We start from the raw sequence: 72089 nt of genomic DNA on the forward strand, positions 1-72089 counted from the left end.
AATGTCTTTTGGCACAGGTGTTTCAGTTCAGGGTACAAATATTTAGCAAAGGTATTTCAGTGGGTTTTTGTTGTTTTTAAATATGGTATTTCAGCATAGGTACCTCAGCAAGAGTATTTCAGCACAGGCATAAGTACAGGTATTTCAGGACAAGTATTTTAGTACAGGTATTTGGGTGCAAGTATTTTGGAGCAGGTGTTTCAGTGTGGGTAATTTGGGACAGTTATTTCCATGCAGGTAAAACAGTACACTTGCCTGTTAAAGGTACACAAACATGTATAGGTACAGATACAAACTTGAAACCCTGTCTTGATCAACACTACAGCTCTAAATACCACTTGCAGATTCCACCATAACCTACAGCTGAAGAAATGTGTTGAGTCCTCCCATTCTCCCCACAACAGTTTACCAGGATTTACCTCGTTTCCAACCGTGAATAACATCATTGTGACAAGCTGATCAAGTTACCCACTTCAAGATGAAAGTACCGTCTCCATAGCTGGTGTTTAAATAATCAAATTGATTATAATGAAATGAAAGAATAAATCTAATATTTCTGTGAGCTTAATTGACATCTGACCATAACATGTCATGCTTAAACTGATTTCATTTCTTCAGTAATCCTGTTTTGTCAGTGAGAACTTGTATGTCAGTATTTGTTCTGTATAGATTCAAACTTTATCACCATGAGGGCACCCTCCAGTGTTATTACCATACAGACATCTCGCAATGTCATTACACATCTATACATCCTGGCCTCGTGACCCGTGAAGATCTGGGTTAGAATTGGTCTTCAGTAACCAATGCTTGTCATAAGAGGCGACTAAAGGGATTGGGTGGTCAGGCTCGCTGACATGGTTGACACAAGGCATCTATCCCAATTGCATAGATCGATGCTCATGCTGTTGATCACTGGATTTTCTGGTCCAGACTCGATTATTTACAGACCGCCACCATATATCTGGAATGCTGGATCAGTTCATTATATGCATGTTTGTTATCAAACATAGTTGATTATATTGTGATCTTTAATGACCTTGAGCATCTGCACAAATACCACTTTCCTTGTCAGCCAAATCTGTGTGTTGAAACTGATCACAAATTGTTCCCTACAGTGTGATATTTATCAGAGAGGGAATTGATTATCGTGTATATCAGCATGTGTAATTATGACTCTTTCAGTTTCACATTTCCTCTTGTTCAGTGCAGACCTTGGTTATATGATCAGGGGTTCAAATCCCAGTTTGCTCCGATCATTTTTCTGTGTTTGCAATCACAATTTGCCTTCATCAATATGACACCATCAATGAGACGTATTACTTTGAGCTGTCCACCATACTAGCTGTGACATAATGATATCCTTCAAAGTGTGGCAGAACCCCACCCACTCACTCACTCTGTATTCCTGGAGTAAACTGCTAACCTGTCTGTGCACTCAGGTCTGAGCTGACTACAAGTCAATCACAGACAAGTGATCATCCAGACCTGGAGTGAAGTATTTGTGTGTCTGCAACTCCTGATCAAGAAGCATTTCAGTCTAGCCGCTTCACCTCAAAGACCCCACAAATATACGAGTATTTGTACAATCCGAGACAACAGACTTGTTCTGTTCACTCCTGCCTACCTTGAGATACTTAACTACAGTGGGATGAAATTCCAATTTTCAAATTGTGAAAACTTGAATCATCTGCTTTCTCCAGTGTTATTTAGCCTCTGTCTTTTTTGTATCAGATTAATAACATTGTTGCCGCTGCTCTACAACAGACTTCTCTTCCTCTGTCGCGACTTAAATCTATAGTTTTTAAAAAACAGCCATGAAAAACATCTACCTCAGTGATTCATTTCCGGATATTCGTGATGGTCTTCAATAACTGAAGATGGCAACTTTATCATAACATTCATTACCACTGCCACTCTTTACTAGACCCTTTCAGCATTGGATACCAAGTTATAACCAGTGCTTGTGTCAGACTGGGTGTTTGTTCACTCACTCACTCACTCACTCATAGTACCAACTATATGACCATGGCATGTATAAAATCAAGTCTGGACCAGGGAAACCAATGATTGATATTATAGGTTTTACCATTGTTGACAATACTGCATTAGAAGCCAAGTGAATATCTATGACTAAATGAAATAACCTCACAAAATCAATCATACTTTGTCTTTCCAAGTTTCTACCAGAGACACATTGTTGTATAAATGAGACAACTGTCTTTACAAGAACTACAGCACATGTGCTGTGCAAAGTAAACAACAACATTAAAACAATTAGAAGATAAACGTAGCCATGGTAGAATATCTATTTAAGGATCATTTTTGAATTACACATTTTTTTCAAAATTCTTTTCTCGTAAATCCATTGCCAAAATTCTAAAAAAAATGTTTATATGCACAACCTTGTTGCATACTGTAGGAACCAGCCTTGCTAATGTATATTCTCGGCCTAATGCAGCTTAATGGTGCTGGACAGGAAGCCGACAGTGCTCTACAGCATCCTTCTACAGTTTAGTCTGGAGGATAATTGGTTCATCGCCTTCATACAGGTGGGATCAGACACATGCCAGGCTTTACAGCTATATGGCGGCAACCTGTATATCATGAAATCTGAATCAGACAATCTAGTGATTGATATCATGAGCAGCAATCAACAGTGCTGGAGTGCTAGGACATTGATTCCTAATTATAAATTGTTTTTATTGTGTATACAATGAGCATATATTGTATATTTTGTGTATACAGTGCATATTGCTTATTCTGTGTATATATTGTATGTATTGAGGATATATTGTTTAAATTGTGTATATATTGTATGTATTGAGGATATATTGTGTAAATTGGGCATATATTGTATGTTGCAAGGATATATTGTGTAAATTGGGCATATATTGAATGTTGCAAGGATATACTGTGTACATTGGGCATATATTGAATGTTGCAAGGATATATTGTGTAAATTGGGCATATATTGCATGTTGCAAGGATATATTGTGTAAATTGGGCATATATTGAATGTTGCAAGGATATACTGTGTACATTGGGCATATATTGAATGTTGCAAGGATATACTGTGTACATTGGGCATATATTGAATGTTGCAAGGATATACTGTGTTCATTGGGCATATATTGAATGTTGCAAGGATATATTGTGTAAATTGGGCATATATTGAATGTTGCAAGGATATACTGTGTACATTGGGCATATATTGAATGTTGCAAGGATATATTGTGTACATTGGGCATATATTGAATGTTGCAAGGATATATTGTGTACATTGGGCATATATTGAATGTTGCAAGGATATACTGTGTACATTGGGCATATATTGAATGTTGCAAGGATATATTGTGTACATTGGGCATATATTGAATGTTGCAAGGATATATTGTGTAAATTGGGCATATATTGAATGTTGCAAGGATATACTGTGTTCATTGGGCATATATTGTATGTTGCAAGGATATATTGTGTAAATTGGGCATATATTGTATGTTGCAAGGATATATTGTGTAAATTGGGCATATATTGAATGTTGCAAGTATATACTGTGTAAATTGGGCATATATTGCATGTTGCAAGTATATACTGTGTAAATTGGGCATATATTGCATGTTGCAAGAATATATTGTGTAAATTGGGCATATATTGTATGTTGCAAGGATATACTGTGTAAATTGCATGTTTGTTATAAACATAGTTAACGGTATATTGTGAATATTGTGTACATATCGTATATATCAAGTACATATTGTGTACATACTGTAAGAATATTCCAGCTGTATGGCTGGGCTTAAACATTTCAGTCTGGACCATACAATCCAACAAATCACCCAGCAAGACCACACAATCCACCAAATCACCAAGCAAGACCACACAATCCACCAAATCACCCAGCAAGACCACACAATCCACCAAATCACCAAGCAAGAACACACAATCCACCACATCACCAAACAAGACCACACAATCCACTTAATCACCAAACAAGACCACACAATCCACCAAATCACCAAGCAAGACCACACAATCCACAAAATAAACAAGCAAGACCACACAATCCACCAAATCACCAAGCAAGGCCACACAATCCACCAAGTCACCAAGCAAGACCACACAGTCCACCACATCACCAAACAAGACCACACAATCTACCAAATCACCCAGCAAGACCACACAATCCACCACATCACCAAACAAGACCACACAATCCACCAAATCACCAAGCAAGGCCACACAATCCACAAAATCAAAAAGCAAGACCACACAATCCACAAAATCACCAAGCAAGACCACACAATCACCCAGCAAGGCCACACAATCCACCAAATCACCAAGCAAGACCACACAATCCACCAAATCACCCAGCAAGACCACACAATCCACTAAGTCACCAAGCAAGACCACACAATCCACCAAATCATCAAGAAGTATTGGTAGAAATGATGCTAGCAGAAACTACTATAAACTCATACTTCCATGTGCAAATTTGTCAACACTTCTATAAGTCAAATGAAGAATCAAAGCAGTTTAAAGTTAAGTGACAAAATGATTATCGACATGATAATCTTTGGAGGAAATATGGTACTGTTTTGGCACATATCTGAAGCAAGCTTTATGTGTTTTTACAAGAAGCTTTATCCTTTATCTGAAATTGCTTCTGTCGACTAACAATAACATTTTCCTCCCACTTACTGGTGACGCTGACTGCTGTTTGTCATTTGTTTGTCGGGAGATCAGATTTCTCTGGCGACTGGATACATAAATCTCCACATAAAAATCTTTTCAGACAATTACAACTTTTTTTACACCAAACATCCATAAAACACCTGGTAGTGAACAAGGTTTTGTCACTGATCAGATCCCGCCATTTATCTCATCGACAGAGGAGATGGCTGTTTACCTCTCTTGTGTGGGTAAACACTGTGTCAGTATCACTTCCTGAATCTGTAATTACCTTACACAATGTCCATCTTACTGCTATTATGGTCTACTATAACAGTTGTTTCTTTAACCTTTATTTCAGTAAATACCTATGAAATACACTCTGAACTACAAACAGTGCTGGGACTTCATTGTTGAACAGTGGTTCTATTTGGTTTGGTGCCATCCTTCAATCATTGTTTAGAATCAGTTACATGTTCTGTAGTTCCAAAATTGTAAACATCAAAATATTGGATTCAATCAAGAAGTGAAATTTACAAAATGGCAGAAAGGAAAAATAGGCTGACTGATCAGCAAAAGTTTGAAGCAGTGACCCCACATGACTAAAACAATCACGTGGACCCAGAGAAAAAAACACCCTAATCCCAGGCCAAGCCTGTGACTGCCCAAGTGACAATACCCATGAACCTATGTACAATGGCTGAACTATCCAAGCTTACCTTTAGTAGATTTGTGCAAGGGCTGAAGTTAACACAAGTATTTAAGGAAAATAAATGTTAAATATTTAGGTTTAGGTATTTCAATATACTTCATATAAGTTTACTATAGTATAATGATGCATTAAAATCTAACAATATACTATTTACAAACATACTGGTACAGATTTACTTAGTGTAAGTCTACAATTAGAATTTAGAATTTGAACAACCCATAACAGTGTATCTGTCAACTAATATTGATATATTGAAGAACATTATTATTTGTTATATCTTTCAGTGATGGCCAAATTTCTATGAGAGCCAACATTCGACAAAAATGTAATATGGTCATATATGGGATTTATTTTAAAAGCTTATATTTTCATAAATTCATGTGTTTAAACATACATGAGTCATCTAATGCAGTCAAGTAAAACATTAGTATTGTTTAATGTAATCTACTGGTAATACACAACATACCTGCGACCTTAAACTGTAACAACAGTTATCAATTGATATGAATATTTAGCTGACATTTACTGTAGGCCTCAGTTTACCCATGTATTTATAAGTGCCAGGGAGCATTGGCCTGTCATCGATGACGGTATTACCAGTACTCTTACCGGCCGCAGAGTACATATTTGATAAAACAATCACATCCATTCCTTTCCTATCTCATTCTCAGCTCACGCAGCCAATACTCATTCCCATCTCAACTCTCAAATTAAGGGGATTAAGGACTCCTTAATACTTGAGGGTTCCATATAGGATTATCTTAATTCAACCTTACTCATAACTGTATTATGGGGACTGCTCCTTAATCTAATCTACATATGGCATCTGAAACACTTACTTCCATCTGTCAGCCAAACCAGTCTCTTGGCCTCATTTTTGACTGTCAATAGTTTCATTATTATTCTCGTTTACAGATAAAAATAAATGTATCCTGGCAGTCAGGGCCCCATTTCACAAAGCTATCGTAGCACTACACTATAGGAGGTACAACAGTCGTAGCGCTACGACATAAGTCCATGTTACACTATAGGAGGTAGTGGTGTTCCAATCATCGATTATAATCGATGATTGATCGGTTACCCTTTTCCTATGCGATAACCGATTGCAAAATAAATCGATAATCGATAATCGATTGTCGCTAATAATTCTTACGAAAACAGTAACGATTACCCAACTCAGACCACAAGACAACTGGCAGTTACCGATAATCATAACTTCTACCTGCTTTATTCACAGAAATCACAATCATATTGTGTCTACTCACGCCTCAAAATGAAGTGTAGTTGACAGAAAATGGATACGCATATATATTTTGTTTTGCAAAAAGACATATTTATTGCAGCTGGAATCACAAAAAACTGGCATGTGTATTTCACCTCATTCCATGCGTGTACAACTTCAGCTTACCATATTTGTGAGGGTCCATATAACCTTAGTATTGATTATACATATTTAACGTTTATAGAGCAAAACCTGTAAGTAAAATTACACAATGCTAGGATATATTTCTCTTGGTAAAATAATAGTTTTAGATGTTCACTGTGTCAGAATTCATTCCATTATATTATTGGGTATGTTTTAACTAGATCGCCAGGAAGCGTGTGCACAGCTGATTGCTAATTTCCGGCTTTACATATGAGACAAATACACACGGTAATCTTAATCCCTGCATATAATACAATGCCTAGCAAAATAAATTAGAACTCAAAAGTAAATAATCTTGTCTAGTGATGTTTGACGTCTTTACTGGGAAAGTCATTTTCTCTTGTCTGTTTGTTCATGCAAAGTGATACAATGTCGTTTTCTTACCCCCTGAACAAAAGTTTGATGAAAGTGTAACCCATAGATAAGCTGACCCCTTCTACAGACTGCTATTTTTGGTCCTCAAAATTCGGTGTATTTACGGTAATATATGGTACATTAGTGTAAAAAGTGGGTCAAATTTCTGAAAAAATTGTGAGGATTTGTTGTGATTGTGGAGAATCTGTAAAAGAGATAATTGAACAGTCATCTTTTCTATACTACCCATCAAAGGTTTAGACTCACTATGGTAAATGTAGCCACTTACTTCAGTCAACTGTTCTAAACTAGATTTTGTACAATATTCCATACTGTTTAGAGATACTGTTTTACACATGAACTGATGTATTGTAAAACAAATTCGTAACATTGAAAAGAGTGTTGTCATGAGTTCAATAAATGATGAAACTCAGTGAAAATTGGTGAATTCTTAACAAAACTTTACACCAGTACAGCAACTTCCTGCATTACCCAGCTCCCAGAGTGTTAGAAAGGCTGTGTTCCAGGCAGCAATCTGGGGTGCTCTCCCAATGTCAGTCAAGAGATTAGGAGGTACCAAACCATCACACATTGTGAAGTCGAAAAACTTGGAAATTGGGGTGCAATGGGACATTCTGTAAGCGAGGTCTGCATATATGCCATGATTTTCCTGTATCCTGTCAATTACATTAGGTACAGAAAAATTAAAGACAGCCTGAAACTGTGAATGGGCCTTTACTTTATCAATATGACATATTCTTGTTTCAAAACAACTTTCCAACTTTCAAAACATTTAGGAATAATCAATACTAAAAACAGGAAAATATATTGGTGAGACAGAAATGTCAAATAGTTCAAAGGTGGCACTTTTTACCCAAAATCTATTAAACTAATCCTTCCAATACAAGTCTTGTATGACACAAACCCATTTCATAAAGGAATCAGCTTCAACACAAAAAACATACATTATGTCGGTAATCCTGGCAACACACAACAGATCTCGCCTGAAGGTGTTCCTGTAATAACTCTCTGTATACTCATGACTTGCTTGGGTTAGGGTAACATAATCTCTCTGATTATGTCTGTATTAACAGCCTGATTCGCTACGACATTGTTCCGTAATGTCCAGCACACACATCAGACTCCGTGAGGTGGAGTTCCACACACTCCCCACACAATACCGACTCGGCTCTCTGTTTCAGGGGGAACACACGGGATGGAAAGATGTGTTAATGAAGTGACAAGTCACGCAGGTAAATACTGCGTAATTATTCTGTGTGTAAATCAAAGGATATGATCGGAGATGTGGAACACAGACAGAAATGCGTGGCTGGCTATAAATCTCACGTGTGGCCATTTCAGTTCTTTGTATGGTAGACTGGGTAATTGTATTGATTTCTCTTGAAGCCACAAGAATATTTTACGATACTCCCAGGAATTGATTCATTGTAGTCTTTTTTATTTTCAGTTCGGCCAACAGTTCTAAAAATGGTTGTTTACGAATATCTGATCAGCCCATAAAAAAGCTAAGATGCAAATACACTGCCTGTCCTGTTACAGGTATTGTTGGAGATTGATCAGAAACTGAGGGTAGGTGTGTGGGTAGAGTGTGGGTATGTGTGTGGGTAGAGAGTGGGTGTCAATGGGTGGGCGTTACATCGGTTTTAACAATTATACACTGGAAACATTTTGCAGCGATTGGGTAAAGAGTGTAAAAATTCTACAACACCAAACAAAGTCCTTTTCTTTAAAGTTACATGACTTCTCAACACAAAGCTTTGATTGTCAATCTGTGCATGAATGAGTTTGCATCCAGTTTACCAATAATCATGTCATATATGTCACAGGCTTAACAGACCCCATCTACATTGATGAGCTGACACCCCTTGGCTGTCACCCACCCACCCCGACTGTGAGTGAGTGAGTGAGTGAGTCAGTGGGTTGGTTGGAATGAGTGAGTGAGAATTAAATTTCGATGAAATTATGGATGCAAAACTAACTGTAAGTCCACATGGTTTTTCTTAACCAAAATAATAATACCAAATATGCTCCCTTTTCATATTTCAGGAAAATTATATTATTATCTAATAAGTACTTCAGTAAAAAAATCACAAGTTTCGACCAAGATTTCAAAAGACAGAGTCGAAGGTCCAATTACGTGTTGATCATACACGGTTTAACCCAGTACAGCTAATGTACGATTCGATCAGAAAGTACTACTTCCCTGAAGAATAACTTTGGGACTCTCACAGAACTTGTGTAATGTTTAGTTACAACATACCGTTCATAAGGCTGACTACTTGCTGGATACTGAGTTCCTTTCTCAATATGCTCTCAGATAATCAAACAAGCGAGTAAGTGCCCTAGTCTGACAGTGTGAGTTTGAATCCCAGGTGGGACTCGGATCCCGAAAAGTCCTAGAATCTGTACTTTACTCAGAGAGTGTCATCACAATTATAACATGACACAGCCACTGACTCCTGACTGGGGTAATAATGGAGTTACTGCATTCAGCAGGGATGATCTGTAGCACCAATGTCCAGAGAAATTTACAACTTTGGAGAAAACCCCTCACAAACATGCATGGTGGAGGCAAACCAAGAAACAATCAGGGGAAAACTGGAAGTCAAACCCATGTTTCTGTCATGCCCAAGGGCTGCAACCCCGAGATGGGCTTCCCACACTGCACAGATCTGGGGAATCGATACATCGACTAGTCCCCTATGGTACCCACATAGTGGTCTTCCATCTGTATCCCCCCTTAAATTTGGCTCCTAGTCAAATCATACTATCTGAGTAATTCTTCATCCTTAAATTTTAAGGGGATAAAGGCGAAAGTCTTAACGCAACAAATGTCAAACAGACAAATGGGCTTCCCACACAGCTCTCGGGTATCAAACCCATGAAGTCAGTATGGCAAGCGAACACTTCAACCATTCGGCCACCCAACTTTTCCCCTTGATAAGGTAAAGTCATCTATAACCTAGAATCTCCTGTATAAAGACATACTTGTGAAGTGAAAAACGAAGTTGGTCAAATTTCTATTGTCGGGAAAAATTTGATATGTCAAATGAAACTGAAAGAAATATTGATGAACTCTGAAGTGGAAAAGAATATATGCATTCAAGTGCTATTTATGGTGGCATCTTGTATTTTTTAAAACAAAAGCTTAATGATTTTCAGAAAACTATGACAATTCAACAACAATTTGAAACACGCACCTTTGCAACCGCCTGTTGGTCCGAAATCTTGTGTTTCGTGCCTCCCCATTTGGAAAGTAAATGTCGTCTGCCAGGTGTAAGGGACGCAACTCTGTATGACCACGCACACTGACTGATGCGCTCTTACAATCTGCCTGTACGGTTTAATCTGTTTGATTGGCATTTTAGAAGTTGGTGAGTAATAAGAAAGTAAGATTCTTTATGGATAACACCTTCTTTATTATATATGATGAAACGTTTCGGTATGGATTCTTATACCGTTGTCAAGCAAGACACTTATTCTTGACAACGGTATAAGAATCCATACCGAATTTTCCCGCTACACTTACATCAAATACAGCACAGTATAATATACATAATTATTAGAGTATTTTATGTATAGTCCGTTTGGCTCAAAATTGGACCGATGAATCGCAATCTGACTCGAAAACTATCAAACATATAATAGTCAATGAAACACTGATCATAATCAAAACATCAGACCAACTCTGTGATATTTTTGCAGAATTTAAGTCCTAAAAATTAAAAAGTTGTTTAACAAACTATCATTAATATTTTCACACAGTTCACTGTTTGTTACGAGGGAAGGGTACAAAGGGAGGAACAGCCAGGTGTGCGAGAAAGGATGGAGACAGCACAGGTAAATGATTCAATAACTTTGTCGGCACTTGTGCACGTGCTCCGCGTACACCTGGCTGTTTCTCTCTTTGCAGTCCTCCCTCGTAACAAATAGTGAACTGTGTCAAAATTTTAATGATAGTTTGTTAAACAACTTTTTTATTCTTGATGTTTTGATTATGATCTGTGCTTCATTGAGTATTATATGTTTAGTAGTTTTCGAGTTAGATTGCAATTCATCGGTCCGATTTTGAGCCAAACGGACTATAAGTGTAGCGGGAGAATTTTCTAAAAAATCCATTTCTTCACCGATTTCGTTCAAATTTGAAATATAAGTTACACATAACATATACAAACAATATACGGTTGCAAAAGTGTAGATTTTTATTTAAAAAATTATTGTCCAAACAGTGATTCGAACCCCTGTGAGTGTAACCTACACCGAGAAGTGACCCGTTATTTTATTTTTAAAAAAACCCAAACCCGTACATTTCAATGCCCACAGCGCCGTTTGACCTGTGGCGACAGTATGCGCCACAACCGGCCATGTATTGCTATCCGAATCCTGAAAACTACGTACAGTAAAAATACTTGACAATAATATTTTGTAATTCAGTTCTGTTATATTTTCGCAGATCGCAGGAAACCTAGGAGTCTCCGGCGTAAAACAAGGAAACAGGATTACAGGTATGAACGCTGAGCGGCAACATCTGGCAGCATCACCAACACAGCCGGCACCTACAATAACGTTTTCTTGTCGAGATCCCGTTCAAACTCCAATATAAGTATTTGCGTGAAGCAGAGCCTTGGCCACACCCTGTTTGTCATAAGAACAAATGATCAAGACCCAGTTCAGAATCCATTAAGTGTAAATGGCGATTATTAAAGCTAATATTTGCGCCTGGGATCCAACGCAATGCTGTTCTCTGGCGTTACAATATTACCCTGACGGAATTGTACTTTCAAAGCAGCTACTAAGCGCTTAGCGCGATCGTATAGGTCCGTACCCAATTTAAACAGCTGAGTGGACTGAGTGCAATGTGAACGAAGTGCCTTGCCCAGGGACACAACACAGTATGAGACCCAGGTCTCAAATTATGGTGTCTCCACCGGGATTCGAACCCGGGCCTTTGGCGTGAGAGGTCAGTATGCTAGCCACTACACCACTGTGCCCCAGTGGCTGCGCAATTGATATGCATTCCACCGATGAAACATGTTCAAAAGAAAGTATTCAGGTGACGATTAAAGGAAAAATACATTTTGTGATATCATTTTCTACAAAAGTCAAAATTGATTGCCAACATATAAAAAACAATCAATGTGAATTTTGTTTCAATTGTTATGTATTTTCGACAACCAATTCAAGTTAAAGTATTTTAATGCCATAAATAAATCTAAATCAGAAATGGTACACACATCGTCCGTGTTTTTTCAGGTCCTAGCTAGCGCCGACAACATGCCACCAGTAGACGGACGAGAGGACACTGATCCCGTGCTGTCCTTAATATCTCTCCCAGAAAAAATTGTAAAAAATAGCATAGAACAAAGACTTATCGAAGACTATTCTGTATACAAAGCGTTAATGACAATAGGTTTGGTGCTAACTTTAATCCAGAGAATATGTCTTTGGGTATCAAACGTCCAAGCTCCAACGGCGGTTTCTGCATCATCGACAACAGCCTGCCACGTGGACACCTCCGTAAGTGATGAACCTCCACCAACAACCGTCACCGAATTCACTGACCGCCCTCCATTGATGGCAATCTGACAAATAACAGTGTCATAATTAGCCGACGTCACGTTCAGAGCTACGTCGAAACCCTTCCCCACCGACGACGACATCGGCGACGTGCTGAAGGTGTTGTCCTGCCAGTCATGTCCTGACGATGAGTCAGTCGACGTTGGCCACACCCACAAGTACAGAGTCTTTATTTCGTCATATCCGGTAACGTTTGGGTGTGGTGCTGTCCTCAGAACTTGGACGCGGGGATCGAACGCTGGGATGATTGACCCTGCCCGAACTAGCAGAGGAATAGTATCTAATGGAGCACTAATTGTTACAAACTTGCCTCCCTCAAGTGGTTCCGACTGTCCGATGCGGAATCTCCCATCAGATTCGTCATACGTCATGTTGCTGCTGATATCTATCCACGTTTCTCCTTTGGGCAGGTACACCGTCCTACCTGTCCAGTTTTCATTGAGTATTGGGGCGACTAGGATACTGTCTCCAAACATGTACTGGTCCTCCGGAAGTAAAGCCTCTGGATCGTCATAAAACTCCAGAATGTGTGCCCTCATCAGCGGAAGGCCCGTCTCGTGAGCGGTATGAGCTTGTGTGTAGATGTATGGAAACAACTGCGTTCTTAGTTTAGCAAACTTTCTCCAGAGTTGTGTTCCCACGGGGGTGTCGAATATGTGTGTCTTGGCCCCTATGCCCTTCCCGCCCCCCTGCTCGTGCATCAGTCCACTGAAGGCTCCAAGCTGTGTCCACCGAACCCACAGTTCCAGGCTCGGAGCCCGGTTTGTGTACCACTCATACCCGCCAATATCAGAACCCGAGAAGGGCATACCGGAAATACCAATGTTAAGACTTCCCCTCATCTGTGCAATCATCCCGCTGCCTTGGGACCAGTCCGTAGACGGGTCCCCAGTCCAGTGAGCCCACGTGTACTTCTGGGATCCAGTGTAGCCGGATCTGACATAGTATACATAATCAGGGGCGTAGGGGGACCCGGGTGTGTTGTTTGCTGTCAGGTGGTCAAAACAGGCTTTCTGGTAGAGCAGCGGGTACTCGTTGTGCGACTCCAAACCCGACTGGTTGAGACTGTTGACAGAGTTAGACGGCGTGTACTCGCCGTAGTCGTACATCCAGCCCTTAAACTGGAGGTCCATTCCTTGCTGGAGAAGACCCTGGTACCAGGTGACGGCGTCGGGGTTGGTGAAGTCGACCTGCGACACCCGGAATATGTGGGCGGCTATGTACAGGAACTGGTAGGGATCTCCAGTCTCATTCTTGGTGAAGTATCCTTTGGCTGCACCCTCGTTGTAGGTGTCACTGTAGGAGGTTTCAACCATTGGGTTAAAGTATGCCGTAGAAGGGATCCCCATGTTCAGCAGTTTCTCGTTCCGAGCTAGGATTTGGGCGTACTGGCTTTCGTTTACCCCTCCTGGGAGAAAATGAATTGTATTAACGTTCATTGAAAAGGGAATGTCATACTTAAACAGCATATCGTCGGTGCGTTGTGACATATTGACTCCCGCCACCTCATCGTCTAGCTGGTTCCACGGTCCGAACGCCCATTTTGGCGGTATAAGTGAGCGCCCATTCGTCTCGATGATTCTGTTGAAGGAGTCTCTGACATTATGACCCCCAAACAGTGTTGCTGCAAAAATGTTCGATTCTATTTGAATTTCAGCAATATAAACGTGGGAAAACTCAAATTCTACCCTGTATGTTGTGTCCATTTGGAAGCCGTACCCTTTCGTGGACAGAAACAGCGGCATGGGTACATACGTACTGGATTCACCTCCAGGAAACCGGAAGTTGGGAAAGAGTTTGCCGATACTGAAACTTCCGTCCTGCGTCCAGCACCCGACCTTGTATAACCTTTGATCCAGAGAGTTGAAGCGCTCGCCAAACCCATAGAACCCTTCGTGTTGGCTGTCAGGGGTGTCTAATGTCCACCTCACTCTGTTCATGGACTCGTCGGGTATTGTGAAGGAGAAGGACATCTGTCTTTGACACAGGTCGTACAGTCTCAACTCAATCGTTGTGTTCTTCGGGTCGTCGGTGGCGATGTATGCCGTGACGTCATTGGAGCCGTAACTAACCGAAACAAGGCTTGTGGCCTCGTACCATTCCACGATGTCCCCTAGCCTCCATAAATAACCTTCATAGATGTGGAAATATTCCCCCACCCACCTTCCATAACCAAGACGATGTCCTTTATCAGAACGTTCGGTGACTATAGATTTCCCTGTAGTGTTGTCGTACACAACCATGTGATACGGGTTCTTCCATAACTCAATCTTTAACTCTCCGGAGAAAATGACAACTGTATTTGTGTCTTCTTCGACGAGGAACCTGCCATCCATGAACCCCACGCTCATGTAGATGAGGACAAGGCACACGTTCACCTTCATGTCCGTCACTGGAAGTATCAAGGGACAACACTGTTTCTGTTTCCATACAAGCTCTTGACGTACTCCCGGTTTATTGACTGTGTACCCAGACGATACTGTGTTGGTATGGCTGTGTGATACCGCTGTTATCACATGTTCTTGTAACAATGTTATCATCAATAACCAAAGGTCTTCTAATATTGTTATCAGGGATTTGATGTGGCCGTTATTGTTGACCTTTTGGGTACATTTTTAACACAACCTATGGAAATTTTAGCACGTCTTCGCGCATACCTCCACAACCCATGAACGGGAACCAGACTTACTTACTCTGCTGATGTATCTCATCGTATGCCGACTGCGTTCATCGATACTCATGACGTGGATCTCTGGATTGTCTAGACCGCAGTCAATTATTTTCAGCCAGTCGTTATAAGGGCTGAAATATTGTTAAGTGCTGCGTTAAACAAACAAACGAGTGTAAAAAAAACAAATTAAACGTTAGCCTCAGGTCGTTCCCCCGTCATACCTGTCCCTCAGGTTGTTCCCCTGTCACACCTGTACCTCAGGTTGTTCCCCTGTCACACATGTACATAAAATCGTTGCCCTGTCACACCTGTACCTCAAGTTGTTGCCCCTGTCACACCTGTACCTCAAGTTGTTCCCCTGTCACACCTGTACCTCAAGTTGTTCCCCTGTCACACCTGTACCTCAAGTTGTTCCCCTGTCACACCTGTAACTCAAGTTGTTCCCCTGTCACACCTGTACCTCAAGTTGTTGCCCCTGTCAAACCTGTAACTCAAGTTGTTCCCCTGTCACACCTGTACCTCAAGTTCTTCCCCTGTCACACCTGTACCTCAACTTGTTGCCCCTGTCACACCTGTAACTCAAGTTGTTCCCCTGTCACACCTGTACCTCAAGTTGTTGCCCCTGTCACACCTGTAACTCAAGTTGTTCCCCTGTCACACCTGTACCTCAAGTTGTTGCCCCTGTCACACCTGTAACTCAAGTTGTTCCCCCTGTCACACCTGTACCTCAAGTCGTTCCCCTGTCACACCTGTACCTCAAGCTGTTCCCCTGTTCCCCTTTCATGTTGTTCCTCTGTCACACCTGTACCTCAAGTTGTTCCCCTGTCACACCTGTACCTCAAGTTGTTCCCCTGTCACATCTGTACCTCAAGTTGTTGCCCTGTCACACCTGTACCTCAAGTTGTTCCCCTGTCACACCTGTACCTCAAGTTGTTGCCCCTGTCACACCTGTAACTCAAGTTGTTCCCCTGTCACACCTGTACCTCAAGTTGTTCCCCTGTCACACCTGTACCTCAAGTTGTTGCCCCTGTCACACCTGTAACTCAAGTTGTTCCCCTGTCACACCTGTACCTCAAGTTGTTCCCCTGTCATACCTGTACCTCAAGTTGTTCCCCTGTCGCACCTGTACCTCAAGTTGTTCCCCTGTCACACCTGTACCTCAAGTTGTTGCCCTGTCACACCTGTACCTCAAGTTGTTGCCCCTGTCTCACCTGTAACTCAAGTTGTTCCCCTGTCACACCTGTCCCTCAGGTCGTTCCCCTGTCACACCTGTAACTCAGGTTGTTGCCCCTGTCACACCTGTACCTCAAGTTGTTCCCCTGTCACACCTGTACCTCAAGTTGTTGCCCCTGTCACACCTGTAACTCAAGTCGTTCCCCCTGTCACACCTGTACCTCAGGTCGTTCCCCAGTCATAACTGTACCTCAAGTCATTCCCCTGTTACTCCTGTATTTCAGGTCGTTGCCTCGTCATACCTTTATCTCAGGCCCTTTCTTCGTTATACCTGTACATCAGAGAGTTCCCCCGCCACACCTGTATCTCAGATCCTTAGCCCTGTCATACCTGTATCTCAGGTAGTTGCCCCGTCATACCTGTACCTCAAGTTGTTCCCGGTCACACTTGTATATCAGGTCGTTAACCCTGTCATACCTGTATCTCAGGTAGTTGCCCCGTCATACCTGTACCTCAATTCGTTCCCCCGTCACACTTGTATATCAGGTCGTTAACCCTGTCATACCTGTATCTCAGGTAGTTGCCCCGTCATACCTGTACCTCAAGTTGTTCCCCGTCACACTTGTATATCAGGTCGTTAGCCCTGTCATACCTGTATCTCAGGTAGTTGCCCCGTCATACCTGTACCTCAAGTCGTTCCCCTCACACTTGTATATCAGGTCGTTAGCCCTGTCATACCTGTATCTCAGGTAGTTGCCCCGTCATACCTGTACCTCAAGTCGTTCCCCCGTCACACTTGTATATCAGGTCGTTAGCCCTGTCATACCTGTATCTCAGGTAGTTGCCCCGTCATACCTGTACCTCAGGCCGTTCCCCCGTCACACTTGTATATCAGGTTGTTAGCCCTGTCACACCTGTATCTCAGGCCGTTCCTCTGTTGTGAGGTAGCAAAGTTCTGGCCTTCGTGGTTCAGTCTGTACGCAAGTTCATAAACCACAGTGAAATTCGGGTCAGATGTGTTTGGCGAAAATAGGCAAAAATACCCATGTGAATTAGGGCACAGTGACATTAACAATAAAACAACATTAATTGTGTTATGTAAGGAGATGTAACAGGTACGAGTACAAAACAAACTAATTCACAGATATTGACAGCGGTCATTCCGTTATCCCCAGGAAAGCATCTTTCCGATAGAAACTTTTAAACATACGCTAGTGGTGCGTGCATTTTAAATCATTTACACATTTTCCAAATTCTGTAAATCCCGATAGGTTACCTTTTACTTCCTGTGTCTTTGTGTTTTCTTACCCATAAATATCCTAGACATTTAAAGACTGTAAGTATGTACAGTTACAACTTACACGTGCATGTATGTATCATGACCATTAACCTGCATGTGATCAAATAACCAAGATGGAGGAGAGCTATGTAATGAAATGATCGTGGTGACAGCATTCGTGCCAGTTGTCATATGATCTTGACAGGATTCCAGTTTCTGTTTCACACGAGGATAGCTGTCGCAGTTTCAGAACAGTGATGCCTGATAACGCACACGACTCTCGTCAAGGCAATTGTTTTATTTTGGGGGCGTGGTGGTAGGGTAAATATACGAAACCAGACTTTTATTTATGGTCTGTTGGCCTCGTAGATGTTTACCTCTTTGGTGTAATAAACGAACACACGTAGCGTGCATCAAGTCAAGGATTATTGTCAAGGCAAATATGGGAATTACATTCGGACAGCAGATCCCGTGTTCTGTCAAGAGAGTGAATTGCACCGTGTCTCTCTCACACTCAGACAGACACACACACGCACGCACGCACGCACGCACACACACACACACACACACACACACACACACACACAAAGGCGCTTTGATTTTCCCCGATCATTGGATATGCATCACAACGGCACATCGTATTTTTCTATCTCAACTCCCTGGGGATCATACAACTCTTGCTGTCTACTAGGCGCACCGAGTTGTGGCTTTTCCATCCTTACGAGGTACCCATTCGCAGCTGGGTGGACTGGGACATATAGTCACAGTACTTTGTCCAAGTTTACTGCACGTTGCTGTACCCGCAACTATAGGTGTTTGCACGTATTCATGTGGCCACCATCTGGTCATCTACCAACGGATTCGTGGGTTCTTTTAAGTGCACAGTGGTGTGTACTGTACACTAGGGGCTGTGACAACACTGAAAGAGTATGCACACAAAGTTGACTCCAAGGTTTGTTACACCCGGTCACAGGTGGGCTCGATCCCGGCACCTCCAAGCTAGCCTGGCGCCTTAGACAGCTCGCCCACTGCGCCCCCAATTTAGATGATACTGTAAGTTGAATACGAAAATGCTGAGACAATATTTCAGCTTGAAAGAATACAGTGTCCAGAGTCATGGCTGCCTGGAGCACGTGCGGGTTTGGCACAACCAATGAAAACACGACTCTCGGGTGCATCGATGTCGTCTGCTCTGATTTACACAGGACCTCTTGCTTTCAAAATAACTGCTCGGCTACTAAACACAGACAAAATCTGAATTGTTGGCGACCTGTTCGTATTGTATTTGTGCTTGGTGTACGAGCTAGCTTTAAAACTAAACCTGTTAAGCATTACTCGCCGACAGCGAGGCTTGATCAATATAATTTTGCCTTTGTATCTTAGAAACGTTACTATTTACAAAGTAATATGCACTTTGATATCTGTGTGCAGACAATGAGAACCAAATCAAGCTGCACAAATGCTAATTATACAGAACTATACATGGAAACAAACAATCTCATCGAAACCGCCACATACGTGACATATGTGTCATACGTCATACGGAAGTAGAGGATGCGTTACATTTTCCGATTCCGATTTTTCGGAAGACTTCGAACAATTGTAGCTGACATAGATAAACACATAGAGGTCAATTTATTACACTGACGACAAGAAATAGGCGAACATAGATGTGATGCATGGACATCTCTTCAGACAAAGCCGTTACCGTTTTCGATTTCTCCAGTGGCTGGAGAGTGAGTGATTGAGTGAGTGAACTACAGTCAGAGAGACCCGGCACACAGCTACAGTCAGAGAGACCCGACACACATCTACAGTCAGACAGACCCGACACACATCGACAGTCAGACAGACCCGACACACATCTACAGTCAGACAGACCCGACACACAGCTACAGTCAGACAGACAGACCCGACACACATCTACAGTCAGACAGACCTGAGACGACACACATCTACAGTCAGACAGACCCGACACAGATACAGTACAGTCAGACAGACCCTGACACACAGATACAGTCAGACAGACAGACCTGACACACAGATACACTCAGACAGACCCGACACACAGCTACAGTCAGACAGACCTGACACACAGACTACAGTCAGACAGACCCGACACACAGCTACAGTCAGACAGACCTGACACACAGCTACAGTCAGACAGACCCGACACAAAGCTACAGTCAGACAGACCCGATACACAGCTACAGTCAGACAGACCGACACACAGCTACAGATAGACCTGACACAAAGCTACAGTCAGACTGACCCAACACACAACGACAGTCAGACAAACAGCAACAGTCAGAGTCAGACAGATGAAATCCTACATAGGGATAAAACCGAGGGCCGCCACACAGCATCTGTTTACAGAGTCAGACAGACTGTAGCTTTGTGTCGGGTCTGTCTGACTGTAGCTTTGTGACGGGGCTTTGTGACTAGCTTTGTGTCGGGGCTTTCTGACTGTAGCTTTGTGTCGGATCTGTCTGTAGCTGTGTGTCGGGTCTGTCTGACTGTTGCTGTTTGTCGGGTCTGACTGTAGCTTTGTGTCGGATCTGTCTGAATACCATTTGACTTGCAGTGCGGCGATGCCATAGCATTGTGACGTCATCAGGTTCATGACGTCATAGCATTGTCTGAGCATTGTACAAAATCTGTCAAAACGATATCATCTCACACAAGCAAAATCTCCTGTGGAACACAGTTTTGAGTGGTAAAAGTAAATCTTCCACTAACTTAAAATAAAGCTATTATAACAACTTAATCTTGTGTCAGAAATGGTCTCTATAATATGTTTAGCTTTGCGTGTTTGTCAAAGTTTGTTGGCATTGCACTTGTGATTTGGTATGTTATCGATGGTATTAAGAAATATGTTAAGATCTAAGGAAAATGTTTAAGTATCAAGGCATGTATGATCCGGATATAAAATCGAGTTAATCTTCTCGTTGCCTTGGTGACCACCATGCACGAATCGAAAATACTCACGTAATTTCGTTACTTGTTAGTTTCACTATATTCGATCAAAGTCTCTTTGTATTTGTTTCCTGACCAAAACTAACGGCGATAAAGGAAGAGTGACTCATCTCCACATGAGGCTGCGTGTCTGTCCATCACAGATTCACGATGCGGAACATGTAGTCTACATTCGGTCTTCATTGGTAGATCAGAAACTACACAGTACGCTTTATGTTAAGAATCAAATGCGTCTAGGGAAATCTCATAGATTTAAATATCGATCCTGTGCGCTGACTCTTTACCAATATTATATGAGCGTGTATATGTATTAAACTACATTTGGATGGTTTTAAAAACACTTTAATTTAAAGTGTTTTACAATCCAAACGTAAGTTTTTCTCTTTGCATGCACATGCGACAGGTAACACTTGAAACTTTTATTGACATTCTGGTTTATCTGCTGCAATATGCATGGATGGAGTGCTTCCCCCGAAGAGAAGTGAATATTGAAAATTGGTTCAACAGCAATGTGTCTTGCCGAAACTGCACACACCAAAACTTCACAACGTCAATCGCATGTCGACACGCTTGATTGAATACAAGGTATATCAAGAGTAACGTCCCTTTGTTGGAATTTCCCAACATCGTCACACTGGCTGATATTGTGAGGAGCTGCAGGGCTGATAGTCGCTTTTGTTTCAGCTTCCTGGTTCGTGCTCTCAGACTTGTACAGCCCAGATTTAATTCGCAGAAACACATATTACTTCCCAGTTGAGACTTTCGACGAGCAAGTTAGTTAACACGCTAGGACAAGGGACGAACCGCTCTCGGTGCCTGTGAACGTGATCTGTCGTGACAACAACAAAATGAAGCTTGTTGTTATTTTTGTTGTGCTGTTTGTGGGTCTTGGTGCATCTACTTCTCCGGGTTTCAAAGCAAGAATAACCCAGAGTGGCCTTAATTATGGTGAGTATTATTGACGTTGGCTTTTGTTTTCCACCAGTTGGATTTGCTGGGGATATGAGATCGGTTTTATCACGAATAGGACATTCTATATAGTTACTACGGGTTATTGCTACTGAAGCTGGCAAGTGTCCAAGACTCAAGGGACTAATTTATTGTTAGTTAAGAAGCACCTGTTGAAACTAAATTGTACAGGGATCAGCAATTAGGTTCAAGGGAAAGTGTGTTTGTGTCCTACTTGTATCAATAGAAGCCTGCCGTTTTCAATTCGGACGGAATACATGGTATACAATCAACGGAAAGATTTCCGAGCGTAACCCCGTTGTATTTATCATTCTATGCCTAAGAATAGATGATTTCTATAGAAACCCTACCTTAACCCTAACCCTAAACCTAACATAATGCTAAATCTAAACCCAAACCTAAACACTAGAAATAATCATAATAAATAGAATACATTTCAAGGGTTGGTTACGGGCGGAACACTTATACAATCAACTTTGGTTGTCTGAAGTCGGGAATGAGACAACAGACGTTCCAACTATGAAACTAAGAGTAATACCAAATAGTTATATCTTCGTTTGGAAAGACTTCCGCCCGTATCCCCCCTTAAATTTCATCCTTGTCAAATCATATCACCTGCTAAGGATGAGTTTTAAAATGTTTCTTTAATTGTATCAGAACATACTGAAAGACATATTCAACTTCTAAAAATGCCATTCAAAGACATTTTTTTTTATCATTAAAATCTAGAGGGGATACGGGCGGAAGTCTTACCGCGGGGAATTTTCAGTCTCAGAATTGTAAGACTAACATATTGGTGAGAAAGTAGGTGATGGACTCCTGTTGCAGTTATGGTGATCAATACGGTATTGTATTCTGGAGGTGGGTGGCTACTGTGGAGCATGTACCGTAGATACACTTAGTTTACTTTGTTGTTTAACGCCCCACTCAGCAATATTTCACGTATCTTGCAGCGGTCTGTAGATCAAGCAGTGTGGACTAGACAATCCAGTGAGTGGCATGAGCAGTGTATGAAATAAGCCAAAAACACAGCCAGACATCCGGGCTGGTAACTTCAAAATGTTACCAGCCCCAAATGAATTTAACCAGACCAGACAATACAAAAAATAAAAAGAATGTTTTTAGTTACCATGTGAATAGTTTAATGAACCTAAGACGTGTATTTACTCCGCACATCGATTGGTGTCTCTGTTTGAGTATGTCAACGCAGTGCTTTGAGCTTGCGATACGATAGTTCAATGTTCAAACAGCAATTGTCAAGTCTAAATGTAATGCTCAGTTTAACAAATATATTTTAAGATATGATGAATCTAAATTTTTTACCAGACCATGGGGCTGGCTAACTGTATATTTAGTCCGTCCGTCAGAAATCTAGCCTGTCTCGGGCGGGACGGGACTTATAGGACAAGGGACGGGACTTATTTCCTACACTACATGATGGGCATTAATGATATGCATACAACAGGAAAGACAACTCTTTATGGATAATTAATACAATAGCGATGTTGTATTACTTATAAGTTCATGGATAATCATCTCCTTTATTATATAATAGCGATGTTGTATTACTTACAAGTTCATGGATAATCATCTCCTTTATTATATAATAGCGATGTTGTTTTACTTACAAGTTCATGGGTAATCATCTCCTTTATTATATAATAGCGATGTTGTATTACTTACAAGTTCATGGATAATCATCTCCTTTATTATAATAATAGTGATGTTGTATTACTTACAAGTTCATGGATAATCATCTCCTTTATTATATAATAGTGATGTTGTATTACTTACAAGTTCATGGATAATCATCTCCTTTATTATATAATAGTGATGTTGTATTACTTACAAGTTCATGGATAATCATCTCCTTTATTATATAATAGTGATGTTGTATTACTTACAAGTTCATGGATAATCATCTCCTTTATTATATAATAGTGATGTTGTATTACTTACAAGTTCATGGATAATCATCTCCTTTATTATATAATAGTGATGTTGTATTACTTACAAGTTCATGGATAATCATCTCCTTTATTATATAATAGTGATGTTGTATTACTTACAAGTTCATGGATAATCATCTCCTTTATTATATAATAGTGATGTTGTATTACTTACAAGTTCATGGATAATCATCTCCTTTATTGTATGATAGTGACGTTGTATTACTTACAAGTTCATGGATGATCAACGTCTTTATTTTCACAATAGCGACATTTTGGTGTAGATTATTAACCTGTTTTCAAGCATATTGGGGAATGATGGGTATCATAAACAAAAGTGAAATTAGTGACATGTTTTCAAAGACAAAGTTTACAACCGATAAAATGCCTGCACCACTGTGGCCAGACACGGCAACAACAGGGAATTTGGCACTGCCTATATTGCAATGTGCTATAATTGCATGATTTGTGGATGAGTTTCTTATAGAGCAACTTTAAGAAAATACCCATGCCCCGGGTTTAAGTGGATTTTGTGTTTGGCACTGTGATGTCAGCTTGGTAGTACCTGCAAAAGTCGGGGAGAACTGAGCAAGTGTGCTGGATCGCTGGAATTAGGTGATTGAGATGAATGAAACTGGTAATACAGAAAAAATATATCGCTAACATGCTGCATGGTGATGTACAACCATAACATATTACTTGGTGGTGATGTACAACCATAACATACTACTTGGTGGTGATGTACAACCATAACATATTACTTGGTGGTGATGTACAACAATAACATGCTGCATGGTGGTGACATACAACAATAACATGCTACATGGTGGTGACGTACAACAATAACATGCTGCATGGTGGTGACGTACAACAATAACATGCTGCATGGTGGTGACGTACAACAATAACATGCTGCATGGTGGTGATGTACAACAATAACATGCTGCATGGTGGTGACATACAACAATAACATGCTACATGGTGGTGACGTACAACAATAACATGCTGCATGGTGGTGACGTACAACAATAACATGCTACATGGTGGTGACGTACAACAATAACATGCTGCATGGTGGTGATGTAGAACAATAACATGCTGCATGGTGGTGACGTACAACAATAACATGCTGCATGGTGGTGACGTACAACAATAACATGCTACATGGTGGTGATGTACAACAATAACATGCTACATGGTGGTGACGTACAACAATAACATGCTGCATGGTGGTGATGTACAACAATAACATGCTGCATGGTGGTGATGTACAACAATAACATGCTGCATGGTGGTGGCGATACTACAATAACATGCATGGTGGTGATAGAACAATAACATGCTGCATGGTGGTGACGTACTACAATAACATGCTGCATGGTGGTGATATACAACAATAACATGCTGCATGGTGGTGACGTACAACAATAACATGCTGCATGGTGGTGACATACAACAATAACATGCTACATGGTGGTGACGTACTACAATAACATGCTGCACAATACAACAATGCTGCATGGTGGTGATGTACAACAATAACATGCTGCATGGTGGTGACGTACTACAATAACATGCTGCATGGTGGTGACGTACAACAATAACATGCTGCATGGTGGTGATATACAACAATAACATGCTACATGGTGGTGATGTACAACAATAACATGCTGCATGGTGGTGACGTACTACAATAACATGCTGCATGGTGGTGACGTACAACAATAACATGCTGCATGGTGGTGATATACAACAATAACATGCTACATGGGGTGGCGATACTACAATAACATGCTGCATGGTGGTGATATACAACAATAACATGCTGCATGGTGGTGATGTACAACAATAACATGCTGCATGGTGGTGACGTACTACAATAACATGCTGCATGGTGGTGATATACAACAATAACATGCTGCATGGTGGTGACGATACAACAATAACATGCTGCATGGTGGTGACATACAACAATAACATGCTACATAGTGGTGGCGATGCAACAATAACATGCTGCATGGTGGTCATGTACAACAATAACATGCATGGTGGTGGCGATACAACCAATAACATACTACATGGTGGTGATCTACAACAATAACATGCTGCATGGTGGTGACGTACTACACTACAATAACATGCTATGGTGGTACAACCATAACATACTACATGGTGGTGATATACAACAATAACATGCTACATGGTGGTGACATACAACAATAACATGCTACATGGTGGTGATATACAACAATAACATGCTACATGGTGGTGATATACAACAATAACATGCTACATAGTGGTGATATACAACAATAACATGCTACATGGTGGTGATATACAACAATAACATGCTACATGGTGGTGACATACAACAATAACATGCTACATGGTGGTGACATACAACAATAACATGCTACATGGTGGTGACAGTACAACAATAACATGCTGCATGGTGGTGATATACAACAATAACATGCTACATAGTGGTGACATACAACAATAACATGCTACATGGTGGTGACATACAACAATAACATGCTACATGGTGGTGACATACAACAATAACATGCTACATGGTGGTGATATACAACAATAACATGCTACATGGTGGTGATGTACAACAATAACATGCTACATGGTGGTGATGTACAACAATAACATGCTACATGGTGGTGACGTACAACAATAACATGCTGCATGGTGGTGATATACAACAATAACATGCTACATGGTGGTGATATACAACAATAACATGCTACATGGTGGTGATATACAACAATAACATGCTACATGGTGGTGATATACAACAATAACATGCTACATGGTGGTGATATATACAACAATAACATGCCACATGGTGGTGATATACAACAATAACATGCTACATGGTGGTGATATACAACAATAACATGCTGACCATGGTGGTGATACATACAACAATAACATGCTACATGGTGGTGATATACAACAATAACATGCTACATGGTGGTGATGTACACCAATAACATGCTACATGGTGGTGATATACAACAATAACATGCTACATGGTGGTGATATACAACAATAACATGCTACATGGTGGTGATATACAATACAATAACATGCTACATGGTGGTGACATCGGTGGTGATATACAACAATAACAACATGCTGAATAACACAGCAATGCTACATGGTGGTGATATACAACAATAACATGCTACATGGTGGTGATATACAACAATAACATGCTACATGGTGGTGATATACAACAATAACATGCTACATGGTGGTGATATACAACAATAACATGCTACATAGTGGTGATATACAACAATAACATGCTACATGGTGGTGATATACAACAATAACATGTTACATAGTGGTGATATACACCTATAACATGTTACATAGTGATGATATACAACAATAACATGCTACATAGTGGTGATATACAACAATAACATGCTACATAGTGGTGATATACAACAATAACATGTTACATAGTGGTGATATACAACAATAACATGCTACATAGTGGTGATATACAACAATAACATGTTACATGGTGGTGATATACAACAATAACATGTTACATAGTGGTGATATACAACAATAACATGCTACATGGTGGTGATATACAACAATAACATGTTACATAGTGGTGATATACAACAATAACATGCTACATAGTGGTGATATACACCTATAACATGCTACATAGTGGTGATATACAACAATAACATGCTACATAGTGGTGATATACAACAATAACATGCTACATGGTGGTGATATACAACAATAACATGCTACATGGTGGTGATATACAACAATAACATGCTACATGGTGGTGATATACAACAATAACATGTTACATGGTGGTGACATACAACAATAACATGTTACATAGTGGTGATATACACCTATAACATGTTACATAGTGGTGATATACAACAATAACATGTTACATAGTGGTGATATACAACAATAACATGCTACATAGTGGTGATATACAACAATAACATGCTACATAGTGGTGATATACAACAATAACATGCTACATAGTGGTGATATACACCTATAACATGTTACATAGTGATGATATACAACAATAACATGCTACATAGTGGTGATATACACCTATAACATGCTACATAGTGGTGATATACACCTATAACATGCTACATAGTGGTGATATATACAGCTATAACATGTTACATAGTGGTGATATACACCTATAACATGCTACATAGTGGTGATATACACCTATAACATGCTACATAGTGGTGATATACACCTATAACATGCTACATAGTGGTGATATACACCTATAACATGCTACATAGTGGTGATATACAACAATAACATGCTACATAGTGGTGACATACAAGAACGTACGGCAAGAAGATCCATCCACTCACAACTTTCTTCTATTTTCAGCAAACAAAATGGCTATGTTGGCCTTATCCCAGTCCATCAAGAAACTCCATATCCCAGACCAGTCCGGCAAATCTGGAAAAGTGTCCTACGATATAACTGGGTGAGGATCCTTCAGTTATCTATTTGCCAGAATTAGCCTAGCCACACACTTACCATAGATACTGTGACCCCCACCTGACCAGAATGAATTAATCACCCTACCTCCTGTACACACACAGGCTCTCTAGATAGATCTGAGTGTGTACAGAAGGTAGTTGGTGGCTCTCTAGATCTGAGTGTGTACAGAAGGTAGTTGGTGGCTCTCTAGATCTGAGTGTGTACAGAAGGTACTTGGTGGCTCTCTAGATCTGAGTGTGTACAGAAGGTAGTTGGTGGCTCTCTAGATCTGAGTGTGTACAGAAGGTAGTTGGTGGCTCTCTAGATCTGAGTGTGTACAGAAGGTAGTTGGTGGCTCTCTAGATGTGAGTGTGTACAGAAGGTAGTTAGTGGCTCTCTAGATGTGAGTGTGTACAGAAGGTAGTTGGTGGCTCTCTACATGTGAGTGTGTACAGAAGGTAGTTGGTGGCTCTCTAGATCTGAGTGTGTACAGAAGGTAGTTGGTGGCTCTCTAGATCTGAGTGTGTACAGAAGGTAGTTGGTGGCTCTCTAGATGTGAGTGTGTACAGAAGGTAGTTGGTGGCACTCTAGATCTGAGTGTGTACAGAAGGTAGTTGGTGGCTCTCTCTAGATGTGAGTGTGTACAGAAGGTAGTTGGTGGCTCTCTAGATCTGAGTGTGTACAGAAGGTAGTTAGTGGCTCTCTAGATGTGAGTGTGTACAGAAGGTAGTTGGTGGCTCTCTAGATGTGAGTGTGTACAGAAGGTAGTTGGTGGCTCTCTAGATCTGAGTGTGTACAGAAGGTAGTTGGTGGCTCTCTAGATCTGAGTGTGTACACAGAAGGTAGTTGGTGGCTCTCTAGATCTGAGTGTGTACAGAAGGTAGTTGGTGGCTCTCTAGATCTGAGTGTGTACAGAAGGTAGTTGGTGGCTCTCTAGATCTGAGTGTGTACAGAAGGTAGTTGGTGGCTCTCTAGATCTGAGTGTGTACAGAAGGTAGTTGGTGGCTCTCTAGATGTGAGTGTGTACAGAAGGTAGTTGGTGGCTCTCTAGATCTGAGTGTGTACAGAAGGTAGTTAGTGGCTCTCTAGATGTGAGTGTGTACAGAAGGTAGTTGGTGGCTCTCTAGGATCTGAGTGTGTACAGAAGGTAGTTGGTGGCTCTCTAGATCTGAGTGTGTACAGAAGGTAGTTGGTGGCTCTCTGGATTTGAGTGTGTACAGAAGGTAGCTGGTGGCTCTCTAGATCTGAGAGTGTACAGAAGGTAGCTGGTGACTCTCTAGATCTGAGTGTGTACAGAAGGTAGTTGGTGGTAATCTAGATCTGAGTGTGTACAGAAGGTAGTTGGTGGCTCTCTAGATGTGAGTGTGTACAGAAGGTAGTTGGTGGCTCTCTAGATCTGAGTGTGTACAGAAGGTAGTTGGTGGCTCTCTAGATGTGAGTGTGTACATAAGGTAGTTGGTGGCTCTCTAGATGTGAGTGAGTACAGAAGGTAGTTGGTGGCTCTCTAGATCTGAGTGTGTACAGAAGGTAGTTAGTGGCTCTCTAGATGTGAGTGTGTACATAAGGTAGTTGGTGGCACTCTAGATCTGAGTGTGTACAGAAGGTAGCTGGTGGCTCTCTAGATCTGAGTGTGTACAGAAGGTAGTTGGTGGCACTCTAGATCTGAGTGTGTACAGAAGGTAGCTGGTGGCTCTCTAGATCTGAGCGTGTACAGAAGGTGGTTGGTGGCACTCTAGATCTGAGTGTGTACAGAAGGTAGTTTGTGGCACTCTAGATCTGAGTGTGTACAGAAGGTAGCTGGTGGTACTCTAGATCTGAGTGTACAAGAGTTAGTTGGTGGCAATCTACATCTGGGTGTACAGGTGGTAGCTGGTGGCACTCTTGATCTGAGCGTGTACAGAATGTGGTTGGTGGCTCTCTAGATCTGAGTGTGTACAGAAGGTAGTTGGTGGCACTCTAGATCTGAGTGTGTACAGAAGGTAGCTGGTGGCTCTCTAGATCTGAGTGTACAGAAGGTAGCTGGTGGTACTCTAGATCTGAGTGTACAAGAGTTAGTTGGTGGCAATCTACATCTGGGTGTACAGGAGGTAGCTGGTGGCACTCTAGATCTGAGCGTGTACAGAAGGTAGCTGGTGGCTCTCTAGATCTGAGTGTACAGAAGGTAGTTGGTGGCACTCTAGATCTGAGTGTACAGGAGGTAGTTGGTGGCACTCTAGATCTGAGTGTACAGAGAGGTAGCTGGTGGCACTCTAGATCTGGAGTGTACAGAGAGGTAGTTGGTGGCTCTCTAGATCTGAGTGTACAGAAGGTAGTTGGTGGCTCTCTAGATCTGAGTGTACAGAAGGTAGTTGGTGGCTCTCTAGATCTGAGTGTACAGAAGGTAGTTGGTGGCACTCTAGATCTGAGTGTACAAGAGGTAGTTGGTGGCTCTCTAGATCTGAGTGTACAGAAGGTAGTTGGTGGCTCTCTAGATCTGAGTGTACAGAAGGTAGTTGGTGGCTCTCTAGATCTGAGTGTGTACAGAAGGTAGTTGGTGGCTCTCTAGATCTGAGTGTACAGAAGGTAGCTGGTGGCACTCTAGATCTGAGTGTACAGAAGGTAGCTGGTGGCACTCTAGATCTGAGAGTGTACAGAAAGGTAGTTGGTGGCTCTCTAGATCTGAGTGTACAGAAGGTAGTTGGTGGCTCTCTAGATCTGAGTGTACAGAGGTAGCTGGTGGCTCTCTAGATCTGGAGTGTACAGAAGGTAGCTGGTGGCACTCTAGATCTGAGAGTGTACAGAAGGTAGCTGGTGGCACTCTAGATCTGAGAGTGTACAGAGGAGGTAGCTGGTGGCTCTCTAGATCTGAGTGTACAGAAGGTAGCTGGTGGCACTCTAGATCTGAGTGTACAGAAGGTAGTTGGTGGCACTCTAGATCTGAGTGTACAGAAGGTAGTTGGTGGCACTCTAGATCTGAGTGTACAGAAGGTAGCTGGTGGCTCTCTAGATCTGGAGTGTACAGAAGGTAGCTGGTGGCACTCTAGATCTGGAGTGTACAGAAGGTAGTTGGTGGCACTCTAGATCTGAGTGTACAAGAGGTAGCTGGTGGCTCTCTAGATCTGAGTGTACAGAAGGTAGTTGGTGGCACTCTAGATCTGAGTGTACAAGAGGTAGTTGGTGGCTCTCTAGATCTGAGTGTACAGAAGGTAGCTGGTGGCTCTCTAGATCTGAGTGTACAGAAGGTAGTTGGTGGCACTCTAGATCTGAGTGTACAGAAGGTAGTTGGTGGCTCTCTAGATCTGAGTGTACAGAAGGTAGTTGGTGGCACTCTAGATCTGAGTGTACAGAAGGTAGTTGGTGGCTCTCTAGATCTGAGTGTACAGAAGGTAGTTGGTGGCACTCTAGATCTGAGTGTACAGAAGGTAGTTGGTGGCACTCTAGATCTGGAGTGTACAGAAGGTAGTTGGTGGCTCTCTAGATCTGAGTGGAGGTAGCTGGTGGCACACTAGATCTGAGTGTACAGAAGGTAGTTGGTGGCACTCTAGATCTGAGTGTACAGAAGGTAGTTGGTGGCACTCTAGATCTGAGTGTACAGGAGGTAGCTGGTGGCACACTGTAGATCTGAGTGTACAGAAGGTAGTTGGTGGCACTCTAGATCTGAGTGTACACAGATAAGGCACACTAGATCTGGAGTGTACAGAAGGTAGTTGGTAGCTCTCTAGATCTGAGTGTACAGAGAGGTAGTTGGTGGCACTCTAGATCTGGAGTGTACAGAAGGTAGTTGGTGGCTCTCTAGATCTGAGTGTACAGAAGGTAGCTGGTGGCACTCTAGATCTGAGTGTACAGAAGGTAGTTGGTGGCACTCTAGATCTGAGTGTACAGAAGGTAGCTGGTGGCTCTCTAGATCTGAGTGTACAGAAGGTAGTTGGTGGCTCTGTAGATCTGAGTGTACAGAAGGTATCTGGTGGCACACTAGATCTGAGTGTACAGAAGGTAGTTGGTAGCTCTCTAGATCTGAGTGTACAAGAGTTAGTTGATTGCACTCTAGATCTTCTTATAGGAGATAAGAGATTGTTTGGAGTTCCATACCCTGTAAGATTGTAAGAGAACAGATTGAAGAACACAGATTATGTTTTCCACAGTGCTGATAAACAAAGAATCATAATCACCATCCCTCCCTCTTTGCTCCATATTTACATTGATTTGTTTGAAAGTTTTACAGGTCACTCTATGTACCAAATGTAAATGTATTACAATTCTTTTAGTCATTGGGGGATGTATTTTCAAAATCAGATGAATGAAAATTGACTAAACATGATATGATCACAAAATGTTCCTCAGTCTTCATCCCAGTCTCTGTTTCTGACTTTGTTGTAGAATGACAATTTCCAGCTTCACGTCTCCACGCAGCTCAATGTTGCCGCAGAAAGGGGCGGGCATCAAGTGGAACGCCGCTGGGGCAGACTTGGCCATGCACGGAAACGTCCACTACAAGTACAAGCAAGGATGGTAGGGTGCCTGAGAAGATTTGCAAGAATGGACATGTGGTTGACATGAGTAGATGGGGGTTGACATGAGTAGATGGGGGTTGACATGAGTAGATGTGAGTTGATATGAGTAGATGTGGGTTGACATGAGTAGTATGAGCTGATATGAGTAGATGTGGGTTGACATGGGTAGATGTGAGTTGATATGAGTAGATATGGGTTGACATGAGTAGATGTGAGTTGATATGAGTAGATGTGAGTTGATATGAGTAGATGTGGGTTGACATGAGTAGATGTGGGTTGACATGAGTAGATGTGGGTTGACATGAGTAGATGTGGGTTGACATGAGTAGATGTGAGTTGATATGAGTAGATGTGGGTTGACATGAGTAGATGTGGGTTGACATGAGTAGATGTGAGTTGACATGAGTAGATGTGGGTTGACATGAGTACATGTGGTTGACATGAGAACATGTGAGTTGATATGAGTACATGTGGGTTGCCTGAGAAGATTTGCAGTTGCCTGAGAAGATTTGCAGGAGTGGACATGTGGTTGACCTGAGTAGATGTGGTTGACCTGAGTAGGTGGGTTGACCTGGGTAGATGTGGGTTGACCTGGGTAGATGTGGGTTGACCTGAGTAGATGTGGGTTGACATGAGTAGATGTGGTTGACAAGAGTAGATGTGGGTTGCCATGGTTGACATGAGTAGATGTGGTTGACATGAGCAGATGTGGGTTGACATGGGTAAATGTTGGTTGACATGAGAAGATATGAGTTGATATGAGTAGATGTGGGTTGACATAAGTAGATGTGGGTTGACATAAGTAGACATGGGTTGAGTGATGTGGGGTTGACATGTGGGTTGACCTGAGTAGATGTGGGATTGACAGATGTGGAGTTAGTAGATGTGGGTTGACATGAGTAGATGTGGGTTGACATGAGAGTAGATGATGGGTTGACATGAGTAGATGTGGAGTTGACATGGGACTGAAAGAGTTGACATGATGAGTAGATGTGGGTTGACATGAGTAGATGTGGGTTGATATGAGTAGATGTGGGTTGACAATGAGTAGATGTGGAGTTGATATGAGTAGATGGGTTATGATGTGGAGTTGACATGAGTAGATGTGGGATTAGAATAGGTTGACATGAGTAGATGTTGACAAGAGTAGATGTGGGTTGACAGTAGATGAGTAGATGTGTGGTTGACTGAGTAATGGAAAGTGATGGGTTGACATGAGTAGATGTGGTTGGATGAGTAATGGAGTTGATGTAAAATGGACATGGGTAGATGTGGGCAAGACCAGGTGAGGCTGGAAGGATAAGAAGATGGATGACCTAGTAGGGTTGACACAGAGTAGAGGTGGGTTGACATGAGTAGATGGGTTGACCTGAGTAGATGGCCGGACCGAGAGCAGATGGGGTTGACAAGAGTAGATGTAAAGTTGACAATAGTAGATGTGGGGTTGACATGAGAAGGCTTGAGAGTTGCAGAGGCATTGGGTTGACAAGAGTAGATGTAGTTGACAAGAGCAGATTTGGGTGACAGTTGGAGTAGATGTAGGGCTTGACATGTGGGAGTTGACATGAGTTTGATGGGCTGATTGATATGAGTAGATGTGGTTGATGGAATTGATTTGAGGCTATAGATGTATGGCTGACATAAAAGGAGTAGATGCTGGGTTGAGTAAGTATAGAGTAGATGTGTTTGGCATGAGTAGATGTGAAGCTGACCTGAAGTAGATGGCTGACCTGAGTAGATGTGGTTGACAAGGAGTAGATGTGGGTTGACCTGAAATGGATGGGTGAGCATGCTGGTAGATGTGTGATTGACAAGTAGATATGGGCTGGATAAGAGTAGATGTGGGACAGATGAGTAGATGTGGCTACCATGAGTAGATGTGGGTTGACCTGAGTAGATAGGTGGGTTGACATGGAAAGTTGATGGGCAGACATGTGGGTTGACATGCCAGTTGATGTGGGTTGACCTGGGTTAGGCTGGGCTGGACTTGGGAGTAGACTGGGACCTATGACCTAAGTATGGGTAGATGGGGCTGACCTGATTAGATGTGAATTGGAAGATGAGCTAGATTGGTTGATTGGATGTGGGCTGACTGGAAAGATGAGGGACTGACTAGTAGATGTGGGTTGACCTGATTAGATGTGGGATTGACATGAGTAGACTGAGTTGTAGCTTGAGTAGATGTGTGGAGTTGACCTGAGTATGATATGGGCATGATAAGCTTGGATGTAAGTTGAGATAAGTTTATCCGTGAGTATATGGGTAGAAATGGACAGAGTGCTAGAATGGAGGAGGTAGGGTGGAATGAGTAGAGGTGGGTTGATGCTAGATGTGGGTTTTGACATGAGTTGCCAACAGCAGACATCAGTTCACATTTGTGAAATCTGCGGGTTTACATGGACAGGACAGTAAGCGAAGATTCACCAATATTAACATGTCTTTTGTTCACTAGCCAAATGTTTTTATGATGAATGTTTATGTTTGATTTCAGGATCAAGATTTCAGACCATGTCAGTTTTTTGATGCATCAGTGAAGCATCAGCTTCAGCCGGACTATCAAACTTGGTATGTTCTGTGTCTTTCATGCCCATTTCTGGAGCTGTTCCTTTTGTATGCCATGAGGATGAATGTTGGAAGCGACAACACTTCCATTGCTTACAGGTGATGCTGGGTAAAACCCAAGCTGTCCGGGTAGTAGCTGGTTCAGTGGAATTGGGGCATAGAAGATCCACTTCCATGGTGGCTTCCTGGCTTTTATAGCCTCTTCAGTGGCTCTCATCGTAGGAAGAAGGCCAAGGACCTTCTCCGAGTCAGAGTCAGTCCAAACTGAGCCAACATTTTCGCTTAAATCAAATAATCGCGAATACAACTTTGATGAAGTCTCTGAGTGTTGGGTCATGTTTCCCTGTGTTCCTGCAACACGCTGGTAAGTCGGGGGGTACCAAATATATGTCTCAACTGCAGCTGTGATCCTTTAACTCCAGCATTTATGTTACTAGTTATTAAGAATAATTATTGTACATAATCAACTGTCTAAAACTATCAGATTTTGTGTCACTGCATATTTTCAAAGTTGTGTGTGTTCCTGCATAATGCTTGAAGATGTGTACCCTTTCGATTACTGCTGCCATCAACACTGATGCCAACAAACAACTACAAAAGCTCTCCCAGTAAGTATGACTTATCTCTCTCCTTCCTCGTGTTCCAACCAGCTAATTTCTATATGTTGATATATTTACACAAAGCAAAAAGTATGGGAACACTCTAAAATTTGATAGTCATATATAAACCTAAACGCTATTCATTGAGTTTGAGTGAAATGAAATATTGTGCTTTAAAAACAGCAAAATACAAGGGTACATGGAAACACACATGCACCATGTTTGATTCAAACAGCCAAAAACAGCCAAGTGCATGTGGAAGACAGATGTCCCATGCGGCTTGTTGCAACTGGGCACTGGCAGTTGTGAATCTGTTCCGAAGGGCTTGGGCTGATGTCATCCTTTTGTTTTCAGTGACAGTCTCGGTGCTGAAGACGTTCTTGCTGGACTACAGCCTCATCTCAAACCCGACCTTCGACACCAAGTTCATGGAGACCATGCTGAAGGTCAGCTGCCCTATGTGTTCAAGGCTGCTTTTAACATGTCCTTATCTGTGCCCGTGACACGTAACATGTCCTTATCTGTGCCCGTGTCACGTAACATGTCCTTATCTGTGCCCGTGTCACGTAACATATCTGTGGACACGAAAGTTGCATATCGTGACGTAACTGATGACATTTATAGTTAATAACCTGTGTGTGATAACATCATGGCCAATGATGGGGTAGCCTAGCAGTAACATCATAGTCAATGATGGGGTAGCCTAGCAGTAACATCGTGGCTGGGGTAACCTAGCAGTAACATCATGGTCAATGATGGGGTAGCCTAGCAGTAACATCATAGTCAATGATGGGGTAGCCTAGCAGTAACATCATGGCAAATGATGGGGTAGCCTAGCGGTAACATCATGGTCAATGTTGGGGTAGCATCAGCAGTAACATCATGGTCAATGTCTGGGTAGCCTAGGGTAGTAACATCATGGTCAATGTTGGGGTAGCCTAGCAGTAACATCATGGCCAATGATGGGGTAGCCTAGCAGTAACATCATGGTCAATGATGGGGTAGCCTAGCAGTAACATCATGGTCAATGATGGGGTAGCCTAGCAGTAACATCATGGCCAATGATGGGGTAGCCTAGTAGTAACATCATAGCCAATGTTGGGGTAGCCTAGCAGTAACATCATGGCCAATGTTGGGGTAGCCTAGCAGTAACATCATGGTCAATGTTGGGGTAGCCTAGCAGTAACATCATGGCCAATGATGGGGTAGCCTAGCAGTAACATCATGGCCAATGATGGGGTAGCCTAGCAGTAACATCATGGTCAATGTTGGGGTAGCCTAGCAGTAACATCATGGTCAATGATGGGGTAGCCTAGCAGTAACATCATGGTCAATGATGGGGTAGCCTAGCAGTAACATCATGGTCAATGATGGGTAGCCTAGCAGTAACATCATGGCCAATGATGGGGTAGCCTAGCAGTAACATCATGGTCAATGATGGGGTAGCCTAGTAGTAACATCATGGTCAATGATGAGGTAGCCTAGCAGTAACATCATGGCCAATGTTGGGGTAGCCTAGCAGTAACATCATGGCCAATGATGGGGTAGCCTAGCAGTAACATCATGGCCAATGATGGGGTAGCCTAGCAGTAACATCATGGTCAATGATGGGGTAGCCTAGTAGTAACATCATGGTCAATGATGGGGTAGCCTAGTAGTAACATCATGGCCAATGATGGGGTAGCCTAGCAGTAACATCATGGCCAATGATGGGGTAGCCTAGCAGTAACATCATGGCCAATGATGTAGTAACCCTAGCAGTAACATCATGGTCAATGATGGGGTAGCCTAGTAGTAACATCATGGCCAATGATTGGGTAGCCTAGCAGTAACATCATGGCGAATGATGGGTAGCAGTAACATCCTAGCAGTAACATCATGGTCAATGATAGGGTAACCTAGCAGTAACATCATGGTCAATGATGGGGTAGCCTAGCAGTAACATCATGGCCAATGATGGGGTAGCCTAGTAGTAACATCATGGCCAATGATGGGGTAGCCTAGTAGTAACATCATGGCCAATGATGGGGTAGCCTAGTAGTAACATCATGGTCAATGATGGGGTAGCCTAGCAGTAACATCATGGTCAATGATGGGGTAGCCTAGTAGTAACATCATGGTCAATGATGGGGTAGCCTAGCAGTAACATCATGGTCAATGATGGGGTAGCCTAGCAGTAACATCATGGCCAATGATGGGGTAGCCTAGTAGTAACATCATGGTCAATGATGGGGTAGCCTAGCAGTAACATCATGGTCAATGATGGGGTAGCCTAGCAGTAAACATCATAGGTAACAATGATGGGGTAACCTAGTAGTAACATCATGGCCAATGATGGGGTAGCCAATGTTGGGGTAGCAGTAACATCATGGCCAATGATGGGGTAACCTAGCAGTAACATCATGGTCAATGATGGGGTAGTAGCCTAGCAGTAACATCATGGCCAATGATGGGGTAGCCTAGCAGTAACATCATGGTCAATGATGGGGTAGCCTAGTAGTAACATCATGGTCAATGATGGGGTAGCCTAGTAGTAACATCATGGCCAATGATGGGGTAGCCTAGCAGTAACATCATGGCCAATGATGGGGTAGCCTAGCAGTAACATCATGGTCAATGATGGGGTAGCCTAGTAGTAACATCAATGATGGGGCCAATGATGGGGTAGCCTAGTAGTAACATCACAATGCTGGGGTAGCCTAGTAGTAACATCATGGCCAATGATGGGGTAGCCTAGTAGTAACATCATGGCCAATGATGGGGTAGCCTAGTAGTAACATCATGGCCAATGATGGGGTAGCCTAGCAGTAACATCATGGCCAATGATGGGGTAACCTAGCAGTAACATCATGGCCAATGATGGGGTAGCCTAGCAGTAACATCATGGTCAATGATGGGGTAGCCTAGCAGTAACATCATGGTCAATGATGGGGTAGCCTAGCAGTAACATCATGGTCAATGATGGGAGTAGCCTAATGTAGTAACATCATGGCCAATGATGGGGTAACCTAGCAGTAACATCATGGTCAATGATGGGGTAACCTAGCAGTAACATCATGGTCAATGATGGGGTAACCTAGCAGTAACATCATGGCCAATGATGGGGTAGCCTAGCAGTAACATCATGGTCAATGATGGGGTAGCCTAGCAGTAACATCATGGTCAATGATGGGGTAGCCTAGCAGTAACATCATGGTCAATGATGGGGTAACCTAGCAGTAACATCATGGTCAGTGATGGGGTAGCCTAGCAGTAACATCATGGCCAATGATGGGGTAACCTAGCAGTAACATCATGGTCAATGATGGGGTAACCTAGCAGTAACATCATGGCCAATGATGGGGTAACCTAGCAGTAACATCATGGTCAATGATGGGGTAGCCTAGCAGTAACATCATGGTCAATGATGGGGTAGCCTAGCAGTAACATCATGGTCAATGATGGGAGTAGCCCTAGCAGTAACATCATGGCCAATGATGGGGTAGCCTAGCAGTAACATCATGGTCAATGATGGGGTAACCTAGTAGTAACATCATGGTCAATGATGGGGTAACCTAGCAGTAACATCATGGCCAATGATGGGGTAACCTAGCAGTAACATCATGGTCAATGATGGGGTAGCCTAGCAGTAACATCATGGTCAATGATGGGGTAGCCTAAGTAGTAACATCATGGTCAAAGATGGGGTAGCCTAGCAGTAACATCATGGTCAATGATGGGGTAGCCTAGCAGTAACATCATGGTCAATGATGGGGTAACCTAGCAGTAACATCATGGCCAATGATGGGGAAGCCTAGCAGTAACATCATGGTCAATGATGGGGTAGCAGTAACATCAGCAGTAACATCATGGTCAATGATGGGGTAACCTAGCAGTAACATCATGGCCAATGATGGGGTAGCCTAGCAGTAACATCATGGCCAATGATGGGGTAGCCTAGCAGTAACATCATGGCCAATGATGGGGTAGCCTAGCAGTAACATCATGGTCAATGATGGGGTAGCCTCGTGCAGTAACATCATGGCCAATGATGGGGTAGCCTAGCAGTAACATCATGGTCAATGATGGGGTAGCCCAGTAAGTATGGCATCATGGACATCATGGCCAATGATGGGGTAACCTAGCAGTAATCATCATGGCAGGGGTAGCCTAGCAGTAACATCATGGCAGGGGTAGCCTAGCAGTAACATCATGGCAGGGGTTATCCTAGCAGTAACATCATGGCAGGGGTAGCCTAGCAGTAACATCATGGCAGGGGTAGCCTAGCAGTAACATCATGGCAGGGGTAGCCTAGCAGTAACATCATGGCAGGGGTAGCCTAGCAGTAGCAGACAGTAAATACTCAAACCAGGTGATACACACGTGGACAGCTGAAGTATGTATGTACACTCTTGGGAATGATCCACCACCATCTCTGTGGTACATGTCGGAGGAAATATGAACTTTTTATACACTGCACAGTCAAAACGACATGTCATATCCACCATCCCTCTCAGACTGAGTGTGTTTCAGGGAGAAGTTTACTGGAAGGGAGGAAAGGAGGAATGTCCATTCAGCCCGACCCCCCTGCCGACCACAACCGACACCTCCCGCATGCTGTACCTGTGGGTGTCAGACTTCATGGGCAACTCTCTGGCTTATGCTGGCTTCAAGCACGGCTTCCTCCAGCATAATCTGACTGCCAAGGATGTACGTAGAACCCATGTTGCACTTCTAGAAATTTTAATTGGCAGCTTTATTTGTTTCTCAGTTTAGACGTCTAACTTGTTTTCATGTAAAGTTGTGATTAATAAACCAAAACTGAATTTAAATTGAAAAGTGTATCATTTTGATTTGAAACTCTTAAGTAACCAATCGGGATAAAGCTAAGTAGCAATATAATTATTTCATGTTAAGTACAAATAATGTTTCCTGTTTCAGCTTCCACCCGGTAACAGGTCAATCTTTAACACAACTTGCACATACAAGTGCATTGGCTTTTTCATTCCACAGGTAACTACAATCAGTGTGCCCAAAACCAATTGCCCGCTAGCCCATGGCAAGTGAAATATCAGAGCTAAACATTCTGAAATGTCTGCAGTCCTACTAATTTATGAACACCACTGCAACAAAATACAAAAGTTTCTGTTGATCAAATATAAAGAATTAAATCATATCTAACATACTGACACAATTCCAGTCACTCTGTACTGCGTGTCAGATGCACCAATCTCTCTGGTATCAGATCAGCAAGACTCCAACCCCTGTAAATCTCTCTGTAACATGTATGCACTGTTGGTCTCAGATCAGCAAGACCCCAATCACTCTGTATTGTTTGGTGTTTTGTGTCAAGGAAATTTGGGATCAGCTAAAAAGTTGATTAGTTTCATGATGAAAGATAAACCTCTAGTGAGTAGAACAATTTTACAAATTGGATAGTGTTTTGTGTCAAGGAAATTTGGGATCAGCTAAAAGTTGATTAGTTTCATGATGAAAGATAAACCTCTAGTGAGTAGAACAATTTTACAAATTGGATAGTGATTTGTGTCAAGGAAATTTGGGATCAGCTAAAAGTTGATTAGTTTCATGATGAAAGATAAACCTCTAGTGAGTAGAACAATTTGTGTAGGTTGTTAAATGTTGAAATTAAGTTGTTTTAGTGCCAGGATGAAAGATACACAGTAATATTGAAACCCAGTCTTAGGACCCTAATGTTCATAATGTATATTAATGATATTGTAGATGATATTGCTAGTAATATTAGGCGACACGTCTCTATCGTTATAATTGATGATCCAGACATAGCTGCAGACTGTTTTAAATAATGACTTATTAGGAATTTCAAATTGGGCCAAAGAATGGAAGGTTTCATTCAATCCTAACAAAAACAAAATCAATACAGTTCAGTAGAAAACTAAATAGAAGCATTGAGCCTGATCTTACAATGAGCGGTGTGATAACCAAGGCGTAGATAATCATAAGCATCTTGACCCTTCAAAATAATTGTTATTGGGATATTCACATAAACTCTATGAAACGAAAGTTAGCCCACTGATTAAATGCTCAAGAAGCTTTGAAATATTGATTATAGCGTAAAAAGTTTAGAAATTATCTACAAATCTTTCATCTTACCGGCTGACATATGCCAGATCATTTCTACCTTGATACAATAAAACTGGAAATCCCCTAAGTTGAGGAAATTCAAAATATTGTTGATACTTTATCCCGATTCAAAAACTTCGATATTAAGACAATATAACAAAACTATTATTTTGATCTAAACTGATTTGATTTGAATGCTGATAGGTTTGATAGACATCATCGACAGCCCTAACACTGTACTATGGGTATCAACACTGTACTATGTACATTGAATGTTAAACAATTAATTGTTAATGTTCATCAATTAATCATGATGACAACTTATTGTTAATCCTTATTAAAATCTTGATGATGACAAATGATGATATCAACCTTCATTAAAAATCATTCTCTCAGTCTTATAGCTGTGTGTTGTTATGTCTCTTAAGTGGGTTAGTCCATTGTATGGAATAGGTAACAGGCAGGGGATTAACAGTGCAACAAGACCGTAAACTATGTTGTTGTAAGCTGTAGGTAGTGGCATGTAGGGGTAATGGGGGTTACCTCTGTAATATCACTGTCAACAGTCAAGTGACGATGAGGATGCACGCCACTGCACCTCCCAACATCACCATCACTGGCGGCCTCATCAACATGAACTTCAGTGGGAACGTTGACCTCTACGCCAAGACTCCAAGTGGAAAGACTCCCTTCCTGCTTACCATCTCTGTTGTAAGTACAGTTAGGTCTGTGCATTGCTTACCATCTCCGCTGTACATATAGTTAGGTCTGTGCATTGCTTGCTTGCTTGTTGTCAAAAACAACACTTCACAGTATTCCAGATAAATGACAACTTGGAATTAGTAGATGTGGACTGAACAATCTGGTGATTGATGGAGCCGTATTCCTCCCTGATGGATGATACACTTTCTACCTGGGACCTGAGGACCAACTGGTCACCTTAAGTCCAGCATTAGTTGCTGGGGACTGGTAGTTTCCTACCCAGAATTCCCAAAGGTTCACCAAAAAATTCAGTTGAAGCTGTCAAAACTGGTAGCTGTCCAGCAAGTTGTCAACATCGGCATAAAATCTCAGTCCCGTCTATGGCTTGTATATTGATATATATCATTTAAAAGCTCCGCAATCCGGCAGCTGTAAATTCCCGATCCCAGCATGAAATAAGCCACCTGAATATGTGTTTATACTATAATCAGCGCTGTCTAATCTGGTGGGGCGAGGAGTTTGCGGGATGTGTATTGTCACCTATTAATCCTGTATTGAAACTACATGGTTGGCGACAAAGATAATTTAATGTGTGCAGTAACTGAGAGAACATCCTGATACAACAATGTACAATGTATGTGAGAGTGACAAAACTAGTTCAGTTCTAGTTGTAGGTAACTGTGTCAGCTATCCGGCATGCTATCTAAACCGGATTATTTCTTCAGTGCCAGTTTAGACAGCTTCCACTGTATGTGTCCCAATGAGTGCTGGTTTAAACAACTTCCACTGTATGTGTCCCGATGAGTGCCGGTTTAAACAACTTCCACTGTATGTGTCCCAATGAGTGCCGGTTTAAACAACTTCCACTGTATGTGTCCCGATGAGTGCCGGTTTAAACAACTTCCACTGTATGTGTCCCGATGAGTGCCGGTTTAAACAACTTCCACTGTATGTGTCCCGATGAGTGCCGGTTTAAACAACTTCCACTGTATGTGTCCCAATGAGTGCCGGTTTAAACAACTTCCACTTCCACTTCCACTGTATGTGTCCCGATGAGTGCCGGTTTAAACAACTTCCACTGTATGTGTCCCAATGAGTGCCGGTTTAAACAACTTCCACTGTATGTGTCCCGATGAGTGCCGGTTTAAACAACTTCCACTGTATGTGTCCTGACGAGTGCTGGTTTAGACAGCTTCCACTGTATGTGTCCCGATGAGTGCCGGTTTAAACAGCTTCCACTGTATGTGTCCCGATGAGTGCCGGTTTAAACAACTTCCACTGTATGTGTCCCGATGAGTGCCGGTTTAAACAGCTTCCACTGTATGTGTCCCGATGAGTGCCGGTTTAGACAGCTTCCACTGTATGTGTCCTGATGAGTGCTGGTTTAGACAGCTTCCACTGTATGTGTCCTGACGAGTGCTGGTTTAGACAGCTTCCACTGTATGTGTCCTGATGAGTACCGGTTTAAACAACTTCCACTGTATGTGTACAGACACCCCTTTGTATGTGTAATAAAGTGCTGGTTTAGACAGCTTCCCACCTGTATGTGTCCTGATGAGTGCCAGTTAAACAACTTCCACTGTATGTGTACAGACACCCCTCATTCAGTGAATGGGTACCAGATAGGATGAGATGGTCATGTGACTTTGTTCAACATATACCTCTGTTCAGTCAGCACTGAATGGGTACCGAATGGGTACCAAATAGGATGAGATGGTCATTAAACTTTGTTCAACATATGCCTCTGTTCAGAAGCAGTGTATGGCTACCAGATAGGATGAGATGTGACTTCTGATGAGAAAGCTTTGGTTGAATGCTCCCAAGGGAGAAGCAAATAAAATTCAAGCACATACTGACCATGGTATTAACATAATATAGGTATCTTGGTCTGGAACATTTGAGCAGATATATATTGGAAAGTGGAGTATTGAAGCTGAGTGTTTAGTGTTTACTGTCTAGAATCACCCAGTAAACTTGTTTCTTCAACTGCTGTGATGTTAACACAATGGACAATGACATCTCCTCCTATGACATTTCTGCAGGTGCTTGTTGCCAAGGTGACTGCCAACATAGACAGACAGCTTGTGAAGGGGAAGATTACCAGTACAAAGTAGGTATCCAGCGTTCATTCTCAGCCGACTAACCAGGGCGTCCAGTAGCAAACTGACAGATGTTGCATTTTTGTTAAACTTTTAGCTCATAAGAAATGACATGTGCATCGAGTGTTATTTTGTCTCCCTCAACTACCTGGATAAATGCAGGTTTTCAGTTTGAGCTAGCATCAGCATGAAGTTATTGTCTGTTGATATAGTATCCCAAAGTCATTCATGACCAACTCTAGGCCAGGCCGCATAGCGAATTGCCCGCTCTTGTGGCTATTTTTCCAGCTGGGATCCATCTGAGAGCAAGCGAGCAGTAAACTTGGACAAAGTACTGTTACTATGTGTCCCAGTCCACCCAGCTGTGAATGGGTACCTCGTAAGGATGGGAAAGCCGCAATAACTCGGTGCGCCTTGTGGCAGCAAGAGTTGTATGATACCCAGGGAGCTGAGATTGATAATAAGATGTGCCGTTGAGATTGACATCCAATGATCGAGGGTAAAAATACCAGCGCCTTGAGCATGTACTAGTGCGTGGATATGTGCTCTATATAGATATCCAATGATGATGATGATGATGATGATGAACTATCAACTCATAGGTGATCTTTACTTTTGCACAATGTTTCTCTTATATTTCCTGCATCTGTAATATATACTGCAGATGGTATTTAAAACACATCTAACAAGTAGCTGATTTGATCACACAGTTAACTGTATCTGAGTTATATTTCTGAGGGATTCTATGAGCAGAATACTTGAAGTCATGCCTGCATTTTGATTTGTTTGTTGTGTTTTCAAACATAACTTTCATTGATCACTGGATGAGTCTTCATACAGGTGATCGCTGGATGAGTCTTCATACAGGTGATCACTGGATGAGTCTTCATACAGGTGATCGCTGGATGAGTCTTCATACAGGTGATTGCTGGATGAGTCTTCATACAGGTGATCACTGGATGAGTCTTCATACAGGTGATTGCTGGATGAGTCTTCATACAGGTGATCACTGGATGAGTCTTCATACAGGTGATCACTGGATGAGTCTTCATACAGGTGATCACTGGATGAGTCTTCATACAGGTGATCAGGAGTCTTCATGTGATCACTGGATGGAGGTCTTCATACAGGTGATCACTGGATGAGCCTTCATACAGGTGATCACTGGATGAGTCTTCATACAGGTGATCACTGGATGAGTCTTCATACAGGTGATCGCTGGATGAGTCTTCATACAGGTGATTAATGGATAGGTCTTCATACAGGTGATCAATTCATACAGGTGATCACTGGATGAGTCTTCATACAGGTGATCACTGGATGAGTCTTCATACAGGTGATTGCTGGATGAGTCTTCATACAGGTGATCACTGGATGAGTCTTCATACAGGTGATCACTGGATGAGTCTTCATACAGGTGATCACTGGATGAGTCTTCATACAGGTGATCACTTCATACAGGTGATTGCTGTATGAGTCTTCATACAGGTAATTGCTGGATGGGTCTTCATACAGGTGATTGCTGGATGAGTCTTCATATTGCTGGATGTCATACAGGTGACTGGATGAGTCTTCATACAGGTGATTACTGGATGAGTCTTCATACAGGTGATCACTGGATGAGTCTTCATACAGGTGATTGCTGGATGAGTCTTCATACAGGTGATTGCTGGATGAGTCTTCATACAGGTGATCACTTCATACAGGTGATTGCTGTATGAGTTCATACAGGTAATTGCTGGATGAGTCTTCATACAGGTGATTGCTGGATGAGTCTTCATACAGGTTATTGCTGGATGAGTCTTCATACAGGTGATTGCTGGATGAGTCTTCATACAGGTCATTGCTGTATGAGTCTTCATACAGGTAATTGTTGGATGAGTCTTTATGCAGGTGATTGCTAGATGAGTCTTCATACAGGTGATAACTGGATAAGTATTCATACAGGTGATTACTGAATGAGTCTTCATACAGGTGATCACTGGATGACTCTTCTTACAGGTGACAGACAGGGGCGAGTGGGATGAACATTATCAGAGTATATGCCTGATTTATGACATTGTAGTCTTTGTGGTTCTCATTGTAGTTTGTTTTGTCCACAGCCTCCAGCTGGATGTGAAGAACTCTACTGTTGGCCCAGTGTCGGTAAGTCATCTATTGAAGTGAGTCTTCAGGTTCGGACATTTGCTCTTTCAGATTACAAGAAGAATCAAGCCATTCAATAATACTTTTTCTTAAATAGAATTGTTTAGCTTGTTCAGCCATGGTGGCAGAAATTAGAAATTGTAGCATTTGAAGCAAAGTCTTCAAGGTATGTTATGAATCTCACCACCTGTGATGATGTAACTACGAGAACAACCCATCTGGCTCGTTACAATTCAGTTTCCTGTCTTGTTACCCGATCAAAACACAACAGTCCACACTTCTGTAAGTGTAACATATGTTGTATTTGGGGTTACACTTTCTCAAGAAAGAAGAGATTCTTGTACTTTTGGGGGTTGACTGACTGATACTGTGATCAACAAGTCACCAGTCCACGGACTGATACTGTGATCAACAAGTCACCAGTCCACGGACTGATACTGTGATCAACAAGTCACCAGTCCACGGACTGATACTGTGATCAACAAGTCACCAGTCCATGGACTGATACTGTGATCAACAAGTCACCAGTCCATGGACTGATACTGTGATCAACAAGTCACCAGTCCACGGACTGATACTGTGATCAACAAGTCACCAGTCCACGGACTGATACTGTGATCAACAAGTCACCAGTCCACGGACTGATACTGTGATCAACAAGTCACCAGTCCACGGACTGATACTGTGATCAACAAGTCACCAGTCCACGGACTGATACTGTGATCAACAAGTCACCAGTCCACGGACTGATACTGTGATCAACAAGTCACCAGTCCACGGACTGATACTGTGATCAACAAGTCACCAGTCCACGGACTGATACTGTGATCAACAAGTCATCAGCCCATGGACTGATACTGTGGTCAACATGTCACCAGTCCACGGACTGATACTGTGATCAACATGTCACCAGTCCATGGACTGATACTGTGATCAACAAGTCACCAGTCCACCATGATACATGTGATCAACATGTCACCAGTGGACTGATACTGTGATCAACATGTCACCAACGGACTGATACATCAGCAAGTCACCATGGACTGATACTGTGATCAACAAGTCGCCAACACTGATACAGAGATCCAGTCCAGTCCATGGATTGATACTGATCAACATCACCAGTCCATGGACTGATACTGTGATCAGCAACATGTGATACCACCAGTCAGTCAGACACTGTAGTCAGCATGTCACCAGTCCATGGACTGATACTGTGATCAACAAGTCACCAACCCATGGACTGATACTGTGGTCAACATGTTACCAGTCCACGGACTGATACTGTGATCAACATGTTACCAGTCCACGGACTGATACTGTGATCAACAAGTAGTTGGACCAATGCCATCAAGGGAACAAAAACATTCTCTCCACCAAGCCAGACCTCCTCATTATCTCTTACCTGCATCTAAGACTATGATAGGCAGGTGGATACCTATACAATAAACTGTTTCAATACTAGTTTCTGGTCAACTATACCTTCTTTCAAAAGTTTAGACTCACTTAATACACATCGAAGATTGATTTCTCCACTAACTTGGGGGAACCAACTGCAAATCTTATGCAGATGAATTGCACGAGGATCATGTATCATTTTGCTGAAAAGCATGTTCAAATATTGTGCATGGGAACAGCTGCAATTTGGTGTAAAGTTTTGTTCAGAATTCACAAATTTTCACTGATTTTTATCATTTATTGAACTCATGACAATAATCTTTTAAACGTTTTGAATTTGTTTTACAATACATCAGGTCATGTGTAAACAGCACTCCTAAACAGTATGGAATATTTTCGAAAATTTAGTTTAGAACAGTTGACTGAAGTAAGTGGCTATATTTACACTAGTGAGTCTAAAGTTTTGGAAGGAAGTATATTTCCCCCGTCTACATGGTTGTGTCTGGATGTAATATTGACAGGACAGTAGCGACTGTCAGGATGATGCCGTCACAGTTCATAAAGAATAGCTACAGACTTGACCCAGAGATGCTTCATGGAGCAGGGCCGTTTATACAGCGAATATGGTAAACAAGATAGTGTTGTCCAACTCATGATCTGTTTCAAACACTGCCTCTGTATTAGAAGGCATCTAGATGAAGTTGCTGAAGGTTGTCAGGCCGATATTTTGATTGGCTATATTTGTGTTGCAGTCTACAGCCCTCCAGCTGGTGATGAACACTGCTATCAATCTGTTTGTCCTTCCACAGCTTAACGGTGAGTTTGGCAGCCGAGTCCTTAGTTAACAAATGCATTAATGCATTAATTACTTCCTGGCGGGAAGAGCAAATAGGTTATGCTCTATAACCTGTGTAAAGCAAATTGTTTTTAGTTTTCTACAGGATGTTTCAGAGCTAATTGCTGCTCCTTTCACCTGATGTTTCTTGGAATGTTGTATAAGGAATAAAAAGAAATTGATATGCCTGAAACAAGGCATGTATTTATGTTGTATAGTGTATTGTTGTATGTTGTACAGTCTGTTAATACTAGTCCATTTATCATGCTCATTGCTCCACGCACAATGCATGCTCAAAGTGCCCAAAAAATCTGATTATTATTACCCCAGACAACCCAAGCTGCCTGTTAGGTGCTAGAGGGTAATAGTCACATGACTTTATCCCACCGGGTGCCCATGTTGTTGTTGTATGTTGTAGCCCAGGGACAGAAAGGACTGGTTCTGCCTGTAACAGACAACATCCACTTCACCAATGCTCATCTCACCCTTCTCAAGGTTGGTGCAATCAGGTCACTTAGTAACCATGGTAACCAGCAGGTGATATGCTGCATCTTCCAAACACCCTGGTGCTATGCCAGCACCCTGTTCCCATATGATAAGCGTGGTAGCGACATGGTCAGTACTGGGTGCCGTTGTACAAAGCGATCTTAGCGCTAAGGTTACCGTAACTCACATTCATTAACGTAGACTTAAGGTAGCCTTAGCGCTAAGGTTGTTTTGTACAACGGCACCCTGGTCAATATGAAGGCCGTGGTGATGTAAGAAGCAATGTATCAGGTTTATCCTGACATGGGACTTTGAGCTGTCTCCGCAACATGTCTGGCATGAAAGACTTTGGTGTTGTGATGTAACGGTGCAGGTAATGACATGCCACACTCTTGGACTGGGTAGAACTCAGACATCTAAACTCAGTGATAATTAGCTATTGATGCTGCATCATTTCAGGACGACTGGAGAAAGTATCAAAATCTCCTGTGACATCAAAATAGTACTGCTCTTTTAAGGATCTGCAGTTTTTCTCTTTCTATCCCTCTCCATATTCCCCCAGTAAACTTAGGCTCAGTATTATTCATTACACTGCTATACTGAGTCTAACAAAACCTAGTAGAAGGTCGCATCAGCTAACCTTTTGAACTGACCAATCAGAACACAGCTTACCAAATTGCGAAAAGTTAACATTCGCACATACTGTTTGAACCTTTACCTAAAAACTCGAACAATTCCTAATGCTATTTTCAGCATGATCGCTTCCGAGTGATACACGCAATAAATAAACAGTCGCTGAAAATAGCGTTTTTGTTGATATTCAAGGATGTCATCTTGCGAAAATATAAGCAAATAGTAACAATGTCATTAGAAACCCATAAGCGTATATAATGCAGGTCAAATATCTGTGTTTTATGCGGAGTTTGTTGATAGATCAGTGTCAGCGACCAGGGCAGAGAAAATCCCAAAACTGTTTTGTAAGTCGTGCCGAACCCTAACAAGTAGTCGTTGTCTGATTGGTTAAATCAGCTCGATTGATTTTGATCAGTTTGATTGGACAGTCATAGGTCCCTCAAAGGTTAGCTGATGCGACCTTCTACTAGGTTTTGTTAGACTCAGTATAGCAGTGTAATGAATAATACTGAGCCTAAGTTTACTTAGACTGCATATTCCCCTAAATATGAAGGACTGTAACTACTGTTTTCAGGGAGCACTTCTCGTCTCCACCGACCTGTCCTACTCTCCAAGCACTGATGAGGATGATCTTCGCCTTAACAAGGCAAATCTCCCCAACACAACCCGTGACCGTGCGATGACGTTCAAAGTTGTGGGACGGAAACAGCCAGTTTCCAACCAGATCTAACTTGCCCTATATCCTGCATCCTTGTCTCTCATTGTTACAGATCTGTTCAGAAGATGCATCTGAACTAGACACTAAATATATTTCACAATATCTAAATAAAGGAAAAAGGTCAAATGTTTAATAATTGACTTTGAAAAAGATATTTTAGAAATAAACAGGGTTGTCAAACAATCTTTCTGGGTGCAGTGGGAGCCAGTGGTCACCTGCTGTCAGCATCAGCATTATTTAAATTCTCAAATCTATGTTCAGATATTTTCTCTGTTTGTCACGCAGTAGTAGACAACAATATTTCCTGTTTTCCAACACCCTGCGTCAGTAACGATAGATCTAGTGACGGTCATGTACTTACATACCAGCATATTTGTGGAACCTTTAAGTCTAACAGTCACTTGTGCTTTAATCACTATTTTGTAGGTAGGATTGCAAACAATCTCCATTAATCCAGCATTCTGTCATTTTTACCTGTGTCCAGGAGTGTTTATTGCTGGTCACAGGGGGATAAATATATATTTTTGGTTTCCCATACAACTGTATATTTCTATAAATAACATTCCATTTATCAGCTTTAAAGATCGCATATACTCTAGGGGTTACAAATACATAAATCACTAACTGGCATCGCTATAAATGAAACCCCGTCATTAAAACTACTCACTTCGGTCTTTAATTAACTTAAATCGACCTTTTTGACAACAGTGCACAATTCTCACCCGCTACACACTTTCTATACAACTAACTGAAAATCGTTCCTCATATGACATCACTGCAGTGATGTTCTCCAGGATGACTGGTGATATGTTGTAGGGTATCAATAGTATCAAACTCTCCGTGGAATCTCGCTCAAGGTGTAAATATTCCTATGGTCTTGAAGGAGTAGAATCTGAAATTTGTGAAATGAATTTGTGTGAAGATGAATCTCACTTTTGATATACTATCGTGTGGTGATATATTGAGGGAGATATATTTACCCAGATATTTGTGTGTTAATCCTGTAGCTGTAAAGGATAATATTTAAAAGTAATCCTATTTTACAGAACCTTGCTGTGTATCTCCAGGACACATTCATATTATGATGCAGTGTACGAAAGTGTTGATGTGTTCTTGGTCATGTTCTGGCTTTTGATACTATGGAGGCTAGTTATTTTCTCACTTACCCCTTCAAAACCAGATATATTTTTTTATTTTATAAATTTGAGCCTAAATTAAAAAGAAGAAATTCTAATGTATTTTTGTGGCATTATTGTTTTATAATAATTAAACCATATTGGAAGGCATATCTCAGTCAAATTCTTCTTTCTCATACAATCCAAGAGTGTCTGGTACACATCTAAACTTGTCTTATATAGGGAGAGGGAGTCTCGCAGGTTTATGTTCTCCTTTGTGGATGTGGTGGTTTTTATGTTTTCCTTATGACATATATCTTTGGTTTGGTATTGGTCTGAGACAGAATATTGTTTGGCATTAAAATTAAATAAATACCTTCCTAGCTGTTTTCATCCTGATTGTATGAGGGGTTTGGGGTAACCTGCAGCTGCTGTAGTCAGGTGAGGTTACCATGTACTGTGTGGGGTGGGGTAACTGCAGCTGCTGTAGTCAGGTGAGGTTACCATGTACTGTGTGGGGTGGGGTAACCTGGGTGGTGTGGGTTACCATGTGGGGTGGGGTAACCTGCAGCTGATGTAGTGTGGTTACCATGTACAGTGTGGGGTGACATATCAGATGTTGTGTCTCCCAGAAACATTCATAGCAGAATACTTCCTTTTAGTTCTTTAGAGATGATCAAATATTTTAGATATATATTGGTGGTGGAACAGAATTTAAAACACTTAAACTTTTAATTTAACAATTAATGGAATATAAAAGAACTGAATAGTTTATTTTAATGTCACATTTTTCAGTGAACTTGTATGCATAGGTAAAAGATGTGAACGTTTTCTGTGATAAGTCAAATGCATTACTTCTTAATATTGATCTTTTTATACATGGGAGCAAGGGGTTGGCTATGAATGCCCTCTGACCCTTTTAAACAGTTGTAATTACCAACATATGGTGACATAAATGTACTTTTTTAAAAATCTCTCATTACACAGACTACATTACATTATTTAATCCAAATGTTGAACAAAATTGAAGGAATGAATTCAAACCCCAAATTATTCTTCCTTTTTTTGTTTTTAAGGTTGCTCAGAATTTTTATTGGACAGAATTTATGGATTATATTCCAACAAAATCTTAGTGTTATGTCTTTTTGAGTTCTTAGCAACAAAAATCTTAGTGCTGAAGGTATTGGCAAAGTGTGAGGTATTAATGGTGAAGGTATTGACAAAGTGTGAGGTATTAATGATTCTGGTCCCACCAACCTGGTGTGTGTCAGTCTACTTGAAACAACATCTATGCAATACACTGTATATTTCTTATGTGTGTCTTTCATTGACTTGAAGTATTTTCATAATAAACTATGTTGCTTCAGCTACATTGTTTGAGTACTATATCGGGCATGCACTGAGAACAGAGGAAGGTGACCTGCAGAATATTACCAAAGAAACCAGACATGAAGGGTGTGTTGTATAGGTATAGGTACCAGGTGACAACATCAGAAATAGCTTCACATTTGGAGTTATAGGGTTACTCATACACTCACACCCTGAACTGTCCGGGAGACACAGCCTACCCTGATACAGAACCAGTCCACCCAACCCATCGTGTTATAGGGTTACTCATACACTCACACCCTGAGCTGTCCGGGAGACACAGCCTACCCTGATACAGAACCAGTCCACCCGACCCATCGTGTTATAGGGTTACTCATACACTCACGCCCTGAGCTGTCCGGGAGACACAGCCTACCCTGGTACAGAACCAGTCCACCCGACCCATCATGTTATAGGGTTACTCACTAACTCACACCCTGAGCTGCCCGGGAGACACAGCCTACCCTGGTACAGAGCCAGTCCACCCGACCCATCATGTTATAGGGTTACTCATACACTCACACCCTGAGCTGTCCGTGAGACACAGCCTACCCTGGTACAGAGCCAGTCCACCCGACCCATCATGTTATAGGGTTACTCATGCACTCACATCCTGAGCTGTCCGGGAGACACAGCCTACCCTGGTACAGAGTCAGTCCACCCGACTCATCATGTTATAGGGTTACTCATACACTCACACCCTGAGCTGTCCGGGAGACACAGCCTACCCAGATACAGAACCAGTCCACCCGACTCATCATGTTATAGGGTTACTCATACACTCACACCCTGAACTGTCCGGGAGACACAGCCTACCCTGGTACAGAACCAGTCCACCCAACCCATCGTGTTATAGGGTTACTCATGCACTCACACCCTGAGCTGCCCGGGAGACACAGTCTACCCTGGTACAGAACCAGTCCATCCGACCCATCATGTTATAGGGTTACTCACTAACTCACACCCTGAGCTGCCCGGGAGACACAGCCTACCCTGGTACAGAGCCAGTCCACCCAACCCATCGTGTTATAGGGTTACTCATACACTCACACCCTGAGCTGCCCGGGAGACACAGCCTACCCTGGTACAGAGCCAGTCCACCCGACCCATCATGTTATAGGGTTACTCATACACTCACACCCTGAGCTGTCCAGGAGACACAGCCTACCCTGGTACAGAACCAGTCCACCCGACCCATCATGTTATAGGGTTACTCACTAACTCACACCCTGAGCTGCCCGGGAGACACAGCCTACCCTGGTACAGAACCAGTCCACCCAACCCATCATGTTATAGGGTTACTCACTAACTCACACCCTGAACTGTCCATGAGACACAGCCTACCCAGGTACAGAACCAGTCCACCCGACTCGTCATGTTATAGGGTTACTAATGCACTCACATCCTGAGCTGTCCGGGAGACACAGCCTACCCAGGTACAGAACCAGTCCACCCGACTCATCATGTTATAGGGTTACTCATACACTCACATCCTGAGCTGTCCGGGAGACACAGCCTACCCAGGTACAGAACCAGTCCACCCAACCCATCATGTTATAGGGTTACTCATACACTCACATCCTGAGCTGTCCGGGAGACACAGCCTACCCTGGTACAGAGTCAGTCCACCCGACTCATCATGTTATAGGGTTACTCATACACTCACATCCTGAGCTGTCCGGGAGACACAGCCTACCCTGGTACAGAGTCAGTCCACCCGACTCATCATGTTATAGGGTTACTCATACGCTCACACCCTGAACTGTCCATGAGACACAGCCTACCCTGGTACAGAACCAGTCCACCCGACCCATCATGTTATTGGGTTACTCATGCACTCACACCCTGAAATGTCCGGGAGACACAGCCTACGCCAGTACAGAACCAGTCCACCCGACTCATCATGTCTCTGCCTACACAGCCTACCCAGGTACAGAACCAGTCCACCCGACCCATTATGTCTCGGCCTACACAGCTTACCCGGGTACAGAACCAGTCCACCCGACCCATCATGTCTCGGCCTACACAGCCTACCCAGGTACAGAACCAGTCCACCCGACCCATCATGTCTCGGCCTACACAGCTTACCCAGGTACAGAACCAGTCCACCCGACCCATCATGTCTCAGCCTACACAGCCTAACCGGGTACCGAACAAGTCCCCCCAACCCATTATTTCTCTGCCTACACAGCTTACCCAGGTACAGAACCAGTCCACCTGACCCATCATGTCTCGGCCTACACAGCCTACCCGGGTACAGAACCAGTTCCCCCGACCCATCATGTCTCGGCCTACACAGCCTACCCAGGTACAGAACCAGTCCACCCGACCCATCATGTCTCGGCCTACACAGCCTACCCGGGTACTGAACCAGTCCCCCGACCCATTGTTTCTCTGCCTACACAGCTTACCCAGGTACAGAACCAGTCCACCTGACCCATCATGTCTCGGCCTACACAGCCTACCCGGGTACAGAACCAGTCCACCCGACCCATCATGACTTGGCCTACACAGCCTACCCAGGTACAGAACCAGTCCACCCGACCCACCATCATGTCTCGCCTACACAGCCTACCCGGTACAGAACCAGTCCACCCGACCCATCATGTCTCTGCCTACACAGCCTACCCGGGTACAGAACCAGTCCACCCGACCCATCATGACTTGGCCTACACAGCCTACCCAGGTACAGAACCAGTCCACCCGACCCATCATGTCTCTGCCTACACAGCCTACCCGGGTACAGAACCAGTCCACCCGACCCATCATGTCTCTCGCCTACACAGCCTACCCGGTACAGAACCAGTCCACCCCGACCCATCATGTCTCGGCCTACACAGCCTACCCGGGTACAGAACCAGTCCACCCGACCCATCATGTCTCTGCCTACACAGCCTACCCGGGTACAGAACCAGTCCACCCGACCCATCATGTCTCGGCCTACACAGCCTACCCGGGTACAGAACCAGTCCACCCGACCCATCATGTCTCGGCCTACACAGCCTACCCGGGTACAGAACCAGTCCACCCGACCCATCATGTCTCGGCCTACACAGCCTACCCGGGTACAGAACCAGTCCACCCGACCCATCATGTCTCGGCCTACACAGCCTACCCAGGTACAGAACCAGTTCCCCCGACCCATCATGTCACGGCCTACACAGCCTACCCGGGTACAGAACCAGTCCACCCGACCCATCATGTCTCGGCCTACACAGCCTACCCGGGTACAGAACCAGTCCACCCGACCCATCATGTCTCGGTCTACACAGCCTACCCGGGTACAGAACCAGTCCACCCGACCCATCATGTCTCGGCCTACACAGCCTACCCGGGTACAGAACCAGTTCCCCCGACCCATCATGTCACGGCCTACACAGCCTACCCGGGTACAGAACCAGTCTCCCCGACCCATCATGTCTCGGCCTAGACAGCCTATCTTGGTCACCTTTCCCCTCTGGCCTCTTCCTAGTGGTGTTCCGATTATCGAAAATAATCGAAAATAAATTGAACGGAGGATTACAAATAATTCTCGATTGTAAAAATCAGATTTTCCATGAAACGAAATTTTGTTGTTTAAGTGTAGCATACTTGAATGAAGTAAACAAACCATTAAATTTGACATTCTCAAACGAAAAGGCGCTCAACAGTGTAATGTAAAGTTTCGTATTCATTACGAAATGTTACTAAACCTGTCTTTCATATGACAATTCTACATGCATTGTGAACGTAATGAAATATACTGATAAATATTTGTTGTATAAGTAAACAGACCCCACCTCCCAATAAATCTAACCTTGATATGATTAATACTTTTTGTCACTTATGCGGCAAAAACTATGCTTTCAAAGGTTCGTACAAACATCTGCTGATACACGTGTTAATGTACATTGTATTATGTAATGGTACATCAAGTAACACCATGACTGGAAGGTAAGATATCTGTCGTTATTTCATAACTCTGGCCTGATAGATCAAATAACGAATTTTATTATTTATACAGTGTTGAATATGAATAAATCTCGCCATTAGTTTCATCATGTTTTGATGTGTTGGTGTGAAATGGTGAATGTTTGTTACCATCTGTGTCCGTCAATATCATTGCGATCTATACTGACCATAATACTGACTTTTGATATTTTCAATCCAAGATAAACGGCTGTCAGCAGTGTGAATGTGTCAGACTGTCTCAGTGTCAAATCATGGTTTGTTTGTGTATGCAAGCAAATGCTTTTAGAGGCAACATGAAGAGTAATATAGTAGAGTATAATCAGACTTAGGATACTTATGAATGGTGGTATATATATATTTAATATTATAGAATATAATAATCAAGTAATGAAAACATGGCACTAAGCATTGTAAAATTGAAGCCACTTTGTTTAATTACAATTCCAGTGTCTTTCTTGCATATGTGCATTTCATTGCATGACAGCATTAGTTATATAAAACATTAATTAGACAAAACCTGGGGAAACCCTTAAAATTGGTTATTACATTAAAAATGTATATATTTCGATTATGATCGACAATCATTCACCAGAAGTGCTCGGATATCGATAGGGGATTTGGTTTCTGATTCCCAACACACTATCTCTGCCTACACAACCCAGGTACAGAGTCAGTCCACCCGACCCATCATGTCTGTGCCTACACAGCCTACCCAGGTACAGGACCAGTCCACCCGACCCATCTGGTGTCTGCTTACACAACCTTACCAGGTACAGAGTCAGTCCACCCGACCCATCATGTCTGTGCCTACACAACCTACCCAGGTACAGAGTCAGTCCACCCGACCCATCATGTATGTGCCTACACAGCCTACCCAGGAACATAACCAGTCCACCCGACCCATGTGGTCCCTGCCCACACAGCCTACCCGAAAATCGATCGAAAGGAGGATTGAAAATAATTATTGATTGTAAAAAATACATTTTCGATTAATCAGGATTTTGTTGTTATATTATAACATACTTGAATGAAGTAAACAAATCCAGTCCACGTGACCCTTCTTGTCTCTGCCTACCCAGCCTACGATTTTTTTTCCCACACTCAGTCTCTCAACATTATCTCTGTCACAATTGTTCGGTCCGGCTTGGCCCCGGCCGTCCAAAACAAATTAAACCTCACACATGTATCTTGAATGGTGTTTAAATCCATAGATTAGTATTTTATCATCCAAAACTGGGTTTCACTTGAGATATTGCTTTATTGTGAGAGATCATACGATGTCTCCAGGGAGATACTGTTATTTATTACTCGCCCGTGGAAGATACCGCAGTGTAATATTTTTACGGTAATATTACACTAGCGTAATACCGCTAGACGTATGACGTCATAACGATTTTACAGTTATGAGGTCACAATGGTATTCGTGAAGGATTTAGTATCAAACTCGCTTTCGCTCGTTTGATACCAGATCATTAACTCGTTTAATAAAAAAGGCATTACACGGAAGGTAGTATCCTCTTTGACAGTAGATTTTGTACAATATCCTGACAATGCTATGGCGTCATGAACTTGATATCGCTGCACTGTAAGTCTAATGGTAGTAAAGTGTTCAGAGATGTACATTTTTCATTGAAAACTATGAAGAATGACTTTTGATGATAAATAAAATCTCATCCTCGTGCCTACTGATATCAATTATATCAACACTCGTTGATAAAGGTAAAAATATCTTGGACAAGCCTCGGATATTTGTAACTGTATCAACTCGAGTTGATATATTTGACATCAGTAGACACTTGGGTGAGAGTCTCTATATATCTACCTAAATATCATTTTGTAATGTTACAAAATGTCACATGTAAACATAACTGGTCCATTAAAGTGAAACCCGTTTCCCTCTCCATTCCCAACATGACACAGCCATACATACCATGCGATACAGTTCTCACCGTACATACATACCATGCGATACAGTTCTCACCATACATACATACCATGCGATACAGTTCTCACCGTACATACATACCATGCGATACAGTTCTCACCGTACATACATACCATGCGATACAGTTCTCACCGTACATACATACCATGCGATACAGTTCTCACCGTACATACATACCATGCGATACAGTTCTCACCATACATACATACCATGCGATACAGTTCTCACCGTACATACATACCATGCGATACAGTTCTCACCGTACATACATACCATGCGATACAGTTCTCACCGTACATACATACCATGCGATACAGTTCTCTACACCATACATACATACACCATGCGATACAGTTCTCACCATACATACATACCATGCGATACAGTTCTCACCGTACATACATACCATGCGATACAGTTCTCACCGTACATACATACCATGCGATACAGTTCTCACCGTACATACATACCATGCGATACAGTTCTCACCGTACATACATACCATGCGATACAGTTCTCACCATACATACATACATACCATGCGATACAGTTCTCACCGTACATACATACCATGCGATACAGTTCTCACCAACATACATACCATGCGATACAGTTCTCACCGTACATACATACCATGCGATACAGTTCTCACCAACATACATACATACCATGCGATACAGTTCTCACCGTACATACATACCATGCGATACAGTTCTACCATACAGTTCTCACCAACATACATACCATGCGATACAGTTCTCACCCAACATACATACCATGCGATACAGTTCTCACCATACATACATACATACCATGCGATACAGTTCTCACCATACATACATACCATGCGATACAGTTCTCACCGTACATACATACCATGCGATACAGTTCTCACCGTACATACATACCATGCGATACAGTTCTCACCATACATACATACCATGCGATACAGTTCTCACCATACATACATACCATGCGATACAGTTCTCACCATACATACATACCATGCGATACAGTTCTCACCGTACATACATACCATGCGATACAGTTCTCACCGTACATACATACCATGCGATACATACATACATACATACCATGCGATACAGTTCTCACCATACATACATACCATGCGATACAGTTCTCACCATACATACATACCATGCGATACAGTTCTCACCATACATACATACCATGCGATACAGTTCTCACCATACATACATACATACCATGCGATACAGTTCTCACCGTACATACATACCATGCGATACAGTTCTCACCGTACATACATACCATGCGATACAGTTCTCACCGTACATACATACCATGCGATACAGTTCTCACCATACATACATACATACCATGCGATACAGTTCTCACCATACATACATACCATGCGATACAGTTCTCACCATACATACATACCATGCGATACAGTTCTCACCGTACATACATACCATGCGATACAGTTCTCACCGTACATACATACCATGCGATACAGTTCTCACCGTACATACATACCATGCGATACAGTTCTCACCGTACATACATACCATGCGATACAGTTCTCACCATACATACATACATACCATGCGATACAGTTCTCACCGTACATACATACCATGCGATACAGTTCTCACCAGACAACATACATACCATGCGATACAGTTCTCACCAACATACATACCATGCGATACAGTTCTCACCGTACATACATACCATGCGATACAGTTCTCACCGTACATACATACATACCATGCGATACAGTTCTCACCGTACATACATACCATGCGATACAGTTCTCACCAACATACATACATACCATGCGATACAGTTCTCACCAACATACATACCATGCGATACAGTTCTCACCAACATACATACCATGCGATACAGTTTCTCACCAACATACATACCATGCGATACAGTTCTCACCATACATATACATACCATGCGATACAGTTCTCACAGTACATACATACCATGCGATACAGTTCTCACCAACATACATACCCATGCGATACAGTTCTCACCACACATACATACCATGCGATACAGTTCTCACCAACATACATACCATGCGATACAGTTCTCACCGTACATACATACCATGCGATACAGTTCTCACCGTACATACATACCATGCGATACAGTTCTCACCGTACATACATACCATGCGATACAGTTCTCACCATACATACATACATACCATGCGATACAGTTCTCACCATACATACATACCATGCGATACAGTTCTCACCGTACATACATACCATGCGATACAGTTCTCACCATACATACATACCATGCGATACAGTTCTCACCGTACATACATACCATGCGATACAGTTCTCACCGTACATACATACCATGCGATACAGTTCTCACCATGTACATACATACCATGCGATACAGTTCTCACCAACATACATACCATGCGATACAGTTCTCACCATACATACATACCATGCGATACAGTTCTCACCAACATACATACCATGCGATACAGTTCTCACCATACATACATACCACCATGCGATACAGTTCTCACCATACATACATACCATGCGATACAGTTTCACCGTACATACATCACCATGCATACAGTTCTCACCGTACATACATACCATGCGATACAGTTCTCACCGTACATACATACATGCGATACAGTTCTACATACATACATACCATGCGATACAGTTTCACCGTACATACATACATACCATGCGATACAGTTCTCACCAACATACATACCATGCGATACAGTTCTCACCGTACATACATACCATGCGATACAGTTCTCACCATACATACATACCATGCGATACAGTTCTCACCATACATACATACCATGCGATACAGTTCTCACCAACATACATACCATGCATACCATATAGTTCTCAGTTCTCACCGTACATACATACATACCATGCGATACAGTTCTCACCGTACATACATACCATGCGATACAGTTTCTCACCGATACATACATACCATGCGATACAGTTCTCACCGTACATACATACCATGCGATACAGTTCTCACCGTACATACATACCATGCGATACAGTTCTCACCATACATACATACCATGCGATACAGTTCTCACCATACATACATACCATGCGATACAGTTCTCACCAACATACATACCATGCGATACAGTTCTCACCGTACATACATACCATGCGATACAGTTTCTCACCGTACATACATACATACCATGCGATACAGTTCTCACCATACATACATACCATGCGATACAGTTCTCACCATACATACATACCATGCGATACAGTTCTCACCATACATACATACATACCATGCGATACAGTTCTCACCGTACATACATACCATGCGATACAGTTCTCACCATACATACATACCATGCGATACAGTTCTCACCATACATACATACATACCATGCGATACAGTTCTCACCATACATACATACATACCATGCGATACAGTTCTCACCGTACATACATACCATGCGATACAGTTCTCACCGTACATACATACCATGCGATACAGTTCTCACCATACATACATACCATGCGATACAGTTCTCACCGTACATACATACCATGCGATACAGTTCTCACCGTACATACATACCATGCGATACAGTTCTCACCGTACATACATACCATGCGATACAGTTCTCACCGTACATACATACCATGCGATACAGTTCTCACCGTACATACATACCATGCGATACAGTTCTCACCATACCACATACATACCATGCGATACAGTTCTCACCAACATACATACCATGCGATACAGTTCTCACCAACATACATACCATGCGATACAGTTCTCAGTATTGGTGTGGTTCTTGAGACATACATACCATGCGATACAGTTCTCAGTGGTGTGGTTCTTGAGAAGCATATAATATTGGTGTGGCTCTTGAGAGGCATATAATATTGGTGTGGCTCTTCAGAGGCATGTGGTATTGGTGTGGCTCTTCAGAGGCATGTGGTATTGGTGTGGTTCTTCAGAGGCATATAGTATCGGTTTGATTCTTGAGAGGCATATAATATTGGTGTGGCTCTTGAGAGGCATATAATATTGGTGTGGTTCTTAAGAGGGATCTGGTATTGGTGTGGTTCTTGAGAGGCATATAGTATTGGTGTGGTTCTTGAGAGGCATATAATATTGGTGTGGTTCTGGAGAGGCATATAGTATTGGTGTGGTTCTTAAGAGGGATCTGGTATTGGTGTGGTTCTTGAGAGGCATGTGGTATTGGTGTGGTTCTGGAGAGGCATACAGTGTTGGTGTGGTTCTTGAGAGGCATATAGTATTGGTGTGGTTCTGGAGAGGCATATAGTATTGGTGTGGTTCTGGAGAGGCATATAGTATTGGTGTGGTTCTGGAGAGGCATATAGTATTGGTGTGGTTCTGGAGAGGCATATAATATTGGTGTGGTTCTTGAGAGGCATATGGTATTGGTGTGGTTCTTGAGAGGCATGTGGTATTGGTGTGGTTCTGGAGAGGCATACAGTGTTGGTGTGGTTCTTGAGAGGCATATAGTATTGGTGTGGTTCTGAAGAGGCATATTGTATTGGTGTGATTCTTGAGAGGCATATAGTATTGGTGTGGTTCTTGAGAAGCATACAGTATTGGTATGGTTCTTGAGAAGCATATAGTATTGGTGTGGTTCTTAAGAGGGATCTGGTATTGGTGTGATTCTTGAGAGGCATATAGTATTGGTGTGGTTCTTGAGAGGCATATAGTATTGGTGTGGTTCTTGAGAAGCATATAGTATTGGTGTGGTTCTTGAAAGCATATAGTATTGGTGTGTTTCTTGAGAAGCATATAGTATTGGTGTGGTTCTTGAGAGGCATATAGTATTGGTGTGGTTCTGGAGAGGCATATAGTATTGGTGTGATTCTTGAGAGGCATATAGTATTGGCGTGGTTCTTGAGAGGCATATAGTATTGGTGTGATTCTTGAGAGCCATATGGTATTGGTGTGGTTCTGGAGAAGCATATGGTATTGGTGTGGTTCTTGAGAAGCATATAGTATTGGTGTGGTTCTTGAGAAGCATATAGTAATGGTGTGATTCTTGAGAGGCATATAGTATTGGTGTGATTCTTGAGAGGCATATGGTATTGGTGTGGTTCTTGAGAGGCATATAGTATTGGTGTGGTTCTTGAGAGGCATATAGTATTGGTGTGGTTCTGGAGAAGCATATAGTATTGGTGTGGTTCTTGAGAAGCATATAGTATTGGTGTGGTTCTTGAGAGGCATATAGTATTGGTGTGGTTCTTGAGAGGCATATGGTATTAGTGTGGTTCTTGAGAGACATATAGTATTGGTGTGGTTCTTGAGAGACATATAGTATTGGTGTGGTTCTTGAGAAGCATATAGTATTGGTGTGGTTCTTGAGAGGCATATAGTATTAGTGTGGTTCTTGAGAGGCTTTACGACTTACAGTACTATGTGTCAGTCACTCCGATATGTTTGTCAAAATATAGTATGGATGCATCCAACTAGTCCGTTGCGTCAGGTTTTGAAATTAAAGAAAAAAACATAAATCGTAGAATGCAAATGAACCACATGAAATAATTGCCACAAAGTCCGTTCCACATCCAGAAGAAATCGCTGAGAAAAGCAGAGCCGATAGTAAAAGTTCCGACCATATTACGAGCACTTGTTTATTTGTTTGTTTCATGCATGAAGTTTTGTTCGTTGTTTAACGCCGAGCATTTCAGCATCAGTATCTATCTGCTTGTATATAAAGGTAATAGCACCAGGTGGTACGATCAGTTGCCCTACGTCCTCTGCTGTCGAGCTTTTTAACGCACACTTTCACACTGTAGGCTCAATGCAACCATAACACATGACGTCTCTAGCCAAGACCGGGAACCGCCTGTGGCTTGAAGCTTTTGTCGCTTTACTTATCGTTATGCACAAGGAACTAAATTAGGCAGACCCTTATAACTTTCATTAAGATGACCTCTATGATGATGATGTGTCAATGATACCACTGTTTAATAGCACATTTCAGGTGATGAAAGACAAGGTTTAAGAGGGTTTGCCAGAACGCAGCCCACATGCATGTAATGCATGGGTTATCCGGGGTAATAATGTGCTGTGCCTTGATTGTTAGCGCTATGAGCCTACCTAGTGTGGAGTTTGGCGCTATATAAATGGACACATTATTATTATTATTATTATTATTAAATCATGCTACCCACTCGTATCTTGGAAAGCTCTATCTGTGCCTGGCTTTCAAGGCTATTTAAATGTGAATATGCCACCCGTATCATCCATACACGTTAAAATGACTTCACAGGAGCAGGTGGCAGATAGTGGGTATGCATGCAGCTGGCATGTCCTTCAAGGCCATCGGGCGTCAGTTTGGGTACCGCGACTCTGTCATTAGTAGACCAGAAACACCAAAGTGATGTCAAGGATCGATCAGGGCCCAGGAAGGCCCTTCCAGCATTAAGATCGCAATGTGTCCCGTTACGTTAGGTGTGAACCCTTCACCACGAGCACCTGTTTGAAGCAATTCTGGATGCCCAACAGACGTTTGTCAACCAGGGCTGTGCGGAACTGTCTCACGACTTTTGCCCTGGTACAACAGACGTCCATCTCTGACATCTGAACGTCAAGGGCAGTCTGCAGTGGTCTCGTGCTCTTCGGCGCTGGAATCTTCGAACCAGGAGATGGATCCATTAGTCAGACGAAAGCAGGTTCCTGCTCCATGTTACGAATGGTCGTCTAAGAGACATTGGATGCGCAATCACTTCTTTTGTGCCGAGGAACATTCATCCTACTGTTCCCTTTGGTGGAGGCGTAGCGTCTCCCATGACGTTAAGTTGACCAGGGTGACCTAATGGCCAGCGCTACATCACGGACAGTCGTTATCAATTTGTGGTGCCTCATTTTGATAAACAACCAACTGAAATTATAAATTAACATATTGTCTACATTTTGTTGTTTTTCTTTAGTCAATTATTCAATTTTCCATCAGATAATTAGGCATTACTGCCCTTTTCGAAGTATGAAAGTTCTGACACCTTGTTCACTGTTCTAAAACATGGGGGTGCTTAACTAAGTTCCATGTGTATGTTTGAATGTACATTTTCATATAAAACACTCAACATCTATATTTTACCATTCGACCAAGAACGATCGCAACCGTTGATAGTTTTAATCACACCTGACAATAACGTAATGATATTTGTTAAAAAAAAATAAAATTCGGAGGTGCTAAAAGTTGATTGGTCAGATCATAGGCCACATGATGACTGGTATCTCTTTATTAGCCCATGTTTCGGCATGCCCTGAACAAAGTCTCGACAAACAAACGTTTAATCACAATTTGATAATAGGTGATAGATTGAAGCACATAATTTTATCATACCAATAGAAAAATGAGTCATTAGATTGATTTGGAACCTGTCATCTGTGGGAGTCGTCTGTCTGAAAAGCTTCATATCGTTCAAGATGTACAGTGCAACTGAAAGTGGCGTATACACAATATTGTTGATGTTAGACCCACATTACCATTTACCGGTCGTGTCGTGTCTATCCACACCTCTCATAGCCATCCTACAGGTGTATCTTGTGTATTGACAAACAACAGAAACAATGGGTGGTTACTATTTGGATACAGTTACAAGTCGATCAATAGAAGAACGCCGGTGACGTTGTCAACAGACAACATAATGTCCTTCACATGTACAACCTCAAGTAGATGCATTGCGCCATGTCACTGAATCGATATCAGGCCAGGCATATATGTTTATAACAACTTATATCTATCCAATGAACATGTGATGTATTTGTAAAACAAAGTGCAGTGCTGCCACGTGAATTTGAGTTACACTTTCTGAAAACCAAACCAATAGGGATTTCTTTCCGTTAAAAGTCAACCGTGGATTGGATGATGACGTCACACGCACCTGTTTGGAGTTATGGGGGCTATAAATTGCCGAGGGATTGATAATCAGATCATCTTCATCATGAGGTCGTTGCTGGTGCTGTGTTTGCTGGTCCTCCTGACTGTTGCCCAGGATGGCGGACTCCGTCCCCATTTCGGATACAGTAGCTCTAGGTCGGGGGGAAGTTACCGTCGTCCAGGAAGTGGAGGATACAGACGACCGTAAGTGTGTCTCTCTATCATAATCTATGGAACCTTGGACAGAACAGGTGTTTTCGTATGTGAATAAATGTATCATGGAGTCTTCAGAAAAAAACGAATAGACTCTAAGGCATGTCAGGTTCCCCTTGAACATAGGGTGAAGAACTTCAAGCTTTCTCTTATTGTATGCTTGCTATCCTGTGTGTGTACGTACTTAGTGAGTGGTGTGTTGGCGGCCGCTTGGACATATTTTCCATTTCTAGTAAATCTGCATACTTCAGTTTGTTCAAGTCTTTTTTTAAATATATATATATGTGCGTGCGTGTGTGTGCAGATAACAAATTACGGTAACCATTTAGCTATATCAAACGATGCAGCTATGCTACCTATTATTGGAAAAAGGAACCTATTATTTATGTCTACACGAACCAAGTTCATGTCAAAGAAATATATAAGCCTTGTGTGTATATAAGCCATTTTGGGTATTTAGATATAGTGTATGCACCTGTGTTGGAACTTTGGTAGATGTATGGGATCAGGGTGTGTATTGTGTTGGGCAACTGAATTCCATTTCAACATGCAGCTGGTAGCAGTTAAATCAAGTTCTTAAATCAAAACCTGAAATGATATTTGTTCACTTTGTTGAACAGCAGCTACTACTACAACGATGACCACTACAACTACCACCGCAACTACCCTTACCATGTAACAGCCCCTCCTACACTGCCTCCTACGCAGCCTCCTACACCGCCTCCTACCGCACCACCGTTCCCGTCGAATCTCTACAATCACATTCCAGAGGACCTTCTTGGCAGGGCTCTCTGCATCATACTAGGAACCGATACCCTCACCAATTACAAAGCTTATCAACAAATACAGAAGTCCTACGGAAGGAGCTATACATACATCTTTTACAAAATTTTGCAACTGTTGATGACTACATTCAAGCCAAGTCTCAGTGGTTTACGCGATGAAGGTATAACAACAATTCCTAGTTTATTGTTGAAGACAAATTCCTGAACAACTAACTTTCCCAATACCAAGCCCCACAGGCCTCCGACAAATTCCTGAACAACTAACCCAATACCGACCCCCACAGGCCTCCGACAAATTCCTGAACAACTAACCCAATACCGACCCCCACAGGCCTCCGACAAATTGCATAATAACTAACCCAATCCCAACCCCCACAGGCCTCCGACAAATTCCTGAACAACTAACCCAATACCGACCCCCACAGGCCTCCGACAAATTGCATAACAACTAACCCAATCCCAACCCCCACAGGCCTCCGACAAATTCCTGAACAACTAACCCAATCCCAACCCCCATAGGCCTCCGACAAATTCCTGAACAACTAACCCAATCCCAACCCCCATAGGCCTCCGACACATTCCTGAACAACTAACCCAATCCCAACCCCCAAAGGCCTCCGACAAATTCCTGAACAACTAACCCAATACCAACCCCCACAGGCCTCCGACAAATTGCATAATAACTAACCCAATCCCAACCCCACAGGCCTCCGACACATTCCTGAACAACTAACCCAATCCCAACCCCCAAAGGCCTCCGACAAATTCCTGAACAACTAACCCAATACCAACCCCCACAGGCCTCCGACAAATTGCATAATAACTAACCCAATCCCAACCCCACAGGCCTCCGACAAATTGCATAACAACTAACCCAATACCAACCCCACAGGCCTCCGACAAATTCCTGAACAACTAACCCAATACCGACCCCCACAGGCCTCCGACAAATTGCATAATAACTAACCCAATCCCAACCCCCACAGGCCTCCGACACATTGCATAACAACAAACCCAATACCAACCCCCATAGGCCTCCGACAAATTCCTGAACAACTAACCCAATACCGACCCCCAAAGGCCTCCGACAAATTGCATAATAACTAACCCAATCCCAACCCCCACAGGCCTCCGACAAATTCCTGAACAACTAACCCAATACCGACCCCCACAGGCCTCCGACAAATTGCATAACAACTAACCCAATCCCAACCCCCACAGGCCTCCGACAAATTCCTGAACAACTAACCCAATCCCAACCCCCAAAGGCCTCCGACAAATTGCATAACAACTAACCCAATCCCAACCCCCACAGGCCTCCGACAAATTGCATAACAACTAACCCAATACCAACCCCCACAGGCCTCCGACAAATTGCATAACAACTAACCCAATCCCAACCCCCAAAGGCCTCCGACAAATTGCATAACAACTAACCCAATACCAACCCCCAAAGGCCTCCGACAAATTCCTGAACAACTAACCCAATACCAACCCCCACAGGCCTCCGACAAATTCCTGAACAACTAACCCAATACCAACCCCCAAAGGCCTCCGACAAATTCCTGAACAACTAACCCAATTACAATCCCCAAAGGCCTCCGACAAATTCCTGAACAACTGACCCAATACCAACCCCCAAAGGCCTCCGACAAATTGCATACTCAGTTAATGCCGACCCCCAAAGGTCCTCTCAGACAAATTGCTCACTCAGTAAATGCCGACACCTTACTTATGAAAAATACATAACTGTGATAGACATTATCGATATAATGTTGCTATTATTTAATATATGAACGGTTCAGACAGATCCGGCATCATCAGGTTGGTTACGATCATCCTTCGCTCACGGCTCGTAAACCCTTTCCACGTTGGCCAGCACCACTCGGGACTTCTCCCGGGAAGCGCTGTCTGGGATTCATCCACTAAGAACCTTAAGGCAATGTGAACACTCCCCAACACTGTAGCAGTCTGCATTACCCAAAGTGTCAGAAGCAGTGCCAATCACATTATTGTCTAAGAAGACTGTGAATTCAAAATGCTGCTTTAATTGGATTGATCAAAGCCAACAAGGTCAGATTTGTCGGGCGGGATACGTCGGAGTTTGTGTATGGGTCTATTGCATGACGCCCTCAATATGTTCTAGGTCTTACCATGGATGCACCTCTGAGTAAAGGGCGGTAGGGAAGCCTAGTGGTTAAAGTGTTCGCTCATCACGCCGAAGACTCGGGTTCGATTCCCCACATGGGTACAATGTGTGAAGCCCATTTCTGGTGTCCCCCGCCTTTAAACCAAACTCGCTCACTCACTCACCTCAAAGTAAAACGAATGGTATGACAAAGACTGTAATGACATGACCGAGCCACGCCATCATGGTTGTATCTTAAGATACCATGTATGTGACAACGCTTGGCGTCCACTGACAAGGTGTTGGACAATATAATTAAATTCATTACATTATCTACATTGTATACTTGCAGCATTCAGTGACCTGTCATCAGCTGGTAAGGCGTGGTTATGCAATCTCCTTCAAAACATGCCTAGCAGCTACACAAAATGTGGCTTCGAACAGCTCATCGGCGTCTTGTCTGACCAGTGTACGCCTGGGGCCTATACGCCAACTACTGCAACTATAACAGCCACGACTACACTACCGACGAATTTTACAGCCGCAACTACGACAACAACCACGGCTGCTCCCTCCCTCAGTAAGTGTGTGAGTCAATGCGATGCAACAATTTCATGCGACAAGTATTCTGGCATTTGCACCTCAGAATGACTGTCAAACAACAGCACCCCTTGGATTTCGGTGACACCTACCAAAGAATGTAGACATGAGATATGTACAGTTGGTTTCCATTCAAACGAGTTCTGTTTTTCTTTGCATCCATAGTGACCATTCAATCCCCACCGGGAGATTATGGATATAATGGGAATGTTTATGTTGTTGTAAATATGTTTATTTGTGACTTTGTCCCATCAATTTATTTAACCAGTTTATTGTCGTACCAAAGACATCTGACATGATGAGATTACTAAGCAACCTACCCACTTCTGTGATCCCAACAACATTCATACCAGTCTTGAATAGATACAACAGTAGACAGCAGCCGAGCCAGCATGCTTTGGGTATAATACATGATATATAGTTTAGTCATGTCGAGGCTTCCTAACAACAGACGGCGGGTAGTCTAGTGGTTAAAAAAAGGTTTGAAACTGAATCCGCTGACTCACTTCATAACAAACGGTACTGGGCTATGTTTGTTGTTTATCAAAGAAAACAGAATTTACAAGGACAAGTTTGAAATGTTTATGATGAGAAACTTTTGCTTCCCCTTACAAGATTGCAACGATCTTTCAACGATCCGAGCTCTTGCCAAAACAACAAGAATCATGGGAGGCATCGCAATACAGGAGGGAGCCTACGACTCCTACGCCTCCCTCAACATCGGGGGCAGCGTCAACCCCGTGTGTGGAGCTACAATCATCGACTCCTGCACTATTCTGACAGCTTCACACTGTGTTGAGTAAGTCCGCCTACCTTCCACTCCCCTCGTTGTTCTGTCAGTCCACCTACCTTCCACTCCCCTCGTTGTTCAGTCAGTCCATCCATGTCTACTGTCTGTTTTGTTTTGTAAGTACTCCACATTCTACTTATCCGAGTGTTAAGTCAGTACATCCACATTCTACTTATCCATGTATTAATTCAGTACATCCACATTCTACTTATCCATGTATTATTTCAGTACATCC

The 72089-nt window shown here is 42.5% G+C and overlaps 5 protein-coding genes across 11 annotated transcripts in view; 4 read left to right on the forward strand and 1 right to left on the reverse strand.

Moving 5' to 3' along the window:
• Positions 1-12359: 12359 nt before the first annotated feature.
• LOC124280526 (sulfoquinovosidase-like) lies at positions 12360-15228 on the reverse strand. Its single transcript, XM_046716475.1, has one exon. It carries the CDS (start codon positions 15140-15142, stop codon positions 12560-12562), a length of 2583 nt encoding a protein of 860 aa, XP_046572431.1. The 5' UTR covers positions 15143-15228; the 3' UTR covers positions 12360-12559.
• A 6257-nt stretch (positions 15229-21485) lies between these two features.
• LOC124280492 (bactericidal permeability-increasing protein-like) lies at positions 21486-53520 on the forward strand. The gene is made up of 17 exons (XM_046716430.1): positions 21486-21805; positions 28195-28294; positions 32647-32778; positions 35272-35290; positions 35479-35599; positions 35882-35950; positions 36296-36387; positions 40454-40630; positions 40862-40933; positions 41166-41175; positions 41232-41241; positions 42586-42733; positions 44767-44834; positions 46926-46968; positions 49119-49182; positions 49620-49696; positions 50895-53520. The coding sequence occupies exons 1-17, from the start codon at positions 21706-21708 to the stop codon at positions 51048-51050; spliced, it is 1458 nt and encodes a 485-aa protein (XP_046572386.1). The 5' UTR covers positions 21486-21705; the 3' UTR covers positions 51051-53520.
• On the forward strand, positions 45546-46919 carry LOC124280527. Of its 7 annotated transcripts, none has more exons than XM_046716477.1 (5): positions 45546-45906; positions 46035-46061; positions 46106-46267; positions 46582-46662; positions 46825-46919. In XM_046716477.1, exons 1-5 carry the CDS (start codon positions 45648-45650, stop codon positions 46848-46850), a joined length of 555 nt encoding a protein of 184 aa, XP_046572433.1. In that variant the 5' UTR covers positions 45546-45647; the 3' UTR covers positions 46851-46919. The 7 variants fall into 7 exon arrangements, 3 of the variants coding, with proteins under 3 accessions (XP_046572433.1, XP_046572434.1, XP_046572435.1); XM_046716478.1 differs by having other exon boundaries at positions 45546-45879; positions 46008-46061; XM_046716479.1 differs by lacking the exon at positions 46035-46061 and having other exon boundaries at positions 45546-45879.
• Positions 53521-56126: 2606 nt separating the features above from the next.
• On the forward strand, positions 56127-56951 carry LOC124280493 (splicing factor 3A subunit 2-like). The gene has a single exon (XM_046716432.1). It carries the CDS (start codon positions 56127-56129, stop codon positions 56949-56951), a length of 825 nt encoding a protein of 274 aa, XP_046572388.1.
• Positions 56952-67354: 10403 nt separating this feature from the next.
• Positions 67355-72089, forward strand: part of LOC124280494 — a 10097-nt gene continuing 5362 nt past the window's right edge. The window contains exons 1-4 of the mRNA XM_046716433.1: positions 67355-67542; positions 68175-68497; positions 70817-71044; positions 71680-71863. Coding sequence (XP_046572389.1) covers positions 67355-67542; positions 68175-68497; positions 70817-71044; positions 71680-71863 — 923 coding nt within the window. The remainder of the gene's footprint in view (positions 67543-68174; positions 68498-70816; positions 71045-71679; positions 71864-72089) is intronic.

This window comes from Haliotis rubra, unplaced genomic scaffold, assembly GCF_003918875.1.
Source record: "Haliotis rubra isolate DU_JTF1 unplaced genomic scaffold, ASM391887v1 Scf269, whole genome shotgun sequence".
Taxonomy (NCBI): domain Eukaryota; kingdom Metazoa; phylum Mollusca; class Gastropoda; order Lepetellida; family Haliotidae; genus Haliotis; species Haliotis rubra.

Excerpts from the sequence above, each read along its gene's own strand:
- LOC124280526 (XM_046716475.1), bottom strand. The coding sequence starts at position 15,142 with ATGAAGGTGAACGTGTGCCTTGTCCTCATCTACATGAGCGTGGGGTTC.
- LOC124280492 (XM_046716430.1), top strand. The coding sequence starts at position 21,706 with ATGAAGCTTGTTGTTATTTTTGTTGTGCTGTTTGTGGGTCTTGGTGCA. Across the intron at positions 21,806-28,194 it reads CCAGAGTGGCCTTAATTATG|CAAACAAAATGGCTATGTTG; the intron begins GTGAGTATTATT and ends TTCTATTTTCAG. Across the intron at positions 28,295-32,646 it reads GTGTCCTACGATATAACTGG|AATGACAATTTCCAGCTTCA; the intron begins GTGAGGATCCTT and ends ACTTTGTTGTAG.
- LOC124280527 (XM_046716477.1), top strand. The coding sequence starts at position 45,648 with ATGAGTCTTCATACAGGTGATCGCTGGATGAGTCTTCATACAGGTGAT. Across the intron at positions 45,907-46,034 it reads CTGGATGAGTCTTCATACAG|GTGATCGCTGGATGAGTCTT; the intron begins GTGATCAGGAGT and ends GTCTTCATACAG. Across the intron at positions 46,062-46,105 it reads CTGGATGAGTCTTCATACAG|GTGATCACTGGATGAGTCTT; the intron begins GTGATTAATGGA and ends CAATTCATACAG.
- LOC124280493 (XM_046716432.1), top strand. The coding sequence starts at position 56,127 with ATGTCTCTGCCTACACAGCCTACCCGGGTACAGAACCAGTCCACCCGA.